This window comes from Adiantum capillus-veneris, chromosome 2 (genome assembly GCF_014529385.1).
Source record: "Adiantum capillus-veneris isolate H3 chromosome 2, ASM1452938v2, whole genome shotgun sequence".
Lineage (NCBI taxonomy): Eukaryota > Viridiplantae > Streptophyta > Polypodiopsida > Polypodiales > Pteridaceae > Adiantum > Adiantum capillus-veneris.
Genome location: NC_140932.1, coordinates 70,420,112 through 70,492,200, shown reverse-complemented (window position 1 = coordinate 70,492,200; position 72,089 = coordinate 70,420,112). Strand labels below are relative to the sequence as shown.

At 40.0% G+C, this 72,089-nt stretch overlaps 1 protein-coding gene across 5 annotated transcripts; it reads left to right on the top strand.

Moving 5' to 3' along the window:
* Window positions 1–21,922: 21,922 nt before the first annotated feature.
* Window positions 21,923–63,449, top strand: LOC147462942 (uncharacterized). Of its 5 annotated transcripts, none has more exons than XM_086486200.1 (3): window positions 21,923–22,878; window positions 30,588–30,650; window positions 63,028–63,449. In XM_086486200.1, the coding sequence occupies exons 1-3, from the start codon at window positions 22,041–22,043 to the stop codon at window positions 63,096–63,098; spliced, it is 972 nt and encodes a 323-aa protein (XP_086342326.1). In that variant the 5' UTR covers window positions 21,923–22,040; the 3' UTR covers window positions 63,099–63,449. The 5 variants fall into 5 exon arrangements, with proteins under 5 accessions (XP_086342326.1, XP_086342333.1, XP_086342340.1 ...); XM_086486207.1 differs by lacking the exon at window positions 63,028–63,449 and adding an exon at window positions 49,203–49,763; XM_086486214.1 differs by lacking the exon at window positions 30,588–30,650.
* Window positions 63,450–72,089: the final 8,640 nt, after the last annotated feature.

The following is a 72,089-nucleotide window of genomic DNA, read 5'->3' as shown; positions in this document are numbered from 1 at the left end:
GAAGAACCGTGCCCAAAATCCTTATGGGAATCAATCAAAAACCGAAAAGATGGTAGTGCTACTTTACAGCCAGCACCCATCCTTGAGGTAAATATGGATCACGAATTTTTTCCAGGGGATATACGATCTCCATCTGGGGATGTTGGGTCTGTCGCATCTAAAGAGAGTAAACCACACTCTCTAAAGACTTTGCTATCTTTCATAGGACAACTAGAAACAAAATCGGAGGTTAAAATGGTACCTTCTCAGTGGAAAGCCACACCAAAAATGATGGATACCAAGAGCTTGCACGAATTGATGTCTTCTCCTATACAATGCACACTTTATCTCTCAGCTACTAAAAATTAGACCGCATCTATGGGGCCAAATGGGCAAAAACATGGAATTGAAAATCCCTTTACAGTGACAAACATCTTGCGGACAAAAACATGGATCACACCTCGCCTAAGAAACCACAGACAAAGCCAGTACTAGTAAATAAGGTGGGTGACTACTATGAAGGAGAAGGAAACACCACCTTACCACTTGAATACAAAGGGGTAAATACGGTTTCTATATTAGATAGTGGGGCAGGAATTGCCATTGCAACCAAAGAGATATGGAAAAAATGGGAAAAGCCTGCTCTTACGAAAACTCAAATGAAACTGCAATAGACGTAAGGAAATTACTACAAAAATCAGTGTCAAAGATCATAGTTATAGAGATGTAAAGCGAACCCCGAGGGAAGAATTAAACTCCACAACTGATTTCAAAAGCAAAGCGCATAGTTGGATGTACGGAGCTCCTGAGAGTGTAAGGCTGAGGAAGGAGAATTGTATTCTCGATCGACCTGTTGAGGACACACACTATATTCCAGAACCATTTCCAGAGGAGTTATTTGAACCCTTTGGATGGGATCAAATACTGGCCACTCTTGATGTGTGTGTAAATGAGGTGACCCTGACTAAATTTTGCGATGAAGATGGCTATGATATAGCTCCTGTTTTTACAACAAAGGTGTTGAAGGAAGCTAATGAAGTTTTTTACTGTGAAAGCAGAAAAGGTGAGACAGATAGCTACATCCTGGAGCATGGTGCCAAAGCACAAACGAAGGAAGCAGAGTAGCCACAAGAATATGTCATCATTGACATACCTGAAGAATCAACAAAAGTTGTTTCAAACAAGCCGACTCGAGAAAAAGTGCAAATGAAAGAAGATGAAGAAGCAAAGTTTCCAAGTTCATCAAATGTTCAGCAAATGCAAGATCAAAAGAAGAACGGGGACAAGGAAGAAGATCGATTGTCTCCTACAATGATCAAATTTAGCATATGCGGAGAAACAGGACTTAAAATCACATGTTCAGTTGTGATAGATCCAGAAGCAACAAGAATCTAATGACTTATGGAACGTGGATCATGATGGGAAATCCACCAATCACCGAGCTAGAGAAGATCATGTACACAAGTTCAAAAATGCCGATTCCTAGCTTCAGAGTGGTAGAAGTTGTACTCAAGTTGACCACCGGGGAGTATAAGGATACTTTCCACATAAGTGACTCCCATCACATCAAAGAGAGTCTGGTCCTGACAGAAAGCTAGAGGAACATCTTCTTTCGACAACAATCAAAAACTTCAACAACAGCAACTGTAAGAATTCATGAAGCTTCTCAAATCCATGCGGAGAAGAAATTGCCAACCATCGTAGAAAAAGGTAAAGCAAAGGTAAACGTTGAAGTATATCAACCTCGCAAGACGACTTTACCTTCAACGAGCCTACATCAAACTTCCAACAAAGCTTCTACATCAAGAGCCAAACCATCAACAATGTAATGGAAACCAAAGCACAAAGTCTACCCACCAAAGTTTCCATCACAAAAAAGCATCCAGAAGAAGCCAAAGAATGTCAACCAAGTGTTGGTATCCAAAGAGCACATCAAAGTCAAAGACCCAATTTGAGCACAAGTTCAACCACAACAACAAAAGGTGACAAGATGGGTAGCATCAAATGAGTCAATCACTGCTCAGGGCTACTTCCAAGGAAACGCTAATGTTTGGGCCAAAAAGCCTAAAGTAATAGCCTGGATCTACTCGCCTCAACCAAAGAGTTCTACAAAGAGCAAGACGAGATATAAACACAAGACAAACAACTCAATCAGAAGAAAGAACTACCACAAAAGGCAAAAGCAAATATCAAAGCAACAAGGAATGCGAAAAATTGGGGTACCAAAGTCCCTCAAACAAGCTACCCAAGCTACAAAACCCAAACCAATGCAGCAACGGATGATTCCAATGAATCTACTCGAAGCACAAGGATTTTATGAAGGTAACACACAAATATGGTTACCAAAAATTGTAGCTCAATCTGGGACAGCCAAGAGAAATCATGCAACACAAGCTTCTACCCAAAGGCAAGCATTGATAACCAACAGCCAACAAAAGCCAATTGCAACCAAGGCTGCTGCAATCTACAGATGGATACCTCGTCATCAACTACAAAATCAAGGCTTCTACAACGGAAACAATCAGTTATGGATATCGAAGCCTAGTGTCCATCAAGTCATCGAGCGAAAGGAGAATGGTCACACAAAGACCAAAGACAAGGTGGGTTCCAAAATCGCTCATGGAAACTCAATCACAAAAAACCCACACATCTTGACAACCACTTCTCATGCAAGATAAAACAAAGGCTACATCAGTCTCTACAGCAGCTGAAGAACTTGTTTCACAAAGCAGTGTGAACATACAACAAGAAATTCAAGAGGAGCCAAAATATGCCAAATATGTCAATCTACTCGACAAAATGGTGGCATCCAAAGACAACACAATGGAAGAGGCCTAAATTTCTAGAACTTATGGAGGATTGGGTTTCTAGCTTGAACAGGTAAGTCCAAGTCGCCATTAAAAATACATGTCATAAAAGTTAGAGTCGGGCAGCTAAGCCACTCAATGAGCGAGGTGTTAGTCCCAAAGCTTCAAGTAATATTCTCTGCGGTCTAAGCGTCTTAGTTATTCTAGGTACTGCTCAAGCTGGAAGAGTTGAGCATAATTACGTTGTGTCGCTCATGCTAGTATAGGTGAGCATAAGAGTCAAAGTCATTGTAGTATAGTGGTGAGTGAAGGAGGACGTCCAAAAGACACTCACACACTCAGCACAGTGAGGTATGAGTGGACAAGCTTGTACATCAAAAACCCTTTTTGGAAACCTGGAAGCTATCGAGACATCCTTTGATGTCACATGTGCTACATTTATTCCTTGAAGCACCCATTAACTCCATCTCTTACACTACATGCTTTTGTTTGGAAACTTCTCATAAGCAAATAGAGTGTCCCATATTTCGTACTTACATTAGGCACTATTCCTTTGTTTCTCCCAAGCACTCACCTTGCATGATAGGTACTTCAAGACCAAATGCTCAGCTCCAATAAGAGCGTATACCAAAGGCAGTTTTTTCCCATCGGATTTTTTCCCTTTGGTCATCCAGGTTTTAGACCCTAATCTAGACACCCTCATCATTGACTTCTTGTATATATTTATTCTACATCAACAATAAGGAAATGTCTACTTAAATCAATCGACAACGACTTGGAGAAAAAATTGCAGGTCTCCAAATGCTTATCAAGAGAATCTTTTATCTCCTCCAAGGTCGACAACAAAGCTCCATCAAACAATGGCAAGTCAAAGAATGGCCTACAACGACAAGCAATGAAAAATTCATCAAGTGCGCTATCCACAATAACCATACGTTAGCTCACACGGTGCTTCGACATTGGCTACCTATTGTGGAAAACTCAAATTGCAATGGACCTTGAAAGCAAATCCATCATAAAGTCCACGCCCCAAAGAGGATCACTTCTACAAGCTCAGACACATCAACATCCATCTTTATGGCGGCTAAGACTGGCAACAAAGACGTCAATGCACAACAAGAAGAAAAGTTGCCTAGAAAATCAAAGTTCAAATCACGTATCAACAACATGGCAGATATGAATCACTCAAGGAAGGGGGGAGCGTCATCAACGACAAAGCACTTCCCAAGCTGACGACCAACCTTCAAAACAAAGCAAGCTGAAGACCAACCTTCAAGACAAAGTTGAAGAAAACTATAAGTTTTTCAGTTTCTAAAACCTTAAAGATTGTATAAAGCTTAATCAAACTGATATGATTATTGAAAAAGCAATGTAGAATTGTTCGACCATGGCAAATATTGGTATTTTTGGAATCTTAAGCACAGCAAACCCCAAGCTAGAAATTTTCTAAACAGAATTTCGATAAAATGTGGAAAGTTATTGGCTCTGAAAGGTTACACTATGAATTTAATTAGCTAAGTAAAATTGAATGGTTTCAGTAATTATTATTAATAAAGACTTTCTTATCCTAAGGTTCTAGAAATTGCTGATATTTCTAATTTTCATCATTAAAAATCAGTGAAATTAGTAAAAATCGATTTTGGAAGCTAGGGGGGCTGTGTGGAGCTGTGGGGAACCTACCCGGGACTAGATTTAGCAGCAGGGGACGTTTTTGGAGCTGTAGGGCTGCCTGAGATGCAAGTTACTGCCATTTTCCAGCCTGTGGGTGCCCAGAAACCTATAAATATGACCCCTTGCTTCACATTTTAGAAGAGACTCAGAGCCTTGGCACATTCTCTCTCATCTAGAGAGACATCTCTGCAGAAATCACTAGAGATCAAGCTCTAGTTGGTTAATTAAACGGTAATTAGCCTAATCTTTCTTAATTAGCAAAGCTAGGTTAACCTATTTTCTTAATAAATTGAAGATTAATCCTATGTATACTCAAAAATCCTCTCTTAATTAAATATTCTCTGCTGATTATTGTGATTAAGCTTAGGGATATTAAGCTAATTAATTATTATATCATATTAGGGCTGAAATTATCCATAAATTAATGGGAATTATATTAATTAAGTTTAGATTAAGTTGAAATAATTATCAAAGCTATGTTAGACTGTCATTATGCTAGAAAAATTATCTTATAATTTTTTGAGTAATTTTCAGAATTAATTAAGCAGAATTACACTATTTTTGAGAGGAAAATAAAGGGGAAAATAATAAAATTAATTCAAAATGTTTTAAGTTAATCATCAGAGGTTGATCACATCTTAGGAAACCCGTGATAATTATGCTAACCTCAGATAATTAGTTTACCTAATTATCTTAGCAGAATTACACTATTTTTAGAAAAAAATAAAAGGGGGAAAATAGAAAATTGATTCAAAATATTGTGAGTTAATTATCAGAGGTTGATCACATCTTAGCAAACCCGTAATAATTATATTAACCTCAGATAATTAGTTTACCTAATTATCTTAGTAGCATTACACTGTTTTTAGGACAAATTAAAAGGGAGAAAATAGCAAATTGATTCAAAATGCTTGGAGTTAATTATCAAAATTTAATTACATCTTAGGAAACCCTTGATAATTATTTTAATCTCAAATAATTAGTTTACCTAATTATCTTAGCAGAATTATACTGTTTTTAGGATAAATTAAAAGGAGGAAAGTAGCAAATTGATTCAAAATGCTTTGAGTTCTTTATCAAAGGTTAATTACATCTTAGGAAACTCGTGATAATTATGTTAATCTCAAATAATTAGTTACATAATTATCTTAGCTGAATTACACTGTTTTTAGGACAAATTAAAAGAGGGAAAATAGCAAGTTGATTCAAAATGCTTTAAAATAATTATCAAAGATTAAGTACATCTTAGAAAACCCGTGATAATTATGTTAATCTCAAAAAATTAGTTTACCTAATTATCTTAGAAGAATTACACTGTTTTTAGGACAAATGAAAAGAGGGAAAATAGAAAATTGATTCAAAATGCTTTAAGATAATTATCAAAAGTAAAATACATCTTAGTAAACAAGGGATAATTATCTTAACCTTAGATAATTAGTTTAACTAATTATCTCAGCATAATTACACTATTTTTAGGAGAAATTAAAAGGGGAAAATAGCAAATTAATTTAAAATACTATGAGAAAATTATCAGAGGTAAATCAAAACTTTAAAAACTTGTGATAATTATCTAAATCTCAAATAATTAGTCTAACTAATTAATTCAACAAAGTTACACTATTATTTTTAGGAGAAAATAGAAGGGGGAAAATAGTAAATTAATCCCAAATGCTTTGAGATAATTATCAGAGGTAAATTACATCTTAAATAGCCCATGATAATTATATTAACTACAGATAATCATTTTAGATAATTATCCTAGTAGAAAACCACTATTCTTTAGGGTAAATTAAAGGGGGAAAATAGCTAATCATGTGCTATGATTACATTCTATTTATCAAAACTAGATTATAGGATAAAGAGGATGTGATAATTATGTCAAGTTTAAAAAAATAGTATAGATATTTATCTAAGTCAAATTATACTAATTCTAGCTAAAAACTAAGGTGAGAAATTAGTAAATCATGCTATATAATTACATGCTATTTATCAAAGCTAGATTACATAATGAAAAGGCCATGATAATTATGTAAAGGTTAAGAAAATAGTATAGATATTTATCTAAGTCAAATTATACTAATTCTAGCTAAAAAACTAAAGAGGAAAAATAGTAAATCATGCTATATGATTACATGCTATTTATCAAAGCTAGATTACATGATGAAAATGCTGTGATAATTATTTCAATATGAGAAAAGTAGTATAAATATTTATTTAAGTGAAATTATTCTAATTTTAGCTGAAAACAAAAGATGGAAATTATATAATTAAGTTGAAAAATAATAAGATAAGTACCAAAGGTCAAAAATATCCTTATCTACTTGTGATAATTATGCCATAATTTTTTAGTAAGTTTAGAAAATTATAATTAACTAAAAGTCATATTTTTTGCCAAAGATTAATTAAAATAAATAGAATTTGCGATCAAAAGTTTTTAGGAAAATTATAGTAAGTGTAAACCTATGATATAAAGTTGAGGAAATGAAATCTTTGAGATAAAATAAATAGAATAAATATTAAGCTCAAAATAAGTAGATTCCAAGCTTAAGATTCGATGGGGAAATTAGGAAAAAGTTATAGAAAATTATTTTAAAAATTAGCATAGCCTAGAAAACCCTTAGGGAAGCTATGGAAAAAGTTATCATGCCGATATAGACAAATAAGAAATTAGTAGGTCAAGAATTTACCAATTAAGACTATAAATTTAACCTTGGGGTTGAATACAAAGGTTGAATCTAGATTTCAGATAATTTACCTAATGATTAGACGTCCTATAAGAAGTTATGGCACCTAAAAGGACCCGAGAAAATCCTACATCTAATGATGGGGACGTAGCTCCAAAACGAACTAGAGCGTCGGACGACGATGAAGCCGGGGCCTAGTAGTAGGCCTACGGAGGAAGGTCTTCAAATGCCAGCGCAGCAGCAAATGGACGATCAATCCCAGGTGGGTTTCCCATTACTCAATTAAGTCTTTAAATAGTTTAAGTTTTTTATAAGTGAGCATTGCATACGTAAGGAGTGAGAGAGTCAAAAAATGAATAATTGACCAAAAACGGAAGGTAAATTCTAACATGCATTTGTTTATAATGTAGAAAATAATTGTTTGGTTTAAAACTGGTTGAATTAAGAAAGATATGATTGATCATCCTTAAGACAGCTTGTCTCGAGACACCTCCGACTCCTTGATATATTTTGATGATAATGATGGCTTTCTAAACATGGATAAGTCGGTTACCCCCATGAACGATGAGTTTCTACTCCGTGTCATGTCTTGATGTTTCTACATAAGTTAGGATACCGTTTTTTATCATAGGGGAGCCGCCCGGTTGTATGGGCAACTGATTTGGTGTATGGGCAACGGGAACCTTGGGTGGGGGTTTATCCACTCCGGATTATGAATAAGGAATGGGTGCCGTTTTTTCACCCTTAGGTGGTCTTGAGACAAGAAGAGTACTGGTCATGGTTATTATGGACAATGTTTTGATTGACAGTACCCTGTCTTAAGTTTAAAGATGTCTGTTTGTTAAAAGAATGTTTTCAATACTGTTTTCAAGGGCTGGTTTAATAAAATCCTGTTATGAAGGATAAAAGGAATCATTATTTTAATTGTGACAAGAACGTGGTAGTAATTAAATAACAAAAGAATCATGTGTGAGTGTGGGGTGGTAAGTGGGGATTGACTAAGGTTGTCAATCATGGACGGGCGGACCTGATTAGTCAAGTAACTATCCATCCCTATGCATTAAAAACGTTCAAGAACTTCTCCACTTGGAAGAGGAGTCCACCATCGGTGGCTGTGCCCTCACATATGTTAGGGGGGAAAAAGCGTTGGTTGAGGATACCTTAGCCCAAATTGTGGAAGTTATAGGGCCGAAATGGACTTTTAATACGTTGTCCCATTTCCACTGCAAGACAGTACTAGGTCTTCTTCTAAGGCTATAGACCCAAGCCATTGTCAACGGTAAAGGTCTATTCCTTGGATTTTTCTTGTTTAGAGACTCTGATTTTTATCAGACCTAGAGACCTGTCAAGGATCCCCAACCCGATCTGGGGTATAGGCGGGTTGGGGATCTCACAAAAACCCTATGACAAGACTGCACTAGGTCGTGTAAGGGACGACACGATTTAGGAAGGGGAGAATGTTTGAGGACAGATCCAATGGGCACCAACTAGTCGGACATGTAGCCAAACACCACATTTGTACTCTATTAGTTTCCCGAGCTAGTGTAGTAATACTCTATGTAAATCATGATTCCAGAGTAGTGGATCAATTCCCTGAGTTGTAATGCTGTAATGATATTTGTAAAGGTCAATGTACGCCGACCACTGGCCATTTAGAATTCCCTAGGTATAAATGTCCAAAAACCTTTTTGTGAAAGGAGGCTTATCTTTAGAGAAGAAGGAGCTCTGAAAACGTACGCTCAAGCTACGAGCTGCTCCAAACTTGTAACCATTGCAGCTAATAATTTGGTAATCCATTTTCAATTCAGAAACTTGCATTGTGTTCCTCTCTCTTTGCTCTTTAATTCAAGTGTAAGCATTGTCAGTTTTGTTGAGGTTCACGACTACCTGTTGTGAACTATAAATGCAGATTTGAGTGCTTAAATCATTGTTTATAGTCGTTTTGACCATAGGAGAGTGTTCATAGACCATAGGGTGACACTTTTGGACTAATCTGTTGCAATTTTCAAGACCTTTTTCATGATGGATCATGATTTTGGTACCTTGTCAAATTGTGACCAGACTTAGTAGGATTGTGCCCCTGGGTGTCCTAGACCTCCTCTTAAAGTTTCATTACATTTCGAGTCCGTTCAAGTGCCAAAATGGCGTGATGACCTAGAGTTGTGAGAAAGGACATAGGCAGATTTTCTTGATCTTTGAGTGTTGGTTTGCTTGTTGAGATAGTGTGTTTGCCTGTTAAGGTTCACTTCTTGAGATTGACGATCTCAAAGAGCCTCCGTGCCCCATTTGAGTCACTTCCCTGAGTATTGACATTATGTTAGTACCAAAAAGCTATGTTGCGAATTTTCGTCAGGGCGACCCGCTAACAGAGATAAATACAGGTGTAAGGTGGGGGCTTCAGGTATCGGGATACAATATCTGAAAGTGCGCACTACTTTGTACCTACGCTTCCACTATGAGCAATTGGATGTGTAAGAGTGAAAAGTGGATACCCCTACAATCCAATGTTAGTGATTTTGTGACGGCATACCTTGCTGTTGCGGATGATAATCACCCATGGTTGAAGTAGTTTACAGATCCCCACTAACTCACCCTGACAAACTTCACGTCGGGTTCACCAAAAAGTGTGTCAAAGAGTTGGCGGTCTTTCCAGGAAGGCCTCAGGCCTCTAGCTGTGAGGGTTTGTGGGGAGGCTGTGAAGGCTTTCACTAAAGCAAGCTTAGTGTTTGTAGCTAATACATTGTGTGTAGCCATTGGAATCTTACACGGAGACACACACATACGCACATGTGAAACCCTCAAAATAAAACAAAGATGAAAACATCAAGGCTTTGATCGTATCCTATCAAAGGTAAGATGAAAGGGTTCACTGATGTATTTATAGCAGCAAGTCGTTGTGCTCCAAATAGACTACGGATGGTTCTTTGAAACTATAACTTAGTGCTTACAAAGATGTAGATGTTTTTCCTAGTGATAGGAGTGAGCCGTGTGTACAAGTCTTCTTGGTTCATAGTAATATTAAGAAAGCAAAACTCAACCCCTAGAGGAGAATAAATATGTGCACATCAAAATAATTAGAGTAGTCTAGTAGTGGCAAAATAAGAGGACGTGGAGAAAGAAGAATTTCTCGCAGTCTTTTCGGCCCAAAGAGTAACACAATTTTCTACTGGAAGTGGATTTTATGGCTAATACAAACATTAATCCTAATATTTTGCACAAAGTGAAAGGGTTGAAAGGTTACACCAATTGGGATTATTCATCTAAGAAAGTTTAGAAAGCAGTCAAACAATGGAGGAAAGAGATAAGAGAGACAACCAACACACAAAGACCCACACAAGCTCAAGCCAAAGAAGTGAAGCACACCTCAAGACTTTGTGGTCTTGTAGCTAACTTGATGAAGTAGAAAATGAGTAGTAGTACCCAACACCGTTTGCGAGCCACCAACAAAGCGTCTTTATTGATGAAAGAAGGTTACATAGAGTGTATGAGTATTACAAGTGAGGAGATAAAAGGCTTGAGGCATGAAGTAGCAAGCTCAAGATGTGTTGGGCTGAAATTGAGAGAAAGTTTCACTCAAGGAGATTAGGAGGTTGGGTGATGGCTTGGTAAAGTGGCTTGATTGTGGGGATTGCTTGAGCGCTTGATTGCTTGATGGTTTACTTGATGCCCAAGTGAGGGGCAAGTGGCTCTATTTATAGGTGAAGTTGCCCCTTGAAGAAGATATTTGCTTATAAATATCCAAGGGATTTGTGTGACAAGTGTCTATCTTTCCAAAATATCTTGAAATTATCTTCAAAGTTTCTAGATCTTTCTCTTCAAGATATATCTAGAGGTTCTTCTAGATCTTTCTCCAAATAACTTCTCCTTGCCGCCACATGTCAAGGGTTAAGCCTCCAAGAGTTGTTGAGATATGGTGGGAACATGTGCATAAAGTAGCTTCATAAAAAATTGAGAGAGAGCTTGGCATACATCATGGATGACATCAAACAAACTCATAACCATTTTTCTAAGGGATTTTTCTAGGTCCATAATCACTCCAAAGAGCACCTACTATGTGTAGAATGACACCTCATGGGGTATATTATGACTAAGGCCACTTTTGGACATGCTACACATGTCATATGCCACCTAGGATTCCTAGTAGATAGGAGGTATATTTTATAGGCTCATTTCATCATGGCTCCAAGAAGAGGTTCACAAAGAAGCCCGAGATCATAGGATGAAGCCCATTCCCAACAAGAGTGACACATCAGACTTCGACTAGCTTTTTGCATGCTAAATAGAAAATGCATATACTTATGCACACTTAAGACATACACATAAAATCCATATTATTGTAGGGCTTAGCTTCCGTTCCCACTACGCACATTCCCCAGCACGACAGCACTCCACCCAAAGCAGGTCTCTCTCACTCTACTCTCGCACTTTCACTCCCACACGCTTCCCGCGGTGCCTTCAACTGGTATCAGAGAAAGGTTTGTGCTTGCCATTTTTGTGTCCGCACGCACGCACTTTCAAAAGTGCAAACAGGTTTTCGATTTTGGCACGGCAATTTCAACGTTCCGAGAGCGTTTCCAACAGGTGTCCTGATGTTTTAACCCCCTTTCGAAGCTATTCGTGCAGTTTAAAGCTTCATCCAACCTACGCTTCAGGAGTTGTATTTTTCAACTCCACTTTTGCTAGAGGTACAAGTACAGGTACAGGTACAGGACACAGGTGCAGGTTGTTCAGAGACTATTTTGGGATTGCATATAGCCGTTTTATGGCTAATATATGTTATTGAGATGGTGTCTATGGACTGATTAGGAGCACTTTTTGGCATCGACATTGTCTCGGATTTTTCAAGCATCCATCTCCTCACAGGTTCTTGCATACATACTGGACATCCAAGTTTCTTACAGGTTGTAGTGCTTTGCATCAGCAGAGATTTTAGTGGGAGTACTTGATGCGCATATGCATTGTTTTGGCACTTTGATAGTGCTTGAGCTCTTTTGAGAGCTTTTTACTCCCCACGGGGATTTGTTTACTGCTTGCACATTTTTTTTGGCGCATGTTTGAGCGCGTATATTGCACCTTGCAGTATTGTTGACAGTGGATGTATGTTGAGTTGCGAAAACTACCATATGTACCTTTTGTGGAACCGATTTGGCTTGTTTCTCGTAGTCCCGACCGTTTTTGAGACTCGATTCGGAGGCCCTTTCTTGTCTACGTAACCTTTTGTGAGGGTCGATAGCGTGAGGTTTTCTTGAGCTGGGGGATTCTCGAATGTTGAGATCCTTTCGGTGATACAGGTTGTTGGAGTACCCCTTTTTCATGGCCTCGCCATAGGACATGTATAGAGAGGGCTAGGTGCATTTGACACCGTGTTGGCAATCTTGGGTTAGCTTTTTGACTTTTTATGCACAGTTAGTGGTTGATGCGCCTATCTTATGCTCTAAGAGCATTACTTTTGATGCGTTACTGATCTCTTGTGACAGTTTTGGATTGAGATTTTGTCAGTTTTTCTGGGGACACTCTGCCGAATTTTTCCCAGAATTACCAATGTTTATCGCCATATTATCTTTAGCTTACAGCCATGTCATCTAATGGTGAAAAGGATATTTACAATATCCAAAAATTTGATGGGACGAATTTTGCCATCTGGAAAGAGCAGATTCAAGATGTTCTTATACTATCATGGAGCGCCCAGAGGGTGAGTATACAGATGTTGAGTGGGAGAGACATGATGCTAAGGCCAAATCTACCCTCCGTTTACATTTGGCCGAATCTGTGTACTTCACTATAGTTGGAGAAAGGACTGCAGAGATGTATGGGATAAGTTATGTTCTAGTTATGAGAACAAAAGTGCCACTAATAAGGTTTTCTTGATGAAGAAGCTGTTTGACCTTCGTATGAAGGAAGAGGGCACTATTTCTACTCACATTAATGAGTTCAATATCAGTTCACTCAGTTGACCACTCACGATTTGGTCTTCAATGAGGAAATCAAATGTATCTTCTTGCTATGCAGTTTACCCTCGTCTTGGGATACGTTCTGTACTGCGATTAGAAACTCAGCACCTTGTACAGGTCTAGTGTACAATGACATCCTTGGGAGTTTGTTTACCGAGGAGATTCACAGGAAATCTCTCGAAGGCAAGAAGGATGGTGATGCGTATATTGCTAGTGATAGACAGAGGGGTCGCACTCAAAGTCGTGCCGAAAGCAAGGAACGTGGGGGATCATGTAGTAAGTCTCAGGGTTTTATGCGTTGCTATCACTGCCATAAAAAAAGGGCATGTGAAGAAGGATTGCAAGAAATGGCAGCAAAGCAAGAAAGATAAACAATCCGGTGAAAATTCTAAGTCTGATGATTCAAAAAAGGGCAAAGCAAAGTTAGAGGAGATCAATGTGCTAGAGTCTTCAAATGCTCCTATTGTAGAGACTCTTCCAGCGATTGTTATGCCACTTACCTCTGACGTATTGATCTTCACAGCAGATCTACCTGTCAAGGCTCTTGTTACAGAAGATGCGCAGTATGCACAGAATCGGATAGTAGATTTTGGTGCAAGTTTCCATGTGACACCACATAGAGAGTGGTTCTCTACTTATTCTCACTCTTGTGGCAAAGTGAGACTTGGTGATGCTTATGAACTAGACATTGAGGGTTTTGGAAACGTCAAATTGCATCTAAGGAATGGCATGCACTTTACTTTATGTAATGTCCAAGTTGACTAAGAGCTTATTTTCTATTGGCCAGCTTGATGATTTGGGCTACAACACCACATTTGGCAATGGTTCGTGGATAGTATGCAAAGGTAATATTATTGTACTCAGAGGTCAGAAGCATGGTACCTTGTATTCCATCCATGTGTCAGATGTTGGTCATGATTACATATCTATAGCCGAGCTGCCGTCTACTGAGTTGTGGCATTGCCGGCTAGGTCATATTAGCCAAAAAGGAATGAGAACTCTGACTCGTTTTGGCTACTTACCTGTCTTGTCTTATGTTGACTTTCCTATTTGTGAGCATTGTATCTATGGCAAACAGACTAGGTCCATTCATTTACCATTGGGTCCAAAGCGAGTTGAACCCATAGATTTAGTACATAGTGATGTTTGTGGTCCTATGTCAACCAAATCTCTAGGGGGGGCAGCTATTTTGTGGCATTCATAGATGACTCTACTCGAAAGGTGTGGGCATATCCTTTGAAACATAAGGATCAAGTTCTTCCTGTGTTCCATAAATTCTTAGCACTCGTTGAGAATCAGTCTAGCAAGAAACTCAAGAGGTTGCAGATTGACAATGGTGGAGAGTATGTCTCCAAGGAGTTTGACAATTTCTGTGCTAAAAGAGGGATTAAAAGGCAGTTTACTACACCATACACACCATCTTAGAATGGAGTTACTGAGCGCATGAATCGTACGATTTAGGAAAGAGTCACAGCCTTGTGTGCGATTTCTATGGCAAATCTCACACAAGGCTTTTGGGCAGAAGCCGTCTTGACGGCAGGGCACATTATAAATCGTTCGCCTAGTATGCCATTGAATTATGAGATTCCATAAGAGTTATGGTCTAAATGTAAGCCCCACTATGACCATCTACGTGCTTTTAGTTGTGAAGCTTATGCTCACGTGCCTAAACAACTTCAATAGAAGTTAGAGCCAAAGTCACACAAATGTATTTTCATTGGATATGGTGCACATGGAGTGATGGGATATCTTCTCTGGCACATGGAATCTCGTCGAGTCATCCGCAGTTCATATGTGATCTTCAATGAGTCGAAGATGCATAAACAACTTATCAAGGAAATAGAGGTTCGGAGAGTCACTTTTGAGGATGTTGCCTCAGAGGCAGTGAAATCAACTCAGCGGGCTAGTGATGTACCTTCCACTAGCAATGCTCCACAGGGAGTGGATAGCAATGGTCAAGGAGTGACACAGTCTACTAGAGGCTCTCGTACACCTGCGCATTTCGAGCCAGGTCTTGATTACATCATGTTGACCGATTGTGGTGAGCCAAGCTGCTACCAAGAAGCCATGATGACGGATGATGTGGTGAAGTGGGAGAAGGGCTATGGAATCTGAGTATAACTCGATTTTGGCTAATGACACTTGGGATTTGGTAGAACTGCCAAATGATGCGAAAGATTTACCTTGCAAATGGGTTTACAAGAAGAAATTTACATCAGGTGATCCAAATCCAAAGTACAAGGCTAGACTTGTAGCCAAAGGGTTCAAACAGCAAAAGGGAGTCGATTTTGATGAAATCTTCTCGCCTATGGTCAAGAAGACAACACTTAGAACCGTACTTGGTCTTGTAGCGATTGAGAACATGGACCTTTCCAAATGGATGTGAAGACAGCTTTTCTTCACGGGGATCTCGATGAGGATGTTTACATGCAGCAGCCTAAAGGGTTTGTTCAGGAGACTGCGTCTCCTGAGGAGCTAGTATGTAAGCTCAAAAAGGCACTTTATGGCTATCATAAATTTGATGCATGTATGAGGTCTCAAGGGTATAAAAGGAGCGAAGATGATCACTGTTTGTACACAAGAAAGCTAGATGATGGCTCGATGATCATTCTAGTTTTGTATGTTGATGACATGCTTATAGCTGGGAAATCCATTGCAGAAATTGCCAACTTGAAGAAAAAACTTAGCAACAATTTTGCAACGAAAGATATGGGGGATGCTACACACTTTCTTGGCATGCGAATCAAAAGAGATCACAAACATCGTATTCTTGAGTTATCTCAGGAAACATACATTGAGAAAGTTTTGCAGCGGTTCAATATGCAGGGGGGAAAGCATTGAGTAGCCCAATGCAGGCATTCTTGAAACTCAGCAAGGAAGATGCACCCAAATCTGATGCTGAGAGAGCACAAATGGCTAAGGTACCATATTTTTTGGTAATGGGCAGTCTCATGTATGCTATGGTGGCCACAAGACCAGACATTGCTTTTGCAGTGGGAGTGGTGAGCCAATATATGGCAAATCTTGACAGCAATAATTGGGAAGTAGTGAAGCACATTCTTAAGTACCTCAAAGGTACGGTCGGCAGGTGTTTACGCTTCAGGAGCAGTGATGCATCCATCGTGGGTTATGCGGATGCAGACTATGCAGGTTGTGTCAACAATAGGAGATCGACATCTGGCTATGTCTTCATATTTGTCGGAGAGCAGTATCTTGGAGATCATGTCTTCAAGATTGTATGTCATCTTCCACTACGGAAGCAGAGTATGTTGCATTGTCCGATGCAAGTAAAGAGGTTGTATGGTTATCTCTCTTGGTTAGAAATCTTGGCATTGATGAGACTGCAATGATATATTGGGGATAGTCAAAGTGAGCTTGCATTGGTAAGGAATCCCGTGTTTCACTCCAAATCGAAACAGGTATCATCTCGTGAGAGATTTCTTGGCCAAAAAGCTCATTGATTTGGTCAAGGTACACACTGATGAAAACCCAGCAGATGCTTTGACAAAAAGCTTAGCTTTGGAGCGGTTTACACATTGCAGTGAGTTGATGGGTATAGGTTGAAGCCACTATATTGCTTCACGGTTGTACATACCAGGTCACTTGGGCTGCCTTGGCCTTCAAGTGGGAGTTTGTTAGGATTCAGGCCAACTGGTCGGACATCCCACTTACTACTAGCCTATCTACTAACTTAACCCAAGAAAGAATAAGGAGCTGCAACAGGATAACGTTGTTGTGCGCCCCACCCAAAGGAGGTCTCTCTCTCTCTCTCTACTCTCGCACTCGCACACGCTTCCCACGGCATCTTCATATGAATGTGATTAATTGTATGCTTCATAAATAGTGCAATCAATGGTGGCATGAGCCCGTGTATCTCTAACATTGCAAGGATATTGCTCAGTTGTAGGCAAAACAACTCTAGCAGCAACAAACTAGCCCGAACCTACAACATTTCAATAGAGCCTGTATCCATAGAAGGTGGGTGTACATCAATGCCTTGCACAAGATTTCAAACACCCTTTGACAGAAGAGCATGTGTCATCATGTAAGTCCACATTGGGTAGTTAACCCCACCGAGTTTATCCTCAGCAGCAAACATCTTGAAAACGTATGTGTTGTTGTCAGTCATGGCGAGTGACTGCACTTGATGTGAAAAATTCCCAAAAAGAGGAAAATTAAAGTGGTACTAACACGAGCTATATACACAACCCAAAGAGGAATCTAAGGGACTTGTTCTAGAGAAAATGGCATTGATAGAAATTCTACACAAAAGGATAAAATTGTTTGTGCGTTAGTGTAAACAAAGGCCAAAATGAGCCAGAATCAAAATTTTGAGCACACCAAGCTATTTGATCTTTCTCAATTTATTAATTGATGTGTTGATGCTCACCAAAATCCACCCAAATTGGAGAAAGTGAGCGAACAGGTGCTGGAAACTCTGGTGACTATGCCTAGGAGGACGCAACCTATTCTAATACCAATTGTTGAAATCAAGGTTGCAAAGATGCACACAAAGCTTAGATTATATGAAGAATCTCAAGGCAAACAGTAGAGATTATAGTGCTTTGGGCACAATAGAAAGATAATTTAGCCCTATAATGATGGGCGTATATACAATGCACGGAGGAAAAAACCTCCTACTTAGGGGAAAAATACCCCGGCGGTCCTAAGTGTGTTCACATGCATCACTGCCACATAAATGGTACCATTTTTTCTTGTATTGTTTTGCCCAACTTGCTAGCATGTTACAAAGCAGTCCCAACATTTTTCACAGGTTTGTTGTAGTTCCCATGTGGTTCCTTTACTATTCCTTTGGGTATTTGTGTCATGTTGTGTTTTGGATATTGATTTCACATTTCATTTGTGGGTATACTCTCTTCAGAATAAGTACAAAGGATACTTTCGATGAAGATTTTATGGAAGCAAGCTACAACGGTGGGAGTATATATGCTCTTCCAAGTCTGCATGCAGTTTGGCATATTGTATTGGATTGTACCTATAGGTTTAATCTTGGTAGATGCACCGACGTGGTAGACATTTGGTTTGATCTCATGGAGTTTTCTTGAGTAACTAAGTCACTTCTAGACCCCGAAGGATTCTTTGGAAAACATGATCCTCAAGTGATGACCTTTCATGTCTTCTTATTCTCAGCAATCCGTGTTTACTGATGGTGTGATTCTACTTGGGTCTCGAGTTCCTTAAGACTTAGGTTTTGCTATTTTGTTACAAAGGGAACTACTTTCTTTTGTGGACTACCTAGTCATTTTTTGTGGACTACTTTCTTTTTGTACCAGTGGTTCCATATGCAATGGATAGGATTGACAGTCTTTTTATACCATCTTGTTCTTTCTTTGCAGAGCTTTGTTGCAAGGTCTTTTCTCAGTCTTTTGATCTTGTTGTATTAGTTATAGTCTCAATATTGAAGTGTGTTTCTTTCTGTTGGATGTTTGCTCTCAATTCACTTTGAGAGTGGGGTTATATCCACTTGAGATGTGTTCCAGATAGATGAAGATCAGTAAGAAGTTTTTACTCTCAGTTCTAATAAATTTCTTCAAATACAATTTGTAGTTCATCATTCTATATTGGTAGTTGGTGCAGCTCTTGGATTCATCTAGTTGGTCCCAGTTTCTCCCAAGGATAGGTGCTAGGACATGAGGGTCCTTTTGAGGCTATGTCCAGACAATGTGAGATTGTTCTCTCATGTTAAGCTATGTCTAGCCATGTTTAGCTTAGGTTTTGGCTTGGTTCCTTGGCCATTTGTGCTCTTGCAGGCTTGGAGTATTTGTCCCCAACCTTGGTATATTTTTCCCTTGAGAACTATGAGCAGTCCTCTCTTGAGCTCCTCATATTTTTTCCCCTTTTTTAGGGTTGTGGGGGTTGGAGGACTACGTCAGGCAGCTAGATTTTGGGCCTATATGTGAGCAAGGGGGTATTGGATCACGAGCCAGTTTTCATCTTCATTGTATCTTCTATTGCCACCTTTGACAGATATGGTTACCTAAGCTAGAAGCTGGTATTTTGTTCTTTCTAACAAGAGATCAAGAAGTTGATACAACATACCAGATCTTGTATGAGAGAATGAAGGGGTTAATTCTTGATGTTCTAGAGGAGTTCTAGAGCTGACTATGCTCTTAGTTTACACATCTCACCTTGTCATATAATTGAATTACAGTGGCATGAGCACTAACAATAATGTAGCTAATAGTGACCCCAACAATGAGAATTTTAGGTCTGTAATCTTGTTCTTGAGTACCATGATACAATAGGAATTGGACTACAGGGCAGGGCACAACTTCTGTTTCTTATATATTTTGGAGAAACAATGTGCCAACTCTCCATCATATCTTGTCATGGCACTCACTTAGTTTGTGCACTATTTTCTTTTTTTAAATCTTCAAAAAAAGTTATAGTATGAAAAGGTTAACTTGTGTTTTGCTTTTATTTGTAGTTTCTCAAAGGTAAGATTTTGGATTGCGAACTTCTCCAAATGATAGATGATTTATAAGGTTAGTGCCCTAATCTCTTTATGAATAGATTGGCTTGTTATTTATGAAAGATTCATATTTGTTTTCACTATGAGATTTATGTGCTGATTTTAGGAGCACAGATGTGTTTCACACATTCTTTTATATTTATCTTGATATATTTCTTATTCAAAATAAATTAGCAAGCTCTTGGTTGCATTAAACAGATCCAAAGGGAGAGCTCTTCACCAAATGAAAATGCCAATTCTTGACACTTTGAAGGGTTGTGGCCTTATGCGAGACCTTCACATGATGACAGAATTTACGATGCAATCAGGGGCTCTTGGAGACACATACTATGCTTGTAAAGGCTTTGGTGATATGTATGTCAAATGTGGTGCCCTTACAAAAGCATGCAAAGTTTTTTTATGAGCTTTCTATTTGAAATGCCATATCTTACAACGTTTTGATTGAAAGATATGCCCAACATGACTATGGCAAAGAAGCTCTCAGTTGATTTAATAGAAAGTAAAGGGAAGACTTTTCGCCAAATATAAATCGCCTGTGCTTGTGCCTTAAAGGAGGCACATGGCCTTGTGCAAGACCTTTGCATGGGTGAGAGAATTAGATCAAGGCTAGTGGAGAAACATGTTGTCCTTAGAAATGCTTTGATTGATATATATGTCAAATGTGGTGCCCTTACAAAAGCACATAAAGTTCATGATGTGATTTTTTTTCAAAATGATGGTCTATAGGAACAATCAATGGCATGGTTGTGACAAGGAAACTCTGGGTGCTTCTAATCAAAAGTGAAGAGAAAGCTATTTATCAAATGCAAATTGCATCTGCTTGCACCTTGAAGGCATGTGACCTTGTACAAGACCTTCACATAGGTGAGAGAGTTTATGATGAGATCAAGGTTGTTGGAGAAACATGTTGTGTTTGGCAATGTTTTGGTTGATACGTATGTCAAATGTTGTGCCCTTACAAAAGCACTTATTAAAGTTCTTGATGAGAGTTTTGTTCAAATTTTCATCTGTTAAAATGCATTGATTATTACAACATTTGCTTGACATGACTATGGCAAGGAAGCTCTAGGCTATTTCAAGCAAATGCACCTCTAAGACATGTGGTCTTATACACCTTCACATGGGTGTGAGAATTCATGATCATCACAGACTCTTGGAGACACATGTTGTGCTTGGAAATTTTTAGTTGATATGTACGTCAAATGTGGTGCCACACGCAAGATCATTGATGCAAAAGATGTTGTGAAGAAAGATCAAGAGGTATAGGGTAAGGTTGTTTCCATGACTGGAAATACAATTAGTCTTTCCATGAGGGATGTGGACCAAAAGGCAGGGCAAGATCGTCTATCGATGAAAAAGAGGTCTTTGGATGGTATGAATCAACCTTCAACATGTCCCAAAGGGCTCTCTAGGATTATCATCATAGAGGAGGACCATGCTTGATTCTATACCAAAGGATCTAAAGCGTACTTGGAAAGATCTCATGCAAGAACCAGGAGAGTGGTGTCTTGCTCAAGTACTTTGTGTTGTAGGACTCTATGTGTATGATAATACATGCTAGAGTGAAAGAAGGATTCATTTGGTAAGGCAACCACATTTGATGAGAAATCAAAGCTATCAATACAGGAGTGAGGAAAAAATATTCTCATTTACAAAGTGAAAAATGACTTGTTTAGAGAAGTCTATTAGAACAGGAGCAAATAAAAAACGGGAGCGTCTATAAACCAATGGACAAAACTATTTGGCAACTTACATTCAAATCTCCATGTCTATGTGTTTGCTTGGATCACACAACTAGACTACAAGGTAAGACATAACTTTCGTTTCTTATAAATTTTGGAGAGACACAGTGCCGACTCCCCACCATACCTCTGTACGGCATATTTGTATGACACACACTATATATGGTCTATAGTTTGTGGCATTTCCTCATTGTATGATGAAAAGTTTAACTACTCATTTAGCTTGACAAAACAACGTTCTCTTCCTTGCAGACTCGCACAAGATGCCTACTCAATGACCAAGTCCGAAGCCCAAGTTAATTTTTGCACTTCTCTACACTACAATCTACTACATAGAGGCAGTATGTCTCTTACTCGCCGCAACTAAAGCGCATCAACACACTAGTACTAATCCATATAAACGACTTTTGGCAAGGCCAACCAAGCAAGACTAGGTTTTTATTTGAATTTAAATTTTTGGGTTCCCAACAGAACACTCCAAGAGGTAGAAGTGCGCTTTGAGTATTCAATTGAGTTGGAAGAGTATGGTTTACGGCTAATGCGAATATATGCCACTAGGCTATAAGTACTTATAATAGCCGGGCAAGGCAACAGAGCTCTCTTTGCCGTCTGTCTACGCAACGCGATTGGGCAACCTTGTGAGAGAGTCAACTTTGCTTGCTCGCCGGGCAAGGCAACAGAGCTCATTAAGCCTTCCTCTCTCCCCAGCTTCCATGATGCAGCAGTGGAGAAGCAGGCACATAATGTTGGTAGCCATTTTGTTGATGGAAAGTCTAGCGGCACTCGCCGCCTTCGTCCATGCCTCCCCGGCTTGCTCCAACACCTGTGGAGATATAGCCATAAGCTATCCCTTCGGTACCGCCAAAGGCTGTGGTAACACTGTCTTCCAAAACTATGCCAAGTGCTCCAAAGGCAAGTTTCTTCTCACCACCCACACAGGCCGCTATGAGGTGCTACGCATAGCCTATGAGCCACAGATCCTCATCGTGAAGGACAAGAAGTTGTCAACATGCGGCGAGATGCAGAGGACAAGCATTGGATTCGGTTTGCAAGAAGGCACTCCCTTCACAGTACAAGGGCCCCACATTGTACTCCTAGCATGCACATCTTCATCTTCAATTGTGCAAACCTCACCAACTAGCCTGTGTGATGCAAATGGAGCTCAAATATGCCAAGACTTGTATGGATATTGTCCTAGCATAACAAATCTAGGGTTGAGCATGAATAGCGATATACGAAGTTGCTGCCTGCTAACCTCCGCGGCCATGCGGGAGGGTAGCCCACCATTTCAAATAGATCCAAGTAGTTATGGATGCTTGTCTTATACAAGCATATACAGGTTTGGGCTAGGTGAAGATTTTTCATCGGATTATAGAAACCCCAACATTTGGTCCTATGGAATTCCCCTCCACTTTGAATATGATGAAGCCACCTATTCTCCGGGTTGCCATATATGTGAAGCAAGCCATGGCTCATGCGCCTTTGATGACAACTCAAACTTCATTTGTGTTTGCCCTTCCGGATTGAATGTTACGACGGAGTGCCCGCCAGGTAATTTTTTACATTCTCTCTCTTAATTTGTGTGTGTGTGTGTGTGTGTGTGTGTGTGTGTGTGAGAGAGAGAGAGAGAGAGAGAGAGAGAGAAGTTGGCTAGCATCGAAATATGACTCCTAAATCCATACATACTCAAAGCCGGTAGCTTTAAGTTTTTTAAACGATAATCTCATCCACCTAATGCTAACCCCCATGGGTGTTTAGCATTGGGCTCTCAAATGAGGATCCTTGTGATCACAAGCTAGGGGCTCTTGCTCCTCTCTCATTTCTTAGCTAGTATCTTTTCCTTTAACCCAAAAACAAAACAGAAATGTTGATTAAAGTGGCTATATGATGACTAATCGAGGGCATGGCTTAGCATGTTGGGATTAGCCCTCGATTAGTCTCCGCGGAGAGGGGGAGCGCTTTCACCTCAAAGACGTTTTCTATATCATGCGAGTTCAAAGAGTATTTAGCCAACTTTTACATGCATATGTATGAAGAAGATCACCTCCTCTCTTAACAAGCTTTATCTCACTTTAGCTAAATCAATTAAAAACGACCTCTTATATTTGTATTTTCCTCAAATTTGTGTACTAATGAGCTCACATGGTCGATTTACATATTGCTTTGTACATTTGGTACGATATCACTATTGCATGTAGAATTTTAGATTATTGGACAAATAAATAGACAAGGATATACTTGGACTAATTGTTTTTCCAAAAAAAAAAGACACTTTGAGATTTTGAGAAACTTTACAATGCAATGTTTCCTTCTTGGGGGGTCATGTCATGTCAAGGGTAGGACTAGGAGGGCACGGAAAGTGCCAGACACACTTGCAGTTTAAGGGTCTATGTATAGGTAAGAGTCAGAGGGCCAGGGGCCTTTATATAGGACAGTTGGGTGGTTATTCACAGGTATGTCTTCCCTCACTCTTACATTGGTATCAAAGCTCAGGGGAGGGAGAAGCTATGGAGGAGGGAAGGAGAAGGGTACGAATCCTTTGCATGGTGAGGCATGCTCTCTCTCTCTCTCTCTCTCTCTCTCTCTCTCTCTCTCTCTCTCTCTCTCTCTCTCTCTCTAATGGAAGGCAAGCCAAGAGAGCTTGGAAGGAGTACAACAGAGTGAAGGGTTGTGCATGGTTGCTTTCTCCAAGAGGGTGCAGAGGCCCGATAGATAAAGGGCCATGGGATCGGTCTCCTGTAAGGAAGGTGAGGACGACCAATAGAGGAGAGCCAAGGACAAAGCCATGAGAACAATCGCTTATGCGCACACGCACAAATTTTGACATGCATGAAACACGTTGCAAGAAACTTTTCCAAGTTTGCATGGTTGAGGGATGGACATTTTGACTCTGCAACAACTGATTTTGTTACACAAGGCCCTCTCCATCCCTCTCCCTTGCTTTCTTTGTGTTGTTGCAGGTCAGTTCGCCATTGTTTTTTTAAGCAAAGGTGGGCGTCCTAATTTTGTCCCCCCCCCCCCCCCCCCCCCCCCCCCCCCACAACTAAGGGCTTTGGCCCATGGCTCGAGTCGGTAGCGCCATGCAAAAGATCACCATTGGCCTCATTTTCATACATGCAAGCAATGGCCATGCAAGGTTGGTGGAAAATTGCAGCAACACGTCTACAGTTGTACAACTATCATACATATGACGCATGCCTTGGTTGTCAATTAGATTACACAGAAGCAAGGCTCCATTCGATTGCAAGAAACACATGAAAAACTTACCGCAAGAAACACATGCAAAACCTCTGCAAGGCATGCGAGGGGCATTTTGACCATGGCCATAGTAAAGCTTGCAAGCCATGCTTATTTATGACAGCCACGCATGGCATTGGCTTGTTTAAATTCTCGATAAATGACTATTTAACAAGGCCGCCTCAGCATGATTCAATATTGGCAAAGGCAAGGACAAAATCAACAAAGACAATAAAGCTTTTATGTAAGCCTGGGCTTGCAATGGCAAAGACAAGATTACACGCGATCGATACGGCAAGTCGAGTCCAGTGAGTATTATTGTATGCATAAATTTTTGGTTTGTTTGATAAATTTTTCAAAACATGCTACATAACTCTGTCATGCAACAGAGGTGAGTTCACTTTAAGCACTCCAAGCACAAGCACGGCTTGTGCTAGTTATCATAAGCATTACAATTTTGATGCATACATTGTCGGCAAAGGACCAATGATTGGTTTGCAAATCCGAATCAATCACGGCTTGAGTGTAAATAGTGTTGATCAAAAGCATGGCCATTTGGTAATGTTCTTTTTTCTCAAGGAGATTAGCATAGCCTCCTGCTAGACTTGATGAAGGGTGCAAAGTTGCTCGGCATGGCCGACTACTTGTCACCGCTCCTAGAAGCCGACGGTGAATACTTACAACGCAATACTATTAGCCAATTCTATGTACGCTTTGTGATTGCAATTATGATAAACATCAATTACAAATACTTTTATAATTCTCAATACGATGTGATATTTGACATGGTCGTTTAGCTGATAATGTTCAACAAGGTCGATTCTCTTCTACCATGATAATTGCATGTCGACAGCAGCATCCTGGTTATAGGCACAAAAGTACTTATGTGCAGCAAGGCTTCAATTTCGGCGTCTTGCATTGAGACTGCCCACGTTTGGAATATGCTATGAGCATACAAACTTGGGGGGGACTTGGCAATGTATTTACAGGTTGTTTCATTACGTGCTAAGAGGGCATATATGGTACATACGATAATTCTCTCTCATGCAACAAATATGGATTTGAGCCAACTTCGAATGAGTTTTTTCTTCAAAATTTCAGGACAACTGGCTACAGTAGGACTACCAGGTTAGAAAATTTCAAGTTTTTCCATGTTTCAATCTTTACTTTGAAAAATATTGTTTGTTGTGCAACGTGCTTTGACGGTTTCACTTGAAGCAAGGCTTCTAACTCATGTCAAGATATTGCCCATGGACTTGGAATTACGGGCATTGGCACACAGATTTGGGGATTTGGCAATATAGGGATATAAGCTCACATTCCAACGATGAATTGTGATGTATCCATGCCAGTCCAGATTGTGCACGGCATTTATGGTATCAGCTCACTTTGTTGATACCAGCACTCTCACCAAGGGTTTATCATTTTACTTTTTTGCTTTGTGTGCATGGCATGCCAATATGGTGTACTCAATTCCATCTCATCTTTGTTTACTCTTTTGCTATAACACCAATCACTTTGTCAAAGACACAATCAGATATTGAATGTTTAAATTTTTTTCATCAAACGAACTTCATTCACGTACAAAGCGCTCATAAGTAATTCAATATGATACAGTAATGATCACATCCAAGGTAGGTGGGTCAAGCTGTGACTTATGTTTTCTGCTGCATATCTATGAGAGAGCGTGGTCAAAGCAAATTTTTGTATGCTTTATGGGTCTTTGATGGTTTGAGCATTCAACTTTCTATAATCCACACACACCCTGAGTTTACCGTTTTTCTTTGGAGAAACTACCACTATAGGGAATAATCAATCACTACTCGCCACCTCTGGCATGAACCCTGCCTTCAAAAGGTTGTCTATCTCTTATTTGACCTTCTTAGTATAGTTCAAATTCATTCTGTATCTTTGCAATCTGATTGGTCTAGCATCAAGCTTAAGTGGTGTTTTGTGTTGGCAAACCCCTTTCAGATCTGTGTGCTCCCAAGCAAAAACATCGTAATATTCTAGAAAAGCTATATAACTTTGTTCTTGTGATGTTTGTCGTCGGCTTTGGATCATCGGCTTTGGATCAGCGTTTGGTAAATGCAAAATGGTTAGTAATAGCATTCCTCTACTTTCCATTCCATTCCTCTACTTCTTGATTGTTTGGTAAATGCAAAATGGTTAGTAATAGCATGGAAACTACTACCATGAGACTGATACCTTACCAATATGGTAGTCACCGCTACCATACTGTTAGCTTTGGCTACCATACTGGTAGCTACCCTTTACTAGTAATAGCATGGCAGCTACCACTATCAAGTTGGTAGCTACTAGTCCTGTACTACTGGCTACTAGTCTAGGCAATGGACAATCTAACCACTACTATCTATCAATGTGATCATGATAGGTACGAGTTTCATAGTGGTAGCTACATTGTCTGCCAAAGGTAGCTACCACCCTAACACTAGTAGCCACCACTTTGTGTTGAGAGTGGTCCTGACAACTACTAAGCTGAAAGTGATAGCTACCTTGTGACCATCAAGAATTTCATGGAAGAATAATAGCTTCCACAACCATATTGGTAGCTACCTTTACTAGGGATAGCATGGCATCTACCACTATGAGACTGGTACCTACCAATCTTGTACTAGTGGCTACTAGTTTAAGCAATGGACAGTCTAACCATTGGGAGCTACCAATTTGATCCTAGTAGGTAATAGTCTCATAGTGGTAGCTACATTATCTACCAAGGTTAGCTACCACCTTATCACTAGTAACCACCACTATGTGGCATTAATTGATCTATATATGGTCATTATTAATACCTATCATATAGGAAGTACCATAGTCCATGCTTTTGGATGCATCACAATTGCTTAAGGGCATCGATGATGGTTTGGTTTGTGATTGAACTCCTTAAAAATTGCCATCGATACTTTCGAGCATCATTAAATCCTGCATAGCCCTCGAAATGGGTTGCATGCAACCTATCTCCATGCATGTATCTTTGCTTGCAGCAATGTAGCCAAAATAGTACATGTCCCTTTCCTCTTGAGCCCTAGATAAAGCCTCAGTTGATGCCTTGTCCACAACAATTCCTTGCAATGTTTCGATTGTCAAACAACCTACTCACATTATTTCTAAGCTTCTCCACATGCAATACATCCACAGCATCCATGTTGTATTCTACCTTCTGTAATGTAGCATTTGCATCCTTCAATTTCCCAATGAGTGTGTCCACTAGAATATTGGCACCTTTATATCGGTGCACATATGCCTTATGCAATTCAAGGTTTTTGGTAGCTTCATTGCAGTGCTCTAATAATTCCAAATCATGCCTGCTTTCAACCATGTTGTAAGTAGTATCTAAATTTGCAAGAGATGGTGGACCAAATTAAAAAACATTTGTACATCATCCGCTCTAGAGATGGGAGTTTCCTTACCTGCTTCCAAGCGATCTGGAGTCCTCGTCATTTGTCGAGAACTCTGAGCGGCAAAGGAGGAATGGAAAACTACCCATCTCTACTTCTTTGCCTCCAATTTGGCTGCATCCATATGTGTAATCATACTCTCAAAAAACGTCCAATCGATATGTCCCTTCAATTGTTCATATAGAAAGCCTCTGGAAAATGCTTTAGTCACCTCCATACCATAATTGCTAGGAGGTTCTTGATACATGGATGTGAGCAATATATAAAACCTAATGGATGGGTAGATTGAACGAGTTACCCAAGTTTAGAGAATATGCTACGAGCAATACGTTAGCAAGAAGAAATCCAATTGGGAAGATTGCCTCCCTCTTTTGAAGTTTGCTTATAGTAGTGCTAAGCATGTTACAATACACTTTAGTCCTTTTGTGTTTATCTATGGCTTTCACCTTAGATCACCAATTATAGTGGGGTTGACTGCTGAGAAAATTCAGCAAGTCAAGGACTTAATCCAAGATCATATGGATATGCTAAAAATTGATCATCGAAATGTTCGATTGATACAAAAAGTATATTGATGAGAAACATCGGTAAGTAACCTTCATGGAAGGAGAAGAGGCATTTTTAGGTGTTCTAGAACATTCAAACAGTCTGAAAATTGTGCCAAGACCTAAATTATCTCCTAAATATTGTTGGCCATTTTGCTCGCATGGCTTTAGGTAAAACGGTTAGTTTAAGCATTGTGAGGTGCATAGTTCGAGCACACATGACTTCTTGAGGATTTTGGTGAGAATGATGGTGCAAATTTATTAGACAAGAAAGGGATCTCATTAGATCCTACCTAATGAGATGAAAAAGGATCCAGTAGAGTAGGATAGGTTCATACTTAAAACTCTTGTGTCTTTCTTTAGCTAAGGCTTAACTATGATTAAGTCTCTATCAATTCAATCTCTTAGTTGCTTCTCTCCTACACTATTACTCTCTCTCTCTCTCTCTCTCTCTCTCTCTCTCTCTCTCTCTCACACACACACACACACACACACGCACACACGCACACACATGTACATACCAACATCTTGTAAATTTTTACTATTACACACAGCCAACATTAGCATCTCTCTCTCTCTCTCTCTCTCTCTCTCTCTCTCTCTCTCACACACACACACACACACACACACACATACCAACATTGACTTAATTTTTAATATCACACACAACTAGCGTTAGCATTTGTGTCTTTTTCACATCTACACATGTAAAGTAGAAGTTGATTTTGTTGGTGAAAATTAAAGAATCTTGCATATAGCACCCATCTCCCATTTCCAAACCCTATCTACCCATATATCAATGGATAGCTCTTGACAAGTAGACTTCAAATGTAGAAACTCCACAAAGTTTGGAGCTCATTTGAAAAAAAAACTCACCAAAATGTTTTTGAAGAGAGGTGAGGTGAGGACATGCATTCCCCAAAATTTACCTAATGCAAGTTGTGGTCATGTGACATGCATTTTTTGATTCCAATCTTCCAAAGGTACCCTACCATCTTACTTGATGGGGAGAGAGAGTGAGTGAGTGAGTGAGTGTGTGTGTGTGTGTGTGTGTGTGTGTGTGTTTGTGTGTGTGTGTGTGAGAGAGAGAGAGAGAGAGAGAGAGAGAGAGTGCGTGATACCTTCTCATTGCTAAACTATAGGTTAGGCTTTATCTTTAAGCTTAAATGTAGTGAAATACTCTCATAGACTATAAAAATTGCCACTAAAAAGGAAAGGTGGTCAAGAGATAGTTTTCACTCACTATAAGTTTGAATGACTAAGGATTGATGTCCACTTAACCATAGAAACACTAGATTAATATTTTGAATATCTCAACTTATTTAAAATTATGCAATTATATATGTACTATACAATGAAACAGAAGAAAGAGAATGCATGTGTGTGCACCTCAAACATCATTTCCCAAGAGGTAAGGTCCATGCTCAAAGGTCCATGCTTCCCTTTTTTATAATTTTTTTCTTCTTTATGAGGGAGAGTTCTCACAATATCATTTTTTCTTGAAGATTGTTATCTGAACCATGTTTGTTTCCTTTTAGTTGTAGTTCATGCATGGCCTCTTTTGGTGCCTACCACATGCCATAAGCTCTCCCCTATCACTATCAACCAAAGATCTCAATCGGGCCTTTTTTTGAGCCATTGCTTGAAACAAAATTTAGCTCGCGCTATAAACCAAAGATCTCAATCAGAGGCCGCCTTTTGCATTCCATTGTCGTTAGCTTGTCCCGCTATCCCTAATACAAGAAGGTTGATCAAGGCAAGCCATACAAGATTTTTCCTAAAGCATCACAGCAACGCAACCTCTACACAAGAGCATAGGAACGTATGGGCACATAAACTCTAGTTGTTTCCCTCTTACATCACATGGAAACTTGCATGCAAATTTTGTTCTCTCTCTCTCTCTCTCTCTCTCTCTCTCTCTCTCTCTCTCACACACACACACACACACACACACACACATTGATGAGCCTCAAGTTATCCATCACTACATTATTAAGATACACAATTCTTATATCCACCCTCGTAATTACAATGTGCTCGTTCTTTCTGTTTTTGATAGGCTCAACTTCTAACAAAGACACTACAAGACTGAGCATGATGGTCAGTAGCATATGGATGTTAGGTATTCTCACAAACCTAGCAAAATTGTAACATCTATCAAAAGTGTGAAAACTTTTATTTATTGCTTTTCTAGCCTAAAATTCCTTTATCTTTTAAATTAAGTTTTGTATTTAAGGCTCAAAAAAGTGTAATTTGATTGTGAGACGTTGAGAGGTCCTTGTCCTTCAACACAACTTTCCTAAAAATGAGCTTATGATTTGCAAGTGTGATTTATAATGCAAAATTTGATTCTCTTTTTCTTAGAAATTGTTGAAGTTTGTTGAATGTCTCTAGATGCCCTGGCTCGGTCTGTTGAGCAGGGCTTACCATGTAATTTTGTTTTGATCTTTATAATCGCATTCACTATTGTGAGTTTGGCTCCCAAAAAAAAGAGTAACAAAAGTAGTTGAGAGTTTCACTTGAGATATTCAGAACCCCACCCTTTGGTTAGATATTAGTGAAGGTTAAAATGAACACATTAAAATATCGATGCCTTGACACTGGGCCAAGTGGGAGTTTGTCATGAGACTAGTGGAGCAAGGTGGCATTGGAATTCTTAACCCTGTAATTCATGCAGAGGCCCAGTATGCCAAAGTTTTTACATCGATCACTAAGCAAGACCATGCATGGGCTATTATGATAAAGGACATGATTGAAGCATCCTTCTGAACCCATATTGGAGAGAAATTGCTAGAAAAAATAACAACAAAGGACTCAGTTGGCTAGCCCATTTTTAGGACAGCAAACAATTGAAGCTGGAAAGGACCAGATTATTTGGCTACCTAGTTCCACCTCAATGGGACTGAACGACTATTCATCAATAGAACAGTGGAGGTGATGGGTTAATCGATGCAGAAGCGTACTCCCTAATCACCAATGATTATCACTAGGCTATGGAGGGTGAAGCTTTAGCATAACCATGGTGTTAAAATTAGGGTTAGAGAGATGGTGGTTAGGGTTAGGTTATGCCAAATGCAAGAGCATAGAGAGAGAGACTATAGACACAGTGATAATGTTCAAAGTGCAATTGAGTGATTAGAGAGTAGCTTCTATATAGGTTTAGTGCTTTACAATCATTGGCTAAAGAGGTTGCATCCTCTTGCTATTGGACCATGTCAACATTTATCTCTTCCTAGGTGACTAGAGGGCTTTCCCACATAGTGCCACAAGTTGGGCTTACCCTAACAAAAGGGGCTTGAAAACTATTGTATGCATGTGTGCGATTCCAAGTTCAAGTGGAAAGCCTTGTGATGGCCAAAAGGGAGACACTTCTTTAAACCACAAACCAAGGTTTTCTATCACACTATAATGATTTTGGCTAATTGGTTCTTCCAATGGGGAATCAATGGCCAGAGTCAAGATGGGTGGTGATAATGAATAACATCTAGGATCCTGAATGGTCACTGTCAGTGTAGATCTTCTTATGGAATTATTATGGGGGCTTTGTTGACAAGAGTAAAGATTCTAGCCATAGATATTGTTTTAGATAGATACTCGAGCTGCAAAGTAACTAGTGAGGACCTCCCTCACTTATGAAGTGTCCGGCTATAAGTGTCCTAGAAGGGAAGATCTGCAAATGGGTACAAGGACCTGGAAAACAGGTTTGTTCAAGAAAAACCTATTCTTAGAAGAGGGAAGGTGACGAAAAGTGAAGCGCTACTTGTATACATGCAAATTGTTAGATTCTGTTACTTCAAGCAAGTCCAAAAGGCCAAGAACTCTCGAGTGTTTGAGAATGCTCTATCAACAACTAGCTTCATAGAAATTTTACTAGAAAGCAAGAAAGTGATCGTTTCCATTGTTAAAAGGAAGAATCAACCCAGTGGAATAGGGCAATCAGTGCCATGCTGACCGAAGTGGACGAACCAAAAGATGGGCAGTTTGCCTCTTGTTAGGGCCAGGTAGCTTATGAAGTCGCGGAGCGGAGCGTGGGTCGACTCTCTCACTCACACACACAGTGAGCTTACACAGTACAGTACGCAGATAACTGTTAGAAGGGTTATCTCCCAATTCCTTAGTATTCACAAAGTATAAGTTAGTATATACAAAGAGTTAGAGGTAAGTGAGTTAGGCGGGCGGCCGGCCATATCCGCATAAGAGGCCACTTGGGCTTTAATCCCAACAACCTCCCACTTAAAGTCCAATGTGGCACTTTAAGTAACTGTAAATCTATGAACATAAATGTACAAAGATTTACATGGCTGCCATCTATCCAATGCCCAATAACTCACTACAATGCACAAAGCCCTCTCCTGGAAGTCCCTTTGTGAGTAGATCAGCAGGATTGTCCTTGGTGTGGATCTTCAGCAGTTGTATCTGCTTGTCTTCAAGTACTTCCCTAATGAAGTGATATTTGACATCAATATGCTTAGTCTTCGAATGGAACACTGGATTCTTTGCCAATTGTATAGCACTTTGACTATCACAATATAACTCTGGCATATCTACTTTGATTCCCAAGTCTGCAACCAATCTACCAAGCCAAATAGCTTCTTTGCATGCCTCATTTGCTGCAACATACTCAGCTTCTGTAGTAGACTGCGTAACACAATCTTGTAATCAAAATTGCCATGATATGGCACCTCCAGCCAATGTAAAGACATAGCCTGATGTAGATCTCCTCTTATCCAAGTCTCCTGCATAATCTGAGTCAATGTATCCTCTGACACTCAAATCCTTACTACCATAGCATATGCGCATACTCTTTGTATGTTTTAAGTATCTCATGATACCTTTCACTGCCTCCCAATGTTTCTTGCCTGGATTTGAAATATATCTGCTAACCACTCCCACTGCAAATGCAATATCCGGACGTGTAGCAATCATTGCATACATCAAACTACCCACTGCAGACGCATATGGAATCTTATCCATTTCAGCCTTTTCTTCCTCAGACACAGGACAATCTTGTTTGCTAAGTTTCACATATGGTGGCAATGGAACACTCAATGCCTTTCCCTTCTCCATATTGAAACGTTGCAAAACCTTGTCAATATACTCTGTTTGAGATAACCAAATCAACTTCTTTGATCTGTCTCTCTCAATGCGCATACCAAGTATATGACTTGCCTCACCCATGTCTTTCATGTCAAACGATTTTGCCATCTTTGACTTCAAAGCTGAAATTTCTTCCAAGTGTTTGCCAGCAATCAACATGTCATCCACATACAAAATAAGGATCAGCCAACTGCCATCCTTAGCCTTCTTTGTATATAGACAGTGATCGAACTCACTACGTTTGTAGCCTTGAGAAAGCATAAACTGGTGGAACTTATGGTACCATGCCCTCGGTGATTGTTTTAAGCCATAAAGACTCTTTAACAACTGGCATACCAAATGTTCCATGCCTTTCTCAACAAACCCTTCTGGCTGCTGCATGTAAATTTCCACATCTAAATCACCATGCAAGAACGCTGTCTTGACATCCATTTGGTGCAACACCAAATCCAATATAGCAACCAATGCAAGAAAGCATCTCAATGTAGTCATCTTGACCACTGGAGAGAAGACTTCATCAAAGTCAATGCCTTGTTCTTGCTTAAAGCCCTTGGCAACAAGCCTTGCTTTGTACTTTGGCTGACTATCATGAGCGGTGATCTTATATCTGTAAACCCATTTACAAGGTAGAGCCTTTTTGCCCTGTGGTAATTTAACCAACTTCCATGTCTGGTTTTTATGCAGAGCTGTCATCTCTGACTGCATGGCCAACTGCCATTTTTTCGAGTCAACCACTTGTAATGCTTCCTTGTAACAAGATGGTTCTCCGCAATCTGTGAGCATGACATAATTTAGAGATGGCACATAACGATCAGGTGGTTTGGAGACACAATCTGAACGTCTCACCACAACTGATTCTGCCTCTCTAGCCACTATAGGTTGTTCCTGAGCCTGACCATGCTGTCTTGATGTGCTAGCACTAGGTCCATCTTCCCTGAAGACAACTCTTCTGATCTCCTCTGTCTTCTCTGGCTTAGCGTGAAACTTGGCTTCATTGAAATGCACATCATTGCTACGAATAAGCTTTTTGGACTCAGGATCCCAAAGCCGGTAACCCATCTCGCCCGATTCTCCGTAGCCAAGAAATATACACTTCTTGCTCTTTGGTTCTAACTTATTTCTGAACTCCTTAGGAATATGGCTATAAGCTTCACAACCAAAGACTCTGAGATGCTTATATGAAGGTGCCTTGCCTGTCCATAGCATCGCGGCCACTGCACTCTTATCCAGAACCCTACTAGGAGACCTGTTGATCAAATGGACTGCTGTAGCCACTGCTTCCGCCCAAAATCCATCAGGCAACTCAGCATTTGACAACATGCTTCTAACCTTCTCTTGTATGGTCCTATTCATACGTTCTGCAACCCCATTCTGTGAAGGATTATATGGTGCAGTAAGTTCCCGCTTAATCCCTTTTGCTTCACAAAAGTCTTGAAAAGCTTTGGAAACGTACTCTCCACCATTGTCAGTTCTCAAGCACTTCAGCTTCTGACCACTCTGATTCTCCACCAACTGCAAGAATGTCTTAAAGACCTTGAGCACCTCATCCTTGTGCTTCAAGAAGTAAACCCATACTTTGCGAGAATAGTCATCTATGAATGTACAAAATTACGCTGCTCCCCCTAGTGACAAACTAGGCATTCCTCCGCATAGATCACTGTGTACAAGAGCTAACCGTTCGTCCCTATGATTCCTCTTTGATCTGTGCGGTTCCTGTGTTTGCTTACCATAAACACAATGCTCACAAAACTCGAAATCTTGAAATGAAAAGCCAGGCAAATAACCATAATGAGAAAGTATTTCCATTCCTCTTTTTGACATATGTCCCAACCTACGATGCCACAGTGACACACTTGGCTGCTCAATCACATTAATTACATGGTTTTTAACCTCTGAAACATGTAAAGTGTACAGAGTTCCTGACTTGCTGCCATGTGCTACAGTCATCGAACCTTTGGAGATCTTCCAAGCGCTGTTCCCAAAAACTGTCACATAACCCGCATCATCCAACTTCCTTGTACTAATCAAGCTCTTTCGGATTGCTGGAACATGTCTAACATTCTTGAGCCATAAAGAAGAGCCATTCTGAAACTTCATCTGCACATCTCCCACTCCAAGTATGTCACAAACCTGCTCATTGCCAAGTCTGACATAATCTTTAGTAGCCACATATGATGTAAACCACTCTTTGTGCGGAGAAACATGTAAAGATGCCCCTGAGTCGATAATCCAATCACTCATAGCATGTCCATCCTCTGCAGTCAAGAAAACAGAATCAAGATTGCTGGTAAGGAAGATGTCATCAGCTGCTATACCAGAATCACTGTTTGAACCAGATCCTGTGACATTCACCTCTTCAATCTTCACTGAACTCTTCTTTTCATCTTGCTCAGAACTCTTTGTTTTTCCTTTTTCTTGTTTCCACTTCGTACAGTCTCGCTTCATGTGACCCTTCTTGCCACAATGGTAGCATTCTATGTCATCCTTTGACTTCGAATCACGAGACTTACTTTCGTTTTGTGCCTTCTTACCCTTCTTCTCTTTAAACTGTTGTCTCCCTCGAACGACCAAAGCACTATTGCCTTTGCCTTTGTCAATGTTCTTCCTGTTCACTTCCTCTGTGAGCAAGCTGCCAGTGTCAGCATGATTGTGGAACAAGCTAACTCGTCAAGCTCTTCCCACTCATCTTCAGCCATACCTTGTGGTCTCTCCTCTTTGAGCTTCAGTGGCTTCACTTGTTTTTTCTGCACCAAAACTTGCCAAATCTGCTTCTTCCAGAATGGAAAGTTTGTGCCATCCAGCTTCTTTATGTTGTAAAGAGTCTCACTTTGAGAAGATGCCATATCTGCCAAACTGCTTACTTCTGAGAAAAATCCGGCAGAGTTTCCCCTGTAAACTGGCCTCTGTACACAGTAAACAAGCTGTAATCAACAAGCTGAACACCTCTCCTCAGGAACTGTCAGTATTTTGAAAATTTTTGACAGAGTCTCCCCTGTAAACTGAGCTCTGGGAACCAAAAGATAGCTCAAAAAACAATCATAAATAGCTGACCAGTGACAAATCTAAAAAATCTCTGTAATATGTTGTCCTGTAAGCATACACTATCTCCTCTCTGGGCGATGACAGAACTTGTATCTGTCTCAAGACTGAACCCTGAACAATGCCTCAACGGCCTGACGCATAAGATGCAATCCAGTGTCTACACAAAGTCATACATCCTAAGGGATAAAAGTCGCCGAAGAGAATGCGTGTAGAGGGGAACTCCAGCAACCTAATCCACCTCACACTGGGTAACCCAGCCCCCAGTGCTTGGCTTCAAAAAACCTCACACACGACCGTCTCAGATGGCTCAGCAAACTGCCCATAACTAGCATACATCCTATAATAGACCAATCACTGTCCTATGACCGCTGCGGCGGTCTGTCTGCTAGCGTGACTCACAACTAGCAGACCCACAATCACAGTACATCAATCTGCAATACATGCCAGTGGTGTCAAGCCGTCGTATGGCCACACCTCCCCTGGAACCTGGCATGCACAAGAAGTAACAATGCAGACTCCAATATACATATCTGATGATATATATGTGTACCTGGTCTATAGATGATGCTCTGAAGACTAATGAGTGATGTATGTCGATGCCGATATTGATGTCGGCCACCTCCTGCTTGCCAATCTACACAAGACGGATTTCTTTGCGGCTGAAATCTATCTTCTGCTGTAGTGCTCAGAACGAAATTCTGAGGGCATAAACGGCTTCGAAAGGGGGGTAAAACCGCAGGTCACCTGCTGGATACGCTCCCGGAACGCCGAGTGTGAATTTTCGAACTCCGGATCCAGAATCTGCCGGAAAAGTGCGCGTGCGCGCGATTGCGCAAAACCGCACTGAACCAAGGCTCTAATACCAATTGAAGTCGCGGAGCGGAGCGTGGGTCGACTCTCTCACTCACACACACAGTGAGCTTACACAGTACAGTACGCAGAGAACTGTTAGAAGGGTTATCTCCCAATTCCTTAGTATTCACAAAGTATAAGTTAGTATATACAAAGAGTTAGAGGTAAGTGAGTTAGGCGGGCGGCCGGCCATATCTGCATAAGAGGCCACTTGGGCTTTAATCCCAATAGCTTATTGTTGTATTGCGAGATCCCTCAGGGCTCAACAAGAGCTTGAGGTTGCTTTGTACATTTCTTTTGGAAGAATTTGATATACATCCACTCACAATTGTGAGTTTGACCAAAAAAATAAAAAAGTGAACACTAGTAAAATCTGCTAAAATGAAAGTGGCTGACAATCCAATGAGTAAGAAATGGGGATTCTGAAGCTAGTAGGTGGCTCAACTATTTCTTTTGCATTTTATTAAGTGGAATCTAGTGTGAGGAGGGAAAAGTAGCCATCGCACGATGGGTGTGAGGCGACTTGGCAAAGGGCAAGAGGAGGTGGTGGAAGCACTAGCGACAGATGGCACATAGTAAATCAAGGACTCGCCCATACAACATTCTCTCTAAATTTTGGAGAGGGGACACATGTTGGAAGCTCAGCATGAGTGACGTTTTCTTATGAGAGATACACTTTTTGGGTCACATTATCTTTGTAGAGGGTGTAAAGATGCACCAAGTCAAGGTTAAAACCATCAGAGATTTGGACACATTTGAAGAATGTATATGAAGTTTGAAGCTTCTTAGGTGTGTGCTCGTATTACTAGTAGTTCATTTGAAAGTTTGTAGGGATTTCTTCTTTGTTACACATTTTGACATAGAAAGGGATTCCTATTTCTTGTGGACCATCAGAGATTGTAGCCTTCAAGACTATAAAAGAGAAGTTGACAACTACTCTAGTGTTCTTACTACCTGATTTGCAGCTTATGAGAGGAATGTGCTCATGACCAGAGTGCGTTGCACAAATTTACAAAAAGAAGCTATTGGTAGTCATCCTCAGTGGTGCCATTTTCTACTTGAAGCCAATTTACAGTGCTTATTGATCACCAAATTTTGAGATACTTTTTGTCCTAGAAACATCTATCAGACAAATAGATATGAGATGGATAAATATCTTGTCATGGTTTCACTTTCAAATCGTTCATGTTAAGGGAAAGAAGAACTTGGTGGCAGATGTGTTGTCTCACAAGCCACAGATTTTGGCTATCTTGGAAATTCACCATCAAAACTTCCGGGATATGGCTGATTAGTACACCACAAATCCATATTTTACCAACATCTTTGACCATTTGAAAAGTGTGGAGGCAACTATAGGCTATGTTCTAAAGGAAGATTACATGATGCAGAAGACTATGTTGTGTGTTACTCAAGGGTTGAGGAACAAGGTTTTGAAAGAGTGACATTCCACCTTTTGTGGGTGGTCATGGCATAGACACCACTTTGAAAGGTGTAGAAAAATATTTCTATTGGATGTGGCTCAAAACAGATGTGGACGAGTTTGTTTACTTAGTGTGCCAAAAGGTCATTTGACAGGCATAAGACACTTGGTTTACTACAACCTCTACCTATTCCTAGCCAACCTTGGGAGAGTATAGCAATGGACTTCATTTTTTATCTTCCCAAGACTCAGACTGGGCATGAAGGATTTTGGACAGTCATCGATCGATTTAGAAAACATGCTCACTTTATGTCAGTAAAGAAGACAGTTAAATCCAACCATTTGGCTAAGATGTTTGTCTCGCAAATTTTTTCATTACATGGTATGCCTAAATCTATAGTTTCAGATAGAGATCCCCATTTTACAAGCTTGTTTTTGACTTGTTTTGGAGGGCAATTGCACGGCTTAAATTCTCGTCCTCATTTCACCCACAACAGATGGGCAATCAAAGATAGCCAATTCACTGACCTTGGACTTCTTAAAGTTATACATCTCTAATCAAAAGACCTAATGGGAGAAGTATTTTTCTTTGGTGGAGTTTGCCTACAACAACACAGTACATATGTCCATAGGAAGGGCACCATTTGAGATTATCAAGGGTGTCAAGAAGGTTCCACCTATTCTGAGCACCTAAGATAATATTTTTGAAGCATATCAATATACACAAAGATTTGGACATTGCTTTTGCCAAGGTATGAGAGGGTCTATATAAGTCTAGGGCACAGAATAAGAAGGCAGCAGACAAGCATCAACATGACTTGCACTTGAAGTAAGATGATTGGGTGCTACTACGATTCCAGAAGGCACACCTATGGAAATGGAAGGGTAAGGAGAGGGATTCTCCAAATCTAAGTATGAAATACTATGACCCTTTCTAGACCCAAGAAAAGATAAATGATGTATCCTTCAGACTGAAGTTATCAAATACTTAGAAGATTCAGAATGCATTTCATGTGAGTCTAGTGAGACCTTTCAAAGGTAAAGTGCGAGTGGACAACAAGCCAGAGGAGCAGCTCAAATTGGAAGAGATAGAGGAGAATCTTATTCTTGAAGTGGTCTTGCTCACAAGGAAAGGAAAGTGAAAGGTAAGCTAACATGCCAGTATTTAGTCAAGTTTAGGAACTACTCGGCTTTGGATGCCAAGTGGTCTTGCTCACAAGGAAAGGAAAGTGAAAGGTAAGCTAACACGCCGGTATTTAGTCAAGTTTAGGAAATACTTGGCTCTGGATGCCACGTGATGGAGGAGAAGGACCTAGAAGATACTCCTTAGATTTTAGCACTTTACCTTGAAGCTTTTGGTTTAGCACAGAGTATTCTAAGAGTTATCAATGAATCACTCTGGTTGAATCTAGTGTGATATGGACAACAAATGTTAACTGAGCTGACGTCGATTAACAGGAGTTGTTAAATATCGAAGCCTTATGAATGCACATCGAAGATGAATATGAAGAAGCAGTGAAGATTGGAGTTACACACTTTTCACATTTTTCCAAAATGGCCATGTATTGTAATTTCCCGATTTATTTAGCCATTGTGATAATTGTAACGTGTTACGGGCTCAATAAGAGTTCCAAGATGTAAAGAATAGATCAATTAGTGTACCTAGGTTGCAGATACAATAAGTTGTGGAGCCTCAAAGGTCTTGGGCGCCAGACATTACACATTTTAGACCTTGGCTAACGTATAAAAGCCAACTTTGTAAAGTTTACTATTAAGTTTTTGAATAATAGAACATAGCATGAGCTGGCGGCTCTCATTTCTCTCCTTCTCGCCCTTCCTACTCCCTCCTCGGTTGTCACATTGCAGTGATGTTTGTTGCGTTACAACCGCAGGTAAGAGCTCTACGTGTTGAGGTAAACATTTCATGGTAATCCGTAGCCTTTGGTGTCGCCAGCCCACGGTATAATTTTATCATAAGTAGTAATTTAAGCTAGAAAATGATAAAATAAGTATAGGTGGGGTATTGGGGCATCATTGCTAAACATTTAGATGCATTTTGGGTCAAAAACGACTAGGTCAAAAACTCGCTGCTGTTAATAATCGTGATTTTTGCACTTCATCAAAAGTGAGGTTTGAGACCATATGCATGTGTGCTTAGGTCTTATAAACATGTCTTAGAAGTTTCGTAACGTTTGCATGTCGTTTGATGCTGTAACGGCTATGATCTATTTGCTGATTAGCGACTAGCTTTTGGTGATTTCGGTCATTTGAGTGTAGCTTGATTTAGATGCGAGTTGTTTGTTGTTTTCCAAGAGATTGACAACCTCTTGTAGCCTCTATGCACTAGCCAAGTCAGCTTCATCCATGGATTGACAATATATGTCCGTGATTCTCACTTTGTCTGCAATAAGATATGAGTGAGGTTAGAAACCTCGTCCCACATTTGGCGCCGCTGCCGGGGACAAATAGATCTAAACTAGGGAAAACAAGAGCGTTTTATGTAGTTGTCCATTAACTTCCTCTAGGTTCACCTAGAGTTAAACTTTCTCTTAAAAACCACATAGCTTAAGAGTGTCGTCTTTTGCTGTGTAGAGGTAGCTTGGGAGTAGATTGTACTTACTAAGTACCTTGTAGGATGTAGGATTTTAAGAATGATTGATGGACAAGACACGTTTTAAAATCAAGTCTCAAAAAACCATAAAAAACAAGAAAACAAGTGTTTGTGGACTATTTCCACAACCCCATCGCAGTAGAACCTAGGAGTAGGGTAAGTAGAATCCGAGGTGGGATCTCAAAGCATTGCTCACTCCAATTGTGAGTTGTTTATGTGAAGTTGCAAAAATTCAAATCTATGGCTTGAAACGGTACCAAAAGACTGTCAACCACTGAATCCGACTGGAGGTAACGCTCTAAAAGTTGTATGAACCAGTGGGTAAGCTTAAGAATATTTTTGGGGTAAATTTTCAAGAGTTTGCAAAACTCAGATTATTTACTTTTCTTGGTATTTTTGACCAAATTAAGTTTTAACTTGACTCAGAGGCTTAAAACGCGTCATAAAAAGACTGTCCATTGAAAAAATTGCAAAAAGTGTTTATTTTATGCTAAAAGTAAATAATCACGATTATTTACTTTTAGCTCAAAACTGACCAAGGTTGATACCCTCTATGTAGAATTACAAACATCTTTTGTGAAGGTTCATAGAGTTTGGATCATAAAACAGACCAAAACCTTGATGAAAACTGAAATCTGTACTGATTATCGAGAACTTGAGTGTGACTTGGTAAATCTTGTTGAAATTCAGTGAAACTTGACTCAGAGGCTTAGATGGAAGTGTTAAACATGGGCATTAGCTCAGATGACCAAAAATATGTAAAAATTTGCCAAAAGTAAATAATCGTGATTATTTATTTTTGCCCTATTTTTTAACTTTTTTTTACCAACTAAGCATACCACCAATTTTATCATGTTATATTGAGCACTCATATCAAATTTGATAAGATTTGGATCATTAAAGTGAAAATTGTGGCCAGATTTGAAAAGTCAGTCTACAGACACAAAACTATTGACAAATTGAGCAGTAATTATCCAAACTTGGTGAAACTTGTCTAGGGAGCTTAAGTTGAGTTACTTAACCAATTGGTATCAACATTTTGGCAAAAAAGCTGCAAAAAAATCTCAGAAGTAAATAATTGCGATTATTTACATCTGCTCCAGAATTGAGAAATTTTGCAGAACTGAGTATATCACAGGGTCAACATATCAAGTAGACTCCACAAATCAAATTTGGTGAAATTTGGATCACAAAATTGAGACTTAAGCTAGACTCTTGGAATCAGAGTCTGCGGACACTAAACAGTTGATAACTTGGCAAATCTTGCTCAAATTCAATGAAACTTGACTCAGAGACTTAGATTGAAGTGTTAAACATGCATATATGCTCTGTTGACCAAAAAGATGCAAAGATTTACCATAAGTAAATAATTGCGATTATTTACTTTTGTCCTATTTTTCAACTTTTTTGACCAACTAAGCATACCACCAGTTTTGTCATAATATAATGAGCACTCATAAAAAATTTGGTAAGATTAGGATCATTAAAGTAAAACTTTTGGCCAAATTTGAAAAGTCAGTCTATAGACACAAAACTGTTGACAAATTGAGCAGTAATTATCGATGAAACTTGGCAAGGGAGCTTAAGTTGAGTTACTTAACCAGTTGGTATCAACATTTTGGTAAAAAGTTACAAAAAAATCCCAAAAGTAAATAATCACGATTATTTACATCTGCTCCAGAATTGAGAAATTTCACACAACTGAGTATACCACAGGTTTGAGAAAACCAAGTAGACTCCACATATCAAATTTGGTTAAATTTGGATCATAGAAGTGAGACTTAAGCCAGATTCTTGAAAACTGAGTTTGCGGACACTAAACTGTTGATAACTTGGGCAAATCTTGTTCAAATTCAGTCAAACTTGTCCAGAGACTACAACAAGGTGTCTATAATGGCAAAACAAGCCTAAAAAGTTTTTTTTTTTAACAGAGAAAAGTAAATAATTGCCATTATTTACTTTTGAGTCCCAAAAACAAGATTTTGGACTTTTGAGCTTGTACAGTGTTAGAGCAACATAATACAAGGTCACTAGTCAAGTTTGGGTTCCATCGGATCAATATTTATACATGATAACTCAATTTTCAAGTTGTAGATTAGTCCTTTAGCTCCTTGCAAGGATAGAATTTTGAAATCTCACTTGCTGACTCACTTAGCTCAGATTGAAGAACCAGGTCGCAGGCAAAGAATTGGGAGCTTGACAGGAGCTGAATTCAAGTCAAGTGGAAAAATGGATAACAATCTAATCCGCTGGTTAGATTATTCAAGGCCCAAATTTTCATCATTTCAAAAGTTGCAATCAATTCTGATACATTCAAGTTATAGCTAGTCAAGTCTTGGGCTCTAAAAAGTGTGAACTGCAAAAATTACTTTGGCCCACGTAGTTTTGTCAAGCCGAAGCAAGAGAAAATTGACCGAGCAACATCAAAATTTGCTAAAGGACATCTTTACAAATGAAGCACAACATGGACTAGTCGAGCCAAGAGTTTAAATGCACGAGAATCAAAGCCAACCAATAGCAGTAGCAACACATGCACAACTGCAACAGAGCCAATTTTGCAGCTATATGACTACATTGGAGATAAGATTTTGTATACAGATTCGGAAGGCCATAGGTATCTTACGAGTGGCAAAATCGCACAGGAGCCACAATCCTATTGATCAGAGTAAATCCAAATTCAAAGAACTCCCAGATGTTCACAGACTTTAGTGGAGCTAGGTATTGAAAGCTCAAAGACGAGGTGTAGATAAAAGTGTACAAGATGGATCCAAGTGGTTATCCAGAAACCTGCACAAGCCAGCAAAGCATCCATTTAGTGCATATGCAATCACGATCGTTGTACATGGACTACATTGGTAAAATCTACAATTGAGAGCCAGTAATGGAAGATCCAACAGATCAGCCAATTGAAGCAAGTTTAATTGGAGAACCAAGTCAAAGGCAATATAAAGGTCAGGATGAAGTAGTCTATAGCCTGATGCTCAGTGTTTTAAAAGAAGATGGCAACAAATTGGCGAGTATAGAAGTTAAAACTTCTCAGCTAGAGTTTGACATGATAGAAGCAAATGAAATACCACCAGTCATGGCGTATTGCTCAGGTTGTGGACGAAAAAGTGGATATTTTTTTGAAGCTTGTCTAAGAAATCCAGAAAACAGGGACACATCAACTGTCAAGCAAGGTACAAAGAAAATTGGAAATGCGACCTCGATGTAAGTGCATCTAATTCGTCACTTTTAATGCATCAGATGATTTTGCATTATCGTTAGAAACACCAATAAAAGCACTGCAAGTTCAAAATAAGCATAAAGATGCACAAAAACCTGAAAAGCTTAAAATTGATTCTTTGAACAACAAATTCCTGCATGAATTTGGTCAAGGTGTCCAGATATCACCGAATGTTGAAAAGACTGTTAGGTTTGCAAATGATTTTGCATCCATTACCACAAGTGTGCAATCATTCATGAGTCTAAGGGACACATCAAAGCAGATGATGTTAGCTTTGTATGGCACACATAATTCATATGCACACTGTGTAGACAAAAAAGGGCAACTATAAAAAAAGGATCAACCAGTGTTTGAATGGCCCACATACCAGCTCATAGAAGTGTGTCCAGTGATAGATCAAAAAGGACGGTTCATTTCAGAGGAAAGAATCTATTATAGCCCATCATCTCTAGAGCTGAAGGATATTACCCGAGTGAACCCAAAAATTTGTTCAAAGCCAAACTCTCCTCCATCAGAAATCAAGCTTCCACGTTGTGACCAAGCGAGCATATACTTTGACCAAAACAATTGTAGATATAGAAAAAAGTTTAAGATCTATGATGACTTGGGTCGTGAAACTACAGAAGCTCATATCATAGGAGACCCATGGGATACACAATATCAAAGCAACGATAATGCTATCTATAGCTTGACTTGGGGAATAATTTGTCATGTTTCATGGAGATACATAGGAAACTATGCAGAAGGTCTACACATGCCAAACATCAACATTGCTACCCAAAGTGTGCCTTCACAATCCCAAAAGGTGAGACTAAACCAGAGCCAAACAGTTTTGAACTCTCACAATCAAGCAGGCTATAGAGGTCACCCTAGGAAGGGGAGAGCTACAAATCCATCAAGCTTAGCTATAGTACCAAAAAATGCTACTCCATTTAGAAGCCCAAGAACTTCTAGCCAGGACACCCCTTCAAAGCAAAAACCATTGAAAGATCATATGGTTGTTGGAAGTTTTCCAATGACCCAGATCCCATCAAAATCTGTAAAAAAATTCTTTTATGAAGATCATCAAGGACAAAAGTTTCAGCTGATCTCCACAAGTCAAATTCAAAAGCCGAGAAATCCCATAGTGTTCAAGCAAGTGCATGTGACCAAGCTCACATATGCATATCAAGATACAGACGATAATGAATACAAGCAGGTTCATGACGTTGTACAAGCCCCTATGGATGTTAAACTTGGAGTCAAAGACTATTTGAAGATGATGCAAAGCCTCAAGCTACCAGAACAAGTGATAGAAAAGTCAAAATTAATGAAAGCTAAAGTCCAGAAGGCTACACAAAGGTCACCACTAAAATCTCCTCCGAAGAGACAGATTCTGCCAAAAAGTACAATGGATCTTCTAAGATCAAAAGTTACTCAAATGCAGACAGACAATGCTCAGCAATTGCAAGAAAAAGGTGCAGTATCACAGTCATACGAGTAAACATCCAACTGGAGCAGATGATCAAGACAAAGCCAATATAGAAAAAGTTCAACCCACAGACACTGCCACCACAAAAGCATTGTTGGTGAGAATGAAAAAAAACTCTCAAACAAAGTGAATCTAGATTTCTAGTTAGACAAGAACCTCATGTCCTTTCACACTTGGAAAAAATACGACCAACCACAGCTGGAAGATGCTCTTGAATGTGTGAGCATATTTGGAAACAAACAAGCAAAATGCTGGGGAATCATCTCCACCGCCATTCAAGTAGGTTCACAGATCATCCTCGCCGAATTCCATGTGATCACAACAAAAGATCTTACAGATAACATCATAGTGGGAATGCCAATGGCCCACAAGATGTTAGAGATACGGAGTTCAAACATGACGGAGTCATCACAGACAACAAAGAATGAAGACCAAGACTGGTCACGCGTGGACAAGAGCACAAAGTCCTCAAACATAGTTAAAATGGAGACTGATATCAAAGAAAATTTTATTGAAGATGATTCATCTCCATCAAAAATAACCTCAGAAGAGCTTAAAGCAGATCAGGCATCAGAAGTATAGATCAAACAGAGCAAAGAGCAACCACGAAAGCTATAAAGCAGAGAATGCCACCAAGACAAGAAGTAAAGAAGATCAAAATTGCAGACACCCATGAGGCAATAGGAAGTCCAAAGGTCAGTCAATCATTGCGAACAAAGTCAACATATAGGATTCCTAATGGAAAACAGAGTCTCAAGTCACCTTCCATAGAGACATAGTTAGATCAAGATGAGACCATGTCAGAAGCAAGACAAAGATCTTCAAGAGAACCACCAATGAAGATAGCTATAGTACTCGGTAGTGTAAATGGAGCAAGTGTCAGATGCAATGCCCTATTGGATAAAGAAGTAGAGTGCAATATGATTGCAGAGAACATCCAAAGGATCCTCTAGCTCACTCCATGAAAACATGATAGCAAAACAATGCTAGGTATGCATACAGGTCCAAAAGAAACGGTTGATATTCTTAGCATCCAAAAGCATGAAGAGCAGGTAAATTTTCAATTAAAGCCTTCAAAATAAATGCTTGTAGATGTCATCCTTGGACATCAGTGGATAGACCAACACAAGGCCTACAAAGAAGATACAATGTTGATACTCTCTTTACCAAGTGTTAGCAAGCAACAAATACAGATACCATTAATGCTAGATTCAGAGTTGCAAAAGTCACAAGAATAAACAACAGATCTTGCAGACAAAAGTGGACCTCCACCGAGTTAGCATCAAAAATGTGACAGCATATGCCTCTACATCAAAGAACCCTCATGGATCAGTTACTTCTAGCAAGTTAGGCTTTCAAAACTTCAAGTCAATTGCTGACCCAATTGAAACCTCTAAGAAGACACCCAGAAAAGAAAAGATATATCAGTACAAGTACTCAAGAAATCGAAAGAAAGTAAAGCAAGTGTTTGTTTAGAGCAATTTAGTCAAATTCAATGATTCGGATACCAAAACCTCAGGTAAGGGCATATGAAGTAACGTCAAGTCCCTCTCAAGAGAGAAGACCCACAAGGTACAACCTCGACAATATCCTAGGATACCTAAGCAGCAGGTATACAACATAACAACATCGAAAGATGCTAAAGTCTACCACAACTCTCAAGAGGATACAGAACAAAGACGGATCTCAAAGAATGTTCCTCTTGAAAAAGGATTCTACACACGTTATACAAAGATTTGGCTACCAGTCAACCACAAGCCAACTGCAACTACACCAGACCTGCATGAAGATCTCAAGAACTCAACAAACCTAGAGCTACGCAAAGTCAACAAAGGAGATACAAAAATCATCAAGAGAATTGGATTCTTAAGTCTTCCAATGAACCGAGTCAAAAGCCAGATGACGACAGCCAACAAAGGCCTACAACAACATCAAAAGATTCCTATCAACAGGTCTAATTGGAGAATCAAATAGATAATGGAGTCTTCACAGTCAAAGAAGGACAATTCAACACACGCGAATGTAGATTCGAAGAAGATAAAGCAGGTATGGCAAATGAAACCTTCAATGCCAACTTGGTCCTTCATTAATCCTCTTTTTGAGGATTCAAGCTTACTTTTACCTGAAGAAATGTTTGTAGTAAGCACAAGAATGTAAAAAGTCAAGTTGCCCAGGTGCAAAAAACACTCTTTGGCATAGTTAGAGTCGGCAGGCTGCTGAGCCATAAAATGAGCAAAGCATTAGTCCCAAATCTTCAAGTCGTAATAAACCATGTGCTAAGAGTCGTAGTTATTAGGCTTACTCTCAAGCTAGAAGAGTTGAGCATATTTAAGTCATGACACATGCTGGATGAGATGAGCATACGAGTCGAAGTCTATTAACTTACACTTGGTGGAGTGTCATAGAGTCCAACACTCACGCACAGTGCATAGTAAGATGAGAGCACATATCCTTGACAACGAAAACCATTCTTAAAGAGCTGCCATCTTGCAAATCCATGTCATATGCTTTTATAGCTACACCATCTTTCTAAAGAACCCCTCAAAATCTTTCTTGCACAGCATATTGTTTCCCATGCATTTCTTTGTATGCATATAGGATATCCCACCATTGGACATATGCATTAGACACTTTTTTTTGCTTCCACCTATGCACCTTGAGTGGACTACAACAGGCAACAAACCAATGTTCCATCATGCTACCCTCTCATATTTGCTACCTTTTTAATTCCATATCTATCAACAAATAATCCCTTGAGTACTCTATTATTATTTCCCATGACAATAAGTACTCCAATAATGCGTGTATCCCAAAGGCACGTTTTTCCCACTGGATTTTTTCCCTTTGGTCATCCAAGTATTAGACCCTAATTTAGAACCTTATCATTCTACTTCCCTTGTACATACTTTTCATAAATAAATAGCAACCTCATCATTATGCTATTACAATGGACAGATGCGACATCATCTCTCACATCAAAAAACTTTGGACCTATGAAGATGTTGCTGTAAATTGAACCTCTTCAACAAATTCAACGACAAATGAAGACAATCAACCCATCAACAACCAATCAAAACCTTCCATTGCCTCCACGGACACTTTTCAACATTGTCCGAGGACGGACACTAAAATCGGAAGGGGGAATGTTAACTGAGCCGACGTTAGTTAACAGGAGCTACTAAAGATCAAAGCCTTATGAATGCACATCAAAGATGAATATGAAAAAGCAGTGAAGATTGGAGTACAGACTTTTCACATTTTTTCCAAAATGGCCATGTATTGTAATTTCTCAATTTATTTAGCCATTGTGATAATTGTAACATGTTACGGGCTCAATAAGAGTTCCAAGATGTAAAGAATAGGTCAGTTAGTGTACTTAGATTGCAGATACAATAATTTGTGGAGCTTCAAAGGTCTTGGACGCCGGACATTACACATTTTAGACCTTGGCTAAGGTATAAAAGCCAACTTTGTAAAGTTTATTATTAAGTTTTTGAATAATATAACACAGCGTGAGCTAACGGCGCTCACTTCTTTCCTTCTCGCGCTTCCTACTCCTTCCCTCGTTGTCACATTGCAGTGTTGTCTGTTGCATTGCAACCGCAGGTAAGAGCTCTACGTGTAGATGTAAACATTTCATGGTAGTCCGTAGCCTTTGGCGTCACCAACCCGTGGCCTAATTTTATCATAAGTAGGAATTTAAGCTTGAAAATCATAAAATAATAGGTGGGGTATTGGGGCATCATTGCTAAGCATTCATATGCATTCTGGGTTGAAAACAACTAGGTCAAAAACTCACTGCTATTAATAATCGCAATTTTTGCACTTCATCAAAAGTGAGGTTTGAGACCATAAGCATGTGTGCTTAGGTCTTTTAGTCTGTTGTAAGGTTATTGAGGATGAGTGTAAGAAACCATAAAAGTGTTAATCCAAATGATCAGGAGTGTAGCAGAGCAATTGCACTACCATCCAAACCAAGCTCCAGGTGACTCCGGATATAATCACGTAATGATGCATGATCTCTCTCATCTTGTGGGTAAACTCTGCAAGAGAGTCCAAAGCGCTGAAGTCCTGCTCCAGTTTGTAGATCAAAGCAAAGAACCTATCCCAAGAACAGATCCAAGATCCGCTCCCTAAGTCCATGTAGATGCTCCTGTGTAAGCAAGTGATATGATGTGTCGAGGTCAAGTGGTAAGTATCTATCCACCAAAGATGGTGGTGTCCTCTCTGGGAATGTTGAAATCCCATATGCCATGAGCATGGCCATATCTTTTGTGAACTCCTCTAGTGAGTGCATAGGTGTGTCCATAGCAAACCACAAGTCACCACCCCCTTTGGAGTGGGCAACCGCCAAATGATGGCTAGAATGAATGGATCTCCCAAGGATCAAGGAATAGGATCTCAGGTCGCCTTAGAAGGTACCGTCTCCAAAGTTGTAGCTATCCACAATAACCGCTCAGACAAACATCGGATGGTGTCTTGACAAGCAATGGAGTGATCAACCACACAATAGGCAAAAATATCAGCCTGCTACCCGCCCAGAAAACTCTACTGTAACAGAGATTTCAGTGGGCCTGTACGTCACCGATTGGTATGAGAATGTCGCAGAGGTTCAAATGAGGGGGTTCTTGCAATTCGCAGCCGTTAAAGGACTAAAAATAGAGAAAAAATAGCAAGTAAAAGATGCCAAAAAATGCCGATCTTGTGTAGGTACCTAACCGTGGGGATGGCTATGCAAGTACCAGGCAGTGTTAGAGACTTCCGGGGACGTCTTGGCCGCCCTTGTGTATGCAAGGGCTCAGCGTTTTGCAAAAAAATGCAGCAACCACAAAAACACAACAAGGGCTTAAAAATGCAAATCTTATCCAAAAACGTAGGGCTGATTTGATGCCGATCTGCTGCGTTTTGCTGTAGGGAGGGGGCGCCAAGAGAGGGAGGATGATATTGATGCATGTAGATGAAAAACACAAGGTTGAGGTGTAAAAATGGTGATTTCCTGTGACGAAAGTGCGCAAAAATGCGAGCGCTAGCCTTGGTTTACTGGACCGCAATGGACTTCACTTGTTGGAAATTGATACCATGTGAGAGTGCACGTGTGTGTGTGTGTGTGTGTGTGTGTGTGTGTGTGTGTGTGTGTGTGTGTGTGATAGAGAGAGAGAGAGAGAGAGAGAGAGAGAGAGAGAGAGAGAGAGAGAGAGAGAGAGAGAATAGACCACAAAATCAAGATATGGTGAAGAGGGGGCGATTAGGCCCCCATGACTACCATGAGCAGAAGGCCCAATACACAATGACCAGATAGTGTGGAAGTGTGTACCCCTTGGCCCCATAAATATGTGCCCAAGGGGAGGTAGGGCAAAGCCTGGAAAAATCCCCCCCGAACCAACAAGAAAATGATATATGGAAATTTATGAGGGTGCTCGGACAAAGGTGGGCAATCGGCCCCAAACTTGGGCAGTCAAACCAGGTACAACCTAGAGTATGGGTGGCCAGCCCGGAGACATACTAGTCGTACAAGTATTCTCTAGACCTATGTGAAGCAGCACAGTGGTTTAAGTCTGACAAATCAGCCTATCACTATAGTCAACATTTATGGCCCTTGCAATGCAAAGGATAGAGCCAAATTGTGGATGCACCTTAGGGATTCCCTTATTGAAGGAGAGTGGCTTCTAATTGGGGACTTTAATATGGCTTCTGATTGAGGACTTTAATATGGTGGAGAAAAGCAAGGATAGAACCGGATCATCCAGACTCTTGGCAGGCTCTGAAATAACTAAATGGTTGTCTCTTTATGAGAAATGGGCTTTGATGGACCTATGGGAGGTGGGTCCCTGGGTACTCCAGCCTTCAATATGCCCGTATGGCTTCCCGCCTTTACAGGTGCTATTGCACTTACCAAGCTGATTGGATCATGTCGCTTGCTCTTGGCAAGGAGAAATCCCCTGGTTGGGATGGTCTAACCACTGAGTTCTTCAGAGAGTTCTAGGAGGACCTCAAGGTCCTAGTCACGTGTATGGCTAACCAGGATTTTGTCAAGGGGTCCTTGGATCTCAATGTGAAAAGAGGACTTATCAAGCCTATCCTGAAACGGTTCGATGCTCGTAGCTTAAGCACTGGCCTCCCATAACCATGATGTCAGTTGCATACAAAATCATTGCCAAGGCAGTCGCTCTTAGAATGGCACCCCTCCTCGACAGAGTCATCTCCTCTCATCAACACGGTTTTATCAAAGGAAGGTCAATTTATGAAAACATATTGGCAACAATGGTTGGCATTGAGTACGCAGCCTCACAAAGTAGGAGTGCATTCTGCTACTGCAGCTAGATGCGGACAAGGCTTATGATAGGATTGGGTGGTCCTTCATTGAAGATGTCATGAAATCATTGGGCTTTGGGCATCACCTCTACAAGCTTATACACACTCTCGGTGCTGTTACCATATACATGTGGTAGTGATGTGTGTGAACACACTAGGACCGCCGGGGCATTTTTTCCCTCTTTAGGAGGTTTTTTCCCCTGTGCATTGTATATACGCCCATCACTCTAGGGCTATCTATCTTTCCATTGCACACTAAGTAACACACTCTCTATTGTGTGCCTTGAGTTTCCTTCGTCTTCTCCAAGCTGTGTGTGTTTCTCTGCAACCCTAATTCCGACAATTGGTATCAGAGCAGGTCACGTCCTCCCGGGCTTAGTCGCCAGCTGCTCCAGCACAGGCCTACTCACTTTCTCCGATTTCAGTGAGCTTTGGCGAGCGTTCGTAGGTCGACAAATATTTTGGGAGAACTCAAAGAGCTCGGTCTGCTCAGAATTTTGATTTGGGCTCATTTCGACCTCCGTTTCCACTACAGGCAGTACTGCATAGGCTATTTCGTCATTTTGTGCAGATTTTCTGTCAGTGCCGTTTTCTGCATAACAGGTGCCTTATAGTCTTCTACGGTTTGTGCTATATAGCATAAGTTGTTCCCGCTCCATTTCTCCTATTTTCGGGCAGTTTTCACATCAGGTGCAGCATTTACCATGGCTGACAACAACAACACAGATGTGTTCAAGATGTTTGCTGCTGAGGACAGGTTGGATGGGGACAACTACCCTATGTGGGCTTATATGATGCAACATGTTCTTGTGTCAAAAGGTGTCTGGTACATTGTGCAGGGCATTGATGTACGTCTTGGTTCTGAAGATGTAGGCGATGTTGAGGATGTTGCAGGTCTTGCTGCAAGGATTGCAGCTATTAGAGTTGTTTTGCCTACGGCAGAACAAGCTCGTTGGGATGTTAAGGATGCACAGGCTCATGCATTGATTGCGTTGTCTGTGAAGCGCACCATTATTCCTCACATCCGTTCAGCAAAATCTGCAAAACAGGCTTGGGATATTCTAGCAGGTCTTTATGCAAGCCGCAATGAGGCTAAAATTGCTTTGCTGCGTAAAGAGCTAGAGTCGAAGATTATGCATGAGGAAGATGATATGGACACTTTCCTTGCTAGTGTCAAGGATATCAATGAGCAACTCATTTCTGCAGGTGAAGTCATTTCCGACAGTTCCCTTGTGCAGATTGTTCTTGATGCCTTACCAGATTCCTACCAGACTTTTGCTAGTACTTGGAGACTGATGACCCAAGGAAATCCTGAAGTTGTCAAGTTTGATGCATTATGCACATTGCTGTTGCAAGAGTCACTTTCTAGAAAAAACAGGACTAGGCAGCGTGCAGTTGAACAGGCTTTTATTGCTTCTCAAAGAAAGGGTGGTAACAGTAATGCAGCCACTTCTTATGGTTCTGCTGCGAGTGGCAAAAATTCTGTTCCTAATGCTTCTAGTGGCAGCACTTCGTCTGGCAATTCTGGTGATAAGGGCAAAAAGAAGATGCGTTGCCATTATTGTAAAGCCAATGATCACTTGATCAAGTCGTGTCCTAAGTTGAAGGCCAAAGAGGCTAAGAAGAAAGAGGGTGGTTCCACTGCAAATGCTGGTTCCACTACAAATGCAGCCATTGTTGAGTCTTCTGTGAAAGGAGATTGTGATGTTGATGTTGATGTAGAATGGGCTTTTAGCGCAGAGTGCACTTACAATCCTGTTGTCCATGATGCATGCTTGTCAGTTGCTGCAGATTCACATGTGTGGTATTTCGACAGTGGTGCTACAAAGCACATTACCTCACATCGTGAATTGTTTACCTCTCTCGAGTCTGTCCCTCATGGGAATTCTGTCACTTGTGCCAACAACGCCTCTTATCCAGTTCAGGGAGTTGGAAAGATTGTGCTCACTGCTGCTAATGGCAGTTCCTTCACACTTGTTGATGCACTTTATGTACCTGGGATCAAGAAGAATCTCTTGTCTGTATCCGCACTTGCTAGACTTGGACTTGTAGTCAAATTTGTGGATGACAGATGTACAGTTCATGATCTCAGTTTTGGTGATGAAATTGTTGCATCTGGGCTTTTGTGTCATGGGCTGTATAAGCTCACTTTGTATGACAAGTGTGGACAAAATTTTGCAAATGCTGTTGCAGATTCAAGGGCTATTTCAGATGCAAAACTTTGGCATGCACATTTTGGTCATCTGAATTTTGCCAGTTTGCTGCGTTTGCAGAAATCTGATATGGTTGCTTCTTTGCCGCCTCTTGAAGCACCTGTCAAACATGTTTGTGAAGGCTGTATTCTGGGTAAAATGCAGCGTTCTAAGTTTCCAAAGGATGGTTCAGTTAGGGCCACATGCAGGTTGCATCTTGTGCATAGTGATGTTTGTGGGCCCATGCAAACTCCGTCCTTGGGCAATTACCTGTACTTCGTGACTTTCATTGATGATTACTCCAGGCATGCATGGGTATTTCCGCTTAAAGCGAAGTCCGAAGTTTTTATGTGCTTCAAACAATTTTTGGCTATGGCTGAAAATGTCTCAAAATGTACTATGGGCACCCTCCGTTCCAATCGAGGGGGGGAGTATATGTCTCATGAATTTAATGCATTTCTGGCTAGTCGTGGGATAAAACACCAATGTACAGTGCCTTATACACCTCAGCAAAATGGTGTTGCTGAGAGGAAAAACAGGTCACTAACGGAAATGGCACGATGTATGGTCAAAAGTCAAGCTTTGCCGCATTCTTTTTGGCTTGAGGCCATCATGTGTGCCACTTATGTACTTAACAGGTGTCCTACGAAAGCTTTGCAGTCTATTACTCCATATGAAGCATGGCATGATAGAAAGCCTTCTATTGAGCACATGCGTGTTTTTGGCTGTTTGGCATATGCTTTGGTGCCACAAGTGCAGCGCAGAAAATTGGATGATAAGGCTGTCAAATGTGTTTTTGTTGGTTATAGTGCTGAAAGCAAAGGTTACAGGTTGTATCATCCGCAAACAAAACGTATTCTGGTTTCTCGGGATGTAGTGTTTGTGGAAGATTCTGTTCAGCCCTTGCTGTCATGTACTAGAGACAGTAATGTAAGCTCACAGGACATTTATGACACTTTGTTGCCTCTTTTCAGTGGTGGAAATACGAATGTAAGTTCCAATGAGGCAAATGTACAGCCTATGGGGGTTTCTGAAAATGTTTTAGAACAGCCTATTACTGATGCAGATGTACATGATGTACTTGATGAGGAAAGGGCTGAAAATGAGCAGGCTAGAGGTATGCCAAAATGGCTGGTGCACACTTTGCGTGACAGTAAATTGGATGCACCTTTATCTAGTCGTACTCGTCCAGGCTCTCGCCATGCATCTTATGCATCAGATTGTTATGCTTTGGCTGTGTCTAGTTTACATGATGTTGAGGAGCCTCTGTCTTTTGATGAAGCACAGAATTCAGAAAATTGGATTGCTGCCATGAAATCAGAATATGATGCACTTATAGAGAATGACACATGGACTTTATGTGATTTGCCTCCTGGCAAAAAGGCCATTGGTACGAAGTGGGTTTACAAGTTGAAACGCAAGCCGGATGGTGAGATCCATCGCCATAAGGCTTGACTTGTTGCAAAGGGTTATGCACAACAAAAAGGCATAGATTATGAAGAGACTTTTGCTCCCACTTGTCGTATGACTACTGTGCGTTTTCTATGTGCATTGGCAGCTCATTTTGGTTGGGATGTACATCAATCAGACATTGTTACTGCTTTCTTGAATGGTGACATATTTGAGGAAGTTTATGTAACGCAGCCTCGCGGTTTTGTCATAAAAGGACAAGGGGACAAAGTGTGCAAATGTAAGAAGGCTTTGTATAGGTTGAAGCAATCTCCTCGTGCTTGGTATGAGAAAGCTGACACTCATTTGGTTAAACGAGGCTTTCGTAACAGTCCAACAGAAAGCACATTGTATGTAAAACGTGAGGATGATGTATTTCTCATTGTGGTTCTTTATGTTGATGATTTGCTGATCACTGGACCAAATGAGAGACATATTGCTGAATTTAAGGCTGATTTGAATGCTACTTTCAAGATGAAAGATTTGGGGCTGTTGCATCATTACTTGGGTATACAGTTTAAGCAGTGTGATGGTGGTATTGCCTTGTGTTAGAAAAGTTACATAGAGACATTGCTATGTAATTTTGGACTTGAGGATTGCAAACCTATTGCCACTCCCATGGAAACAGGTTTGAAGTTGAGTCTACATGATGCTGGCGATCCTGCTGATGTCACTCTTTACCAAACTGCTGTTGGCTGCCTCATTTATGTATGCAACACGAGGCCAGATATTCAGTTTGCAGTCTCGCAGGTCAGCAGATTTATGCATAGCCGAGGGTCTAAGCATTGGCAGGCTGTCAAGAGGATTTTCCGCTACCTTAGTGGCACTTTACATCTTGGCTTGTTTTATCCCAAGGGGGGATCATTGCCGCCAAACTTACATGCTTTTTCGGACTCAGATTGGGCTGGTTGTTTTGACACGCAAGTGTCCACAAGTGGTTTTTGTTTCATGCTTGGCAGTTCATGTATATCATGGTTGAGCAAGAAGCAACCTACTGTGGCCACTTCGAGTTGTGAGGCTGAGTACAGGGCAGTCTTCATAGCTACGGTTGAGTGTGTATGGCTCAGACGCCTTATGGCTGACTTGGGTGTTGGACAGGACACTGCCAACACTATCTACACTGACAGTCAGAGCGCATTGGCAGTTGCTCGCACAAAGCACATTGAGGTGCATTACCACTATGTCAGGGAGAGGCTCTCAGCAGGATAGATCAGCTTGGCTTATGTGCCAACACAGGACAACCTTGCAGATCTTTTCACAAAGGCATTGTCTCGTGAGAAGCTTGAAGCTTTCCGCAAAGCTTTGGGCTTACTCCCCTTTGTGGACTGATCTTGTCCTCAGGGCATGGCACTTCCCTTTACTCATGTGCCATCTCTCGTTCACCGCATCACTCCAGGGGGGATTTGTTACCATATACATGTGGTAGTGATGTGTGTGAACACACTAGGACCGCCGGGGCATTTTTTCCCTCTTTAGGAGGTTTTTTCCCCCGTGCATTGTATATACGCCCATCACTCTAGAGCTATCTATCTTTCCATTGCACACTAAGTAACACACTCTCTATTGTGTGCCTTGAGTTTCCTTCGTCTTCTCCAAGCTGTGTGTGTTTCTCTGCAACCCTAATTCCAACAGGTGCGGGTAGCCATTTGAAGCTCTTGTTCAACGATAGAATCATGGGCTCCTCTGAAGCCAAAAGATCAATCAAGCAAGGATTCCCCCTGGCCCCGATTCTCTTTGCTATTGGATCGCATCCTCTATTAACGATGCTCGAAGCTGCTGCTAAGTGGGGGGAAATACAAGGGTTAACTCTGCCTGGTAACCAGTTCCTGGCCAAGATGTTTGCGAACGACTCCCTCCTCTTCTTGAAAGCATGCCCTTAGGTGCTCAGGAAGGCCCTTGAGATTGTGCAGACATTTGTTGTGGCTTCTAGGTCAAAGTGTAATATTGAGAAGTTGACACTGATCTCCCTGACGAAAAATGACTCTTTTGACCCATCAGTGTGGTTAGGGGAGATTGTGTCTAAAGGTAGGATCTTTAGGCATCTGCGCCCCCCCCCCCCCCCCCCCCCCCCCCCCCCCCTCCTTAGGGGTGGTCGCTACTCACAAGCAAAGGTTCCAATGGGTCCTTGAAAAGATTCAAAGGAAAATGAGAAGGTGGGAGTATGTGATGCTCCCCTTCCATATTTGAGTCCGAATGATTAACTCTTTTATGCTTCCTTATATTGCCTTCACTAGCCCGCTCCTCAAAATAGCCAAATGTAACTGGAAGGAGTTTCTAAAACTAGTTAGAATATTCTTATGGAGGAACAACACTAAAACCTCAGCACCGCGGCAATGGGAAAAGTGGGAAGGTATCGCACGTCCGGTCGTCCAAAGTGGCCTTGGAATTCTCAACCCCGTTGTTCATGTTGAGGCCCTGTGTGCCAAGTTTGTGGTCTCAATCGCAAATCAAGGCCAGGCTTGTGCTATCATGACTAAGGATATGATTGACAAGGCAAAACTTTTCTCTGAAGGTGGGAAATGAAAAGGGATCGAGGTGCATAACAAACTTCTAGCCCCTGGGTGGGCTAGCTTAAGACCGAGTGGTATCACGAGAGAGCTGGTGCAAAAATGCAATAGGGCAATGGGGGGGGGGAGGGTGAAGTTACTAGATACTTCGAGAAATCCATCTCGCATTGATCCCCCTAGTTGTCTAAAGTTGTTGGAGTTTTCTTGAACCCTTGTTGGAGCGAAATTGCAAGAAGGATAAACAATCAATGACTACAACAGCTAAGCCACTTCTGGGATAGTAAATAGTTAGCTACTAGGTACTTGTAACTAAGCTCGATTGTAACCCTATGTCCATCAAGGGTCAGCTTGAGCTTGAGATTGATTTGTAATCCATGGGTGACTCTATAATGGCATTCCTAATGGCTTCAAAAAAATTAAAATTCCTAATTCAAAGATTCCCTCAACAACAACAAAAATGATGTGCTAGTGTAGCCCAAAGACAAAGCACAAAGATATGCAACAATGTTAGCTATAGAAAAAGGATGCAACATTGCGAGAGAGAGAGAGAGAGAGAGAGAGAGAGAGAGAGAGAGAGAGAGAGAGATGACACTTTGAAGAGAAGAAAACGGTAAAGGGAAATTAAGGAGAAGAGAAACACCTCTTTATATGGACACAAAAGGTCTTTTGCCTTTCCACCTTCATTTTGACTTTCCACCTTCATATGTTTGTTGACTTTTCACTTTCATATGTTTTTTCATTTCCTAAACTCGACCTTCACTTATGCACTTAATATTTTTTGAGAGAATTTTCAATTTTTTGAGATTGGGGAGACCTAATACCATCACTCACAATTGTGAGTTTTGCAATAAAAAAGAAAAAGAGAAAAAGAAAATAAGTGAAAAAATCACGAGGCTTGTCCATTGAAAATGTACATGGAATGTGTAAGAGCAAAAGAAGGAGATGAAATCAAAAGGTTGAAAATTAATGGGTACATGTAGTGAAATTGGCATTTCATTAGAAAACAGAGTTACAAGAGTTGTGTGAAGAGGACTCAAAGCTCCAAAACTATTTTTCTCTATGTACACCATGGGGCGGGTAGGGATGGAGGATCATGTGCTTTATATTTTTCTTTCTTGGGGGAGGGGGGGCTTGACAAGGGGGCCGAGGCCCCTTTTAGGTGGTGTTTATTTTGGGAGGAGTATGTATATTGATGAGTGATCATACCAAAAGAAAAATCTTGTCCCGCTCATGGAGTTCGGTCTTGAGTTCCTCACCCAAATATGGTCAAGGATTGAATTGTAGATAGTTTTCATCTCTTGAATTGTTTGGGTATAGTTGTTTTCGTGGAGAAAGCCATGTAGCTTTTTGTATTGTCTATTGTCATGGTCGATGTGGACATTGAAGTCGCTATGATAACGCTCACAATGTTGCTATCAATGGTCTCCATGAGGTTTCTCAATTGTGAAAGCAGTGATTGTATTGATGCCTTAGGTGATTTGTAGACATTCACTATGTGGATGATGTTGTTGATGGCTAGGGAGAAGAAGGCTTGTATTATCTCAATCCTCGATGATGAAAAGAAAGATTTCTTGTGCATCTTGATGCAAGTTTTGTGTTACATTGATAGACCATATCCGTTGTGATGATGTATGTGTTGAAAGTTTGGTCTAAGCAAGTTTCTTTCATTTTGTTTTTTCTTTCTTGCAAGCAAAGATGATGAGGTGAAGTTGAGATCGTTTTTTATGTGATTGATGTGTTTTTGAATGGAGACCACATTCAGTGATTGAATTATGTAATGGGTATCCTGTGCTAGACTCAACTGTACATTTAGGTGCTCCCATCTTGTAGTTGTTCGAAGATGGTCAAGCTCTTTCAGCACCGCAGGGTCAGCCCAAATGTGGGTGTTTATTATCGAGCTCAAAATGTGTAGGTTGGTAGGGTCCTTGATATATGATCATGTAATGTAGATCAAACCGTGGGTCCGTATGCCAATAGGGTAGAATGCTAGAGAATTTAAGGTTAGGCCTTGTGATCTATTGATTGTGTGTGGATTGGCGGGTTGTATTGGCAGTTGCTTATTGAAGACTATGTTGAGCTGATTTCTCCCCACTTGGAACTCTTTTTTTGTCTCAAATATGGATGTCCAATGTGGCTCAATGAGATTTTTTAGCAGATGTTGATTTTGAGATCTTTGTTTGTTTCCAATTTTTCTATCAAAGAAAGCTATCCGTGCAACATGGGAATGTCCATTGTTATCTATTGCTTTGAGAATTCCATCAGCTCCATCAGTCCATCTAAAATGTCGATATTCCCATAGCATATTTTAACTATCATTGTTGGCTTTACTTTAAGAATCGTAGCAAGTTCTGCAGTTTGTTGTGAGTTGTTTAGGATGAGAAGGTTCCTTGAGCATGACTTGTGTGGTTTGTCACGTGCCCTAATGACATATGCACTTGTATGTAGCATCTTCAAAACCTTTTGTTTGTGATGATCCTTTAATCTATTGGTAAAGAAAAGATGGGGAGTTGCCACGATGTCAAAGCTCTTGTTTATGTGAGTGGTATTGATGAGTGACAAGTCTTTCTCAATTTGTTTTGCAACTCTGATTCGATTTAAGATCTCTATGAACACTTCATTTGATTGGTGCATGGGTATCTTAATCTCGCAACACTTTATGTGGGAATTCCAAAATGAAGGTGCTAGAATATCAAGTGTGTTTTTTGGATCATTGAATATCCAACGATCATGCACAGAGCTTTCTTGACAGAGGTCTCCGCAAAAAATTACGTCTAGCCCTCCAAATGGTTGAGTGTGATTATGCTTGAGCACTTGAAGCCGTGTATCTATGATATGAAACAATCTATTGCCTATCAAGGATGCCTCATAAAAAACAACAAGCTTGAGATTTATGTACATTTGTGATAGATTTCTCAAGGTCTCATTGGAGAGAGCAATGTTGTCATTGAGCATTAATGAAAGAGGCATAGCTCAATGAATGGTGGTGCCACCAAAATTATAAGCTGCCTTACATCTATAAGCCATTAGCAGTGTTGTTGGGAGGTCAATGTCACTTGCAATCAATGTGTTGTAGTCGAACCAAACCTTGGATGATGGCTCATAGTGTGAATGTCTTCGCAGTGCTATCACCACCCATCAAGAAAAGGTGAATAGGAACGTTTGAATGCACCCTTTTTTGTCATGATATCTTCACAAACTTGTCTTTGTTTTGTGTTAATCTCATGACAAGTGTGTGGTACTCTTCATTTGGGATTTCAAGTAGTTTTACAATATTTTTGTTGTGAGGTCTAGTTGTTGGCAAGTCATGGTCGAGTTCATAATTGAATGTCTCTTTATGACTACCCCTTCTGGAAGAATTAGATGAGGATTGTTGCTTACTACTTGCCAAGATCTCAACTTTCATAAATTTTTTCTTATTTTTAGTAATTGTGCCAATGTTGGACTCAAACTTCTCTCTCCATGTTGTAACACTTGCATCAAATTCAAACTCACTGCATGTGAAAGGGAGAAAGAGCAAGCAAACCTCATGATAATGTCTATCAATGTCGAGCTCTCTATTGAAGTTTCCATACCTTATCGCTCGAGACTTTTTTCGTTTGCGTTGCACACCATCTGAATTGGTAAACTGGCTTGCAAATTTGGCCAAACATAGATGTGATAGATGGTGTGGTCTTTGGTGTATTTAGTGACAAGATCATCAAAGAAAATGTGTGTTTCATGAGGATGAAGCATCTCCAAAGTAGCTCGTCTTTTTAGCAACAATGTCCTTTGAGATTGAAAATCTGCATTGATGAAAACAAACTGTCTGCTAGCGCTATGCAATGGCAAGGAGAGTGCAATATGCTGAGATTTCCTGGTTGTTGACAAGGGCACTCCCAATTTGCTTAAGTCGTTCTAAGGTGGGCAAGTTTTTTTTGCTTGCAATTGTTAAGAACATTTTTTATAGCCTTGCTTGTTGTCGAGTCGTATTTTGTCATGTAGGATGTGCAATATGTTGCAGCTCCATGAGCATTGAAAATAATTGGATATCAATGTTACCATTCCATAAGGTGCACAAAGATTTATTGAATTTTTTTGTGTAGATGTCCTTTGGATGTCGTTTAAGCAAAATTGTAGGTTTTGTGAGTGTCAAAGAAAGTGTCTCAAGGTATGAGTTCTCATCCATAGATAAAGAGTTCAACCATTTGTCAAAGTTTAATGTTGGTTCTTGGCCAAGGCTTACAAGCAATTCATCGAGTCTCTTTTTGCTTGCAAGAAGTATCTTCTTTCTTGACTAAATTGCCTCAATTGGATGCAGTCTAATTGTTTTCTTGTTGATAGGTGGACGAAGAAATCCAAACTGGAAAACTTTTTTATGGCTTTTACATGTCTTCCGGTGCAAATGGGTCTGAATATTTATAAGCTCGTCACTTAACTCATCCTTGTCGGTGGAGATGTACATATCAACAAATCTAATCACGTCGTCATCTTCAAACACGCCAAAATATGGTGCATTCTTGATCCAAAGCAGCCCGTGGTCATGTTGGCCTCCTCTAGGTTGGAATTCAGTCCACGAAAAAGAAGTCGACAATTATGCCAAATATTTTGTAATTGTGTTTGAGCTCTTTCTTAGTGATTTGAGTCTATGAACATAGTAGCGAGTTGTACTTGTGGGATCAGAACGTACTAAGACACGAATGAAAGCACTATTGCTCTGGAAATTACATGCGCTTATTTATGAATTGAGGAGTGTAAGGCATTTATGCAGAGGTTCCCACCTTTGTTCTACGCATGATATGGTGATGAAGATGTGGGTTGACCCACTTGTTGAATCATCACAAAGACATTGCGCTTGAGTTTGGCCTTGTAATCACATGATGTGCACAAAGTATCAAAATCATGATAGCCAAGTTGAGATTGGAGAACCTGCTCAATGTTAATATTACCTTGGATGTCACTTACACACAACTCTTTCCTTGCAGTTTTCCTTTTTGGAGACGAACCCATATAGAGCCTAATACCTTGGCAATGATGATGTTCATGACCTTGAAGAAAATATTCTCAATGTCCAAAGCAAACCGTCTATCTTTATGTTTAAGCTCCCGTTGAGCTAGTCTTGGGAAGTTGGGCATAAGTTCTTTTATGTCCAAACAATAGAGATGGAAATGACACCTCTTCACATGCATCATCATCAAATAGGCTAAGGGGGCTAAAACCTTCAAATGGTGCAACACTATGCGCATGCACACTATGATCAACCAATTGTTGTGAAGAGTAGATTCCATGGACAAGTGTATCAGATTGGTCACCCGTTGATTCCACAAATTCACTGTCTTCGTGCAACTCGATATCAGGCACTATCTGGATAGTGGCAGCCCAAGATTCATCTATGGAAGTATTATGCTCGATATACAACGGAATCCGAATCAACGAAGCCAAATCTCTAAGCACATAAAATGGACGCACTGCTCCACTAAGGTATGCATGGTGAAACTCAAGCTTCCATTTCACCTGGACCAGAATTGTTGTATGTTGATCTGCAAAACGGGGCAATATTTTTTGAACCCTAGATAAGTCTGCCATAACATTCACCACACTCCCACGCAAACCATATTGCCCCTCATAGTTGAGTTCTCTTATCTACACAAAGGGGATACAAAGCGATACAAGACGTCTCTATACAAGACGTCTCTTAATAGGGTTCAACATCATGACCTCAGCAATGGTTTCATTGAGCTTAAAAGAAGCATGCATACAAAATGGAGGTCTTCTCTTGGCTTGCAAATGCTGCTTACAACCTTTACACACTTTCACACCAATAACCGAATTCGACAATTCTTGCTCCAAAATGTCCTGCAAGTAGTCTACTTCTGATAGAGTCAAACGATGCAGACTATTCCCAAAGACGAGAGTACCACAACAAAAAACAAAGAAAAGAAGGTGTAGTATTTATGTTTTTTGGGTCGTTGACATGAAACAAAGCCCTCATTGGTACGTAATGATTTCCACAAAGAATAAATCTTTGTTGGATTTGCTTCAAGTTATGAGGGCAAGCTACTTCCATTTGAAATTTTGATGCTATCTCAGCAACACTACATTGTGGGACAGAATGAGCAAAATCTTCTAAACTCGACACAAGTTCTTTTGACCACACACAACGTTGGAAAGAAGAATGTGCCAAATTTGAAATAGAACACAAGCAAAGCTTCTATTCTTTCACTGCAAGTCCAAATGGATTGTGAACCAAAGATTTCTCAAAGTTAAAACCATTGAACACATGAACAACGCATGTTTCTCTTAGCACACGACATGCAAGAGATATTAAATGATTGGACATGACAAGAGATGTATTACTCCTTTTTAGATAATAATGCAATAGAACTTGAAGTGGAATTTTGTCCAAGGGTCGAGGCGTATTATCATGCTCCCATATTTTCAACCAAAAACTTAAGGTGTCTTCATTATTATTATTTTCAACATCTTGCACAATCAATTGGACAATAGATTCAAGAAACATGTTTGATGTCCAATCATGCTCAAACATAAAGAGCAAAGCACACATCACATCTTGATTAAGACAATATTTCTTTAAGTAAAGAGCATCAATTTTAATACTCTTGCCATTGACATCAAAACTTGACTTTGCATTAGATATCGTAGTTCCTTCGTGGACAGACATTATAGATTGCTTGCTTGGGTGGTTTAGGGGCCAAAAAGGTTGTTGAGAAAAGTAACTAGGTATGCAAAATCTACCAAGAAAAGGGACTATGCCTCTGGTTTGTAGCTAGTCACATAACTTGCTTATTGATGGAAAATGTACCAATCTTCTTAAGATTAAGAAGTGTGCACTTTAGATCAACAAGGTTAGTGTCATGCAGATGGAAAAGACTGTGAGGAAATCAAAGAACCTCATCAACCACTTTACCATGTAGCACCACATATATTACTTTTCCATCACGATCTATCACTTGAGCTTGAACAATGGGAGCATGAACAATCTTCATAGCTTTTTTGCATGCAAAACAAAAGGGATTGAACGTTTGGCTGCTTACTTGGCTGCTCTTACAACTACCACAACTGTACTCAAATCCGATGCTATTCACATTGACCACCTCGAGAGTGCCAAAGACTTGAGCACACACAAAAATGAGAGTTAAAGTGTAGGAAAGAGAAGAAGAATTCACTATAAAGTGATGCTCACCTTAGCACCAAATCCTAGAAGAGAAAGCTTCTTAGCATGTATTTCCTTGAAATTTGTTGTCAAACTCTCAGGCAAGGGGCATATAATAGTGTAGTCCACAATTGAAAGAGTAGAAAATTGCTTGTAGACATAAATTTTGTGAGCTACACATGCATAGAATCCATGTTCTTGGACTTCGTTGACTATGTAATGATAATTACCTCTCCTAGACGGGACAAAAACAAGTTGCATAGAAGGATTTTAGACACATACAAGAGAAATAAACCAACTTAACCACAAGATACTCACACTTGCTCTATCGGTGAAATCTGGACCATCAGCAAGAATTAACAAAGAAGAAATTGTGCCATCACTTTTTGCAATGTTTCCAATTTGCACCACATTGAACACGATAGTCAGTACAATATCTACCAAGGGTGACTCTCGATCAACCAAATCCTTGATTTTGTGCTTAGGAAACAACGCCAAGGCGCAATCGAATGGCTCACCCTTCACAATGGAGGTAGTGGCATTGACATACAAAGCAAAAGGAGATATTCCCCCATCATTTACATTTCCTTTTCGTACTTCAGCACCCTCTACGTGCACATAATCACCCACTTCACAACACTCCACAAACGAGATATATATCTCTCACCAACGACAAAGGTGATCGTATGATTAGCAGGCATATCGGTCAAATCAACTTTTAAGAATATGTTGTAGGCATCTTTTTGGACTTTATAAGTCCCATACTTAACAAGGACTTTGCCCTCAAATGCAAACCGTGAGTGGATAGAGTCGGAGAGCTCGGATATAATCAACAATGGAAGGGGCTTAACAAGAGCAAGTTGAGAGCTATAAATTTCAGCAAAAGGTTCAGCTTTTTTTAGAGACATGCACACCAACTTTCACACATTCAAAGGCCACCTTCAAATCCTTGGCGACTTTGCTAGGGACCAAACAAGAACCATCATTTTCTTGACCTACATAGAAAGCATAGTCAACTCCTACATACCTATAAAACCAAAGCAAACATGAAATTACCTCTGACAAAGGAGAGAGCCTTTTTGATTGATTTAGAGGGAGAATACTTTTTCACCTTGCATTTTTGGCTGAGAAACTTGGATGGTGATGTACTCGATAAACCAGCCACATGAAGCGAAGGCTTGGCATCCAAAAATGAGAGAGGAGAAAGAACTCCCTCCACCTTCTTATTAGTTTCGCATCATCGATATATTCGCTCACCAAGGGATGACTTTCCTTGATTCAATAGATTCAATATCAAGGAGGCAAGATAGATAGAGCAAGGTGCCAACCATTCATGGTGGAATCCATTTGAAGCTTAACTGGAGGATGTTTAAAAGGTGTATTTAGCATTTAATATGAACCAACAGCCTAGCATGAGCTTGACAAAGGTTTTATTGCTAACATTTGCTAGCAGGTCTGAGATGCCCAACCAAAGAGAAAGAAAGAACGACCTAGAGTTGTTGCATAAGCTGACAGAGAACATATGCCCGCATAAAGGTGACCGAGCTCTAAAATGCAATGCTAAGTTAAGTAGGCTGACATAGACAAAACGTGCAACAAGAGATAAAGAAGACAAAGGCTTCTATGTTTATAAATAGACAACACCAAAAAGGTGTGTTATATGATAAATGGCCTTCTCACACTTGGTTATGGCTCCACATTTAAATATCTAAGACTAGAAAGAGAAAACAGGATAGAGAAGACAAAGATTTTTTTAAAAGTTTAAGAAATGGCTTACATAGGTTATCTTTGAGGGAAAAAATATGAAGATTAAGCCTATGCGTGATAATTCTCTAGCATGCCCTTCCCATATGCCTTGGTACATACACAATGATTTTCTAGCACTCTTCTCTTTCATGCTTTGCTACATTCTATAGGCAAGAGAGGAAAGGGAGGTAGTCATAAAGAGATTTGCAATAGTATTATCTTTTACCAACAGAATACCACATATTGGACTTTTTAAAAAAAAAGATATTTTGTATTTACACAGCTAATCAAACACTACATTAGAATAAATTTCGGTTAATTTTCTAGAGACCTCGGTTTTTTATTATCATACCTTTTTAAATACAACTTCAAGAGAGTGGAAGTCCAAATTTGTTAAAAATTGAGGAACTTTCCCAATTCCATTTCTTGGTAAGCAACAAAATACAAGCAAGTGCCTTTAATGCACTCACGTCAAACATCAGAACCTCACATTGCTATCATATACTTTGAATCATAAGGCTTGCTCAGGTAGTGTGGAAGCACACTGTCAAAAAATGGCACTTTGGAAAAAATCCAAAGTCATGAACACCCATCATAGCAAGACCTTGTATTTGTCTTGAAATACGTGACAGAGACGTCAAAAATAAATATACTATTCATACATAATTTCTCACGATTCTCCTACTTTAAAGCTTATACAAAATTCATAACTAAAATAATCCGCCAAGAGGTTGGCGACTGTTCCAAAACACCTACAACAAAAACACAACACTGTAAGCGTAGGGAAAAGGACACAGGACAAATCAGTCGGCCAAGAGCTCTGAACACACCTTCCAAGGCGATCGTTCCTCACTCATGAGTCGAGCCAACACAAACACCCCTTTGGTTTTCTTGAGGTCGAGCATTGCATCACGACCTAGTGCAGTGCTTATGTGTGTGTGTGGGTGTAGAGAGGGCGGGTAGGTTGAGCCATAGGAAAAACCTGCCTGCGTGTGTGTAGTTGTGGAGGGGACGCAAAGTTGGAGCCAAGAGCAAGAAGCACAACAACTGATCGGCAGTGGCCTTGACTCCACAAATGACATGAGCACTCAATAATAGGTAGCTCCTAACCCTAGCTCACCCTCTCTCAAGAAAATTCCCACATCCAATAAAAACGCGACATACAAGCATTCATGAGCTGCCTTCTATCTTGCCATGGACATAATAACTACTAGCTCGCGTGCCCCGCCTACCGGCAGGCCTCGCTCGCTCTTACCACCTCACTCTGTATGTGTTTGTGTATGTGTGCATGTTTATACATCTCTCCATGACACACACGATCAACACTCACACGATCGACACTTTTAGTCTTTGGTTCCTTTAGACTACTCCTGGTACATTTAACCCCTTTTGCGCACGCGCATGCGCGCACGCGTACACACACACAGATTACATAAAAGCACATGACTAAAGAGACATATTTCAAAAAAAAAAAGGTTTACATTATTGCCAAAAAGGCTCAGGAACATATCTGCATAGCACTCTTAGTTGTGCTATTTCAATAGGATCAAGATATTGAGCTGGAGCTCTACAAACTTCTCTTAAATCTATTCTTTGAACCCAGCTCAATTAAATCTTATAATGACGAATCAACCCAAGCTCTTGCTTTAAGAGCATGAGCCTAATGTTGGGAAAGAAATAGGTATGAAGCAACTTGATGTAAATCGTGTCCAACTCTTCATCTACATGTGACTCCCAAAGAGTGTATTTTTTCTCGATCACTTCCCATGCCCATTGTCATTCCCGTTCAGCAGGTAACAAATTTTCTTCAAAGGCATCAACAATAAGATTTTTTGTACTTGGAAAAATATTCACAATTTCGTGGGCCATTTAATTGGCTGCAAGAAAAGAAGACAACATTAGTAAGCTTAAAATGAGAGAGAGAGAGAGAGAGAGAGAGAGAGAGAGAGAGATGATCAACATGGCCACTTAAACACTTTAAAAAAGTATAAGCGCAATATGAACACTTCAATTACTAATTGTCATGCCAAAAAGTGGCAAGAGGTTCATTAGGTCAAAGTCTTTACAACAACCTGAATGTTTTTGTTTACAACGACTCATATTCTACTCTATAATTGGACGGTTGAGGATCGCTCCAATATACCCCATTGATAAAATTCACAATTAATTTCAAAATTTCAAACTCTTCATCTGAAATGTAAGGTTTGTGATTGTGATATATCTTTCGCAACTAAATATCGCAACCACAAACATTGACATAATAAATATCAACCATATGTAGTTCTTGTAGGACTCTCATCAATTTTATTTCGCACAATATTTGTGACACTTTACATAGTGAAATGCTTAAACGTCCATAATTTCCATACCACCCATCAGTATATGAATACACCCAATGATGCCACAAACACCATGTACCATATCCTTGACAAACATACTCTTCCTTAACTTTCAAATATATAATCATCCTTATATGTATTGGGATAATAGCCAATACATCATGACCCATGTTAACTTACATTAGCAATTCGCAAATTTCTCTCTCTCTCTCTCTCTCTCTCTCTCTCTCTCTCTCTCTCTCTCTCTCTCTCTCTCTTCAATAAGCCAACAATAACTAAAAAAATATGGTACTTAGAATGCATAGACAATGGATCAAGTGTTCGATCATCTAGAGAAGTTGAGCCTACAACACACTCTACTTGGAACTCTCAAGATCCAAGGTCCGACACGTCGAACACTGCGACCGAGGCGTCGAGGTGATTCACCCAAAGAATAGATTCTAAACATCCATTCATTCACTCCATAGGGACCGTATGAAAAGTTTCAATTGAGAGGCGTTGCATACCTAACTCTCGTACAGTGATTCGCATATCATCTATATCAAACTCTATGTAATAACCTACAACACTTCTAAAATATCGTGCTTCATATAATGACAAGACAGAATGTCTGCAATAATATTGAAGCCTGCAATGAAGATAACAACCAACCATTCAGACATAAAAAGTAACAACACATTTAACGTCATATGGATTCAAGTTCAAGCTATACACATTGAAGTATCTCAAAATCCTCGGTAATACGAACAATATCCTCAGCATGTGCAAGACCCTCCATAATGGAGGATCTAAATAAATGTAACACGTGTAAACATACAAAATAAAGGCCACAAAATTCTCATTCATGGTAAAAGTAAGTATCAAAGATAAGATTTTAAATTTACATACCTCTAATATAAGTAGGTACATCATTGAGGGTGTACGAAACTATGATGTATCGTGTCATTTTTTATCTGCTCTAACAACACAGATTTAGAAGTTTAAGAGGAACAAAGATGAAATAGAGTAAAGAAGACTTTAACAATCATGCCGTAGAGAATCATGTCCTTTTTTCTTTTGTTTTAGTGAAGGATTTAAGAGAGAGAGAGAGAGAGAGAGAGAGGAATGAAAAGCAATTCAAAAGACTTTGATATTTCACAACTTCACAAAGATTATTTGAATTTTTTGAATGTAGTAGAGACGATACAAAATAGTTATTCAAAAGTTAGCCTTTGAGAGACCACATTAGGGATTCTATAAGTCCAAGGACCTATGTTGTATACATTTTGCAAGATACGGGGTGGTGTTTCAACTTGAGTAAATATCCTCAATCAATATGGTGTAGTGCGGTCTCTAGCAATCCCCACCTATTGTGCATTGACCGGCCTCTCGTCACTCACAAACCAAATATTAACTTGAATTTGACGATGCTCGTGGTCCGAAGAAAAGGAAACATGGTAGTATCCAAGAACTTCCATAGACATATCTCCACCTAAGTATAGCATTTCATAAACACCTACGATGATAAATCCTCGATGGGAGTGATCTCTGCAAAAGCATCCATGAATTCTGTAGAGCGATAAAAGCTTAAAACTACCAATATACCATATATAAAAACTCTTACAATATAATATGAGTTGTATCAAATAAGATCACCAAAAACATAGCAGGAACTCTTCCCCTCCATTGCGGTGGATCTTCAACAGAGTAAGTCAATGTATAAGACAATCTTCTCAAGAAAATAATAGGTCAAGTTAATAAACTAATTTAAAAAAGAAGATAAATACCTCGAATGAATTTAGTGATGTGACCCACTACATAGGAGGCACTGCGTCGAGGATCTATCTGTGGGCAATACTTTGATCTAAGAGATATGAATAAAATTTAACATCAAGTGTGTCTGACTTTAAGTGAGAGCCACAATGTCAATTTGAACTTATTGTTATGAGTTCGCTAGTTGTAATACTTCCTTGAATACAATTTTTGGAGTGTAGTAACACTCCACTTGAGTGTTTTCAGTATTGACAACAATCTTGATAGAAGCTGCACTTCGTACACGTGACATTGCAACATACAATTGTCCGTGAGAGAAGATCGATGATGCAAGATATAGACCAAGAATTCTGAGTGTTTGCCCTTGTGCTTTGTTGACAGTCATCCCAAAAGCA

Excerpts from the sequence above, each read along its gene's own strand:
- LOC147462942 (XM_086486191.1), top strand. The coding sequence starts at position 22,041 with ATGATGCAGCAGTGGAGAAGCAGGCACATAATGTTGGTAGCCATTTTG. Across the intron at positions 22,879-30,066 it reads TACGACGGAGTGCCCGCCAG|TTGTAGTTCATGCATGGCCT; the intron begins GTAATTTTTTAC and ends GTTTCCTTTTAG.